The sequence below is a fragment of the Magnolia sinica genome, chromosome 9 (assembly GCF_029962835.1).
Source record: "Magnolia sinica isolate HGM2019 chromosome 9, MsV1, whole genome shotgun sequence".
Taxonomy (NCBI): domain Eukaryota; kingdom Viridiplantae; phylum Streptophyta; class Magnoliopsida; order Magnoliales; family Magnoliaceae; genus Magnolia; species Magnolia sinica.
In genome coordinates this window covers 84,941,365-85,013,453 of record NC_080581.1, presented here as the reverse complement: position 1 = coordinate 85,013,453, position 72,089 = coordinate 84,941,365, and the positions used below count along the sequence as shown (strand labels likewise).

Genomic DNA, 72,089 nt, shown 5'->3' with positions numbered 1-72,089 from the left:
TTTTAAAAAAGAAAACTAGATTTTTTTATTTTGACAAGAAAAATTGAAAAGTTATATAACAAAAGTGAAATTAAAAAAATGATATTTTGAAAAAGAAAATTTAAGAAATTAAACAAAATTGTGAAAAAATTGACAAATTGTAAAAAATATATATTTTTTAAAAAAGAAAATTAGATTTTGTATTTTGACAAGAAAAATTGAGAAGTTAGATAACAAAAGTGAAATATTTTATAATAAAAATGATATTTTGTTAAAAGAGTAAAAATATATACATTTTGAAAAAAAAATGTTATTTTTAAATAGAAATTGAAATTTATTTGTGAAAAATAAAATTACTAAATTATTAGGCACATCCACTAGTTGAACCTTTAATCATTTTTGGACAATCTAATCAGTTCAGATTGAAGAATAAATAACTTCAAATGTTTAAATCAAATTTCACTGAAATTCTGTGATCAATCTTGTATGCGTAATATCTTTCTCATATGTAAACTGATTGAGGCGAGTAACTACTCAAATTGAGGGTATTGATCAGTAAAATAGAGTGAACGGACCAGACATGTAAAATGGGCCAAATATTCTGGTCAAAATTGTGACGTGAGAACCTAAGAATTGATGTTAATAAGTTTTGTGGGCCCCATCATGATGTGTGTCGAACATCAACACCGTGGATTTGATGTGTCCCCTTTAGGTTATGAGATATCTCAAAAATCATCTATATACGAAACTCAAGTGGGCCATACCATCTAAAACTATGTGAAGACATCCTAAAAAATATAAAAGCATTTGGTGGGGCCCACATGAGTTTTGGATGCGACTGAAAATTGGTCTGACCCCTCATCCAAGTGGGACACACATAATGAGTGGGTTGGATATGTTAATCACATTTAGGCAAGCCCAATATATGATTATGAATTTTTTAATGAAAACCTTCTCTACTATATTGTGTGGTGTGGCCCACCCAAGTCATGGATTGACTTTATTTTTAAGTTCTTGGCCCACCCAAGTCATGGATTGACTTTCTCCATATCGTTCAACGCTTTTCTTGGATTATTTTAAGATGTTAACTAAAAAATGGGGTGGTCAAAGGCTTAAGTGGACTACAAAGTGGGGATTGAATGTCCGCCATTAAAAATAACATTCACAGAAGTTTTGAATCAAGCTGATGTGAGAAATTTAATCTTGTGGAATCGACCATTGATTAACCTTTAACTAAAATTTATATGATTATACTATCTTAGATGTTTATTAATTGAGCCTTTTTCTTCCTTAACAGAATCCATTACTAGATTTCGTCTTTTTTGTGTTAATTCGTCTGCTGCCAAGTAAAGGCTCTTAAGTATTCGGTTTTTTCTTTCGTACAAATGGAACACCTTTTCAAATATTTGGGACAAAAATGGCCTTCAACATTTTTTATATGATTTCTTTTTTTTCAAATTTTTGAGACGAAAATGGCCTTGAACATTTTTTATACGAAATTTGAGATGAAAATGGCCTTTAACATTTTTTCTACGATTTCTATTTTTTCAAATTTTTGAGACGAAAATGACCTTGAACATTTTTTATACGACTTCTTTTTTTCAAATTTTTGAAATGAAAATAGCCTCAAACATTTTTTATACGATTTCTTTTATTACTATTTTCTAGTATTCTTCTCTCGCCATGATCTCCTGTACTTTCTAAACATGAGGCAAGTAAAGAGATTAAATGGACCACAAAGTTGGCCCACAATAATTCATATCTTTTTGTGTTTTCTCTTCATTTATATCTTTTTGATATTATGAACATGTTGGATGTCAAATAAACATTACTATAGGCCCAAGGAAGGTATCAACGGTGGAAATCATTATTCCACACTGTTTCATGTGGCATGGTCCACTTGAGTTTTGGATTTACCGAAAATTCAGGATCAACCCACACTGTTCATCCATTTTTCGAGATCATTTTAAAGAATTGTCCAAAAAATGATTCATATCCAAAGATTAATTAAATGGACCACACCACAAATAAGGGGAACAAATTGGCTACTCCCCCTGACACCATCCAATGGCTGGTGGTTGGTGCTCTGTGGGCCCCACCATGATGTATGTGTTTAATCCATGTCGTCCATCTATTTGGAGAGATCATTTTAGGGCAATGTCTAAAGAACGAGTTAAATCCAAAGCTCTAGTGGACCCCAACACAAATGATGGACCCCAGCACAAACGATCATTTTAGGGCAACCATTTAAAAAAAAAAAAACTTTTGAAGCAGTTAGATTTCAAATAAACATTACGATGGGCCTTAGGATAGTTTCAATGGTGGGAATCACCCTCCCCGTTGTTTTTTGTGGCGGGGTGCACTACAGATTTTTATCTGTCTCATTCTTTGGCTCATGACTTAAAATGATATCTCAAAATGGATGGATGGTGTGGATCTAACAAATACATCATAGGTTTTTATATTTTTTTTAAATATTATATATATATATATATATATATATATATATATATATATATATATATATATATATAGAAAGGTTATGTACGTTGAGCTAATGGGAACTCCCCATGAGGTCGAGCTGTGTGGGCCACACCATGACGTGTGTCAAAAATCAACACTGTGCATTTGATGGGTCCCCTTTAAATTATGGGATATCCCAAAAATCAGTAGTATACAGAAATCAAGTGGGCCATACCATCTAAAATCATGTGAAGACATGCCTAAAACATATAAAAGTACTTCGTGGGGCCCCACCTGAAATTTGGATGCATCTGAAACTTGGTATGACCCATCATCCAAGTGGCACACACATAATGGATGGGCTGGATTTGTGAACCACATCTCTGTAGGCCCAAAAAATAATTATGAATGTTTTAATGGAGGGTAACCCTTCTCAACTTTTATATGTGGTGTGGCCTACACAAGTCACATATTGATTTGATTTTTAATCCCTCGGCCCACCATGGAATGTTTCATCTAACTGATGGAGTAGATGTTTGACATGCATCATGGTGGGGCCCACAGAGCCATACCAGATCTAAAGCGCAAGTGACGTTATTTGGTGTATAGAAACAATGTGTGAGTTTTGTGTTTAATGTAAAAAAGTGGTGACAGATTCTTAATAATAGTGGCAATGATATATAGAGTTATCCAGACCGTCTAAATAATGGGTCTAGTTATTAATGGTTAATATTTAAACTTTTTATTATATAAAACTATCTTAATCATCTATTAAATGGTCCCTTACATGTAGGGATATTAATGTAGTTAATGTGTTAAATTATGGAAAACTCACAACTTGCGGATTTGAAACTAATATCTCATTTCGGAAGAGGGATTTAATTCCAATTGCCTCTTCTCATTTCCAATTCCCTCTTCTCCAACGTCGTTGAACTCCCTGGAGAATGCCTCTCTAGATGACGGGCTGGAAGCCATCGCGCGTCTTCCGGTTCGTGGACTCGTTGCGGCAGGTGCAGGTGGCGAGTGGACTGCATCTCTCCATGAGTATGAAAAGCTTTTCATACAGATGGATACTCCAAGGTCTGTTGATTTTTATGGATTTTCTTTGTTTCTTGTACAATTCCTACAGTTTGGAAGATTAATTTTATTTTTTTAAATGTAATTTTCATGACTTCTCTTCCTACGGTTTTCATTTGCAATTCCTACGATTTTGATAGTGGAGATCTTTTTCTTTCTTAAGTTTGATACTAGATTCATACGTCTCCATCTTCAAGCAAATTGATGGGTTTGATCTCGTTACATGGAATTGCATGATCTCTAGATACATCCAATGGTCTAGCTTGACGATGCCTGTTGCATGTTTGATGAAATGCCTGACAGAAACAATCTCTTTAGAAAAATCCTATTTACGAGATGTGGAGGGAAATTATTCAGTCGAATGGTTTTTTTTTTTTCCCATGTGAATCGGCTTTAAGTGTTTATTTTGTGACATGCAGTAATTCTATTGGCGTCTGACTAAAAGTATTTTCTTCCTTAAAACAACATCTTCTGTATTTGGGTAGAAGCCTGGCTTTGGAGGCTAGGCTTTTGATCAACTCCAACTCAAACAAGTCCTTTTGGTAGTGCATTTCAACAAACATAGTCAGCATTTGGAAGATTTATTTCCTTCTCATCTTAAGGTTTTCTTTGGTCTTTATGTGGTCACAATAAGGGATACAGATTGTTCTGTTTTTCAGATTCAAGATCTGGTGGATGATACCCAGAAATGGAAAATCCGACAGTGATGTTCTTATCAAATCTCAGATTCTCCTCTGTTTTTTTTGTTTTTTTTTTTTTTCTCCTTTCTCCCTGTTTCAGAAGTGGATCTCTCCCAAACTTCCCACAAACAATTGGGAAAGTTGATAATTCAGAAAATTAGGCTGTTTTTGTGGATAAATCTAAGAGCTATTGTTCCTTCAAGTCATAGGTTAGTCTTAGAGATCACTTTGGAGCTTGATTTATCAATCAACTTGGAGAGAAGTTTGGAATTTTGATTAGCACTAAATATGAAATCAATTTTGAAAAATCTCATTGATTAGCTCAGAACTGAGCCAGGAGGACTTAGTTCATAGTTTGTAAGTAATGAAACTAACTGCGAATCCATTAAAAAAGGCTTTATCAATTGTTGTCAGAGTAAAGCTTCAGAATATAAGTGACTTGTTAATTAGTTCATCGAGTAAACTCAAAAACTTTAAAAAAGAATAAGAAAAGAAAAGAAAAAGCAAAAAGAACTCGAAAACTGAGTGACCAACTTTGGAATACTCCTCGATTGGATCAGTTACAAAAACTGATGTGGAATATGTGGTTAATCGGGGCAATGGTGTTTAATTGGTGCAGCTGCATTTGGTTGCTTGTTCATGTTTCTTGTTTCTATGTGGTTGTTTTGATATTAGGTACTGATTAAATAGTCTCACATCATTTATTATTATTTCTTACATGACCTGAGATAATTTTCGTTAATGCTTGATACACCTTAAGAGTGGGCCCACCACATTTTTCAAATCAGTGGTGGGCTCCACCATCCACATAATCAGTTAAGTGAACCCCACAAACTGTCCTATCAGAATTTTGGACCCTGTGATTTCTTTGATCAGTGAATTTGCCCTTCATATGTGTTGCATCTCTCCATTGCAAGAAGCACTTTTGCTTGCCTGACCATCATTACCTTTCTAGATCACCCCAGAAGACGATGAATGGATCATCCTTTATGGCTTGACCTTAGGTTTCCTTTATGATTTCCACTCTAGAGGTTGATGCTGCAAAAAGGTCAAAAAGTTTTTTAAAATGAAAAAACTTGAGACAATCCTAGTCTTATCTTTTGATGCTTTTATCTTAGAGACATTAATTCCATATTAGTTATCCAGATAATGCCCTTATGTTTCTTTGCAGCCTTGAACTAACATCTCTGGTGAGAATGAAATATTTCCAATGGTTTCTCTTGCAACAAATCTTGCATTGCTCTCTCTCTCTCTCTCTCTCTCTCTCTCTCTCTCTCTCTCTCTCTCTCTCACACACACACACACACACACACACACACACATTTGTTGAGAATGGTGTATTACTTTTTGTGGGCATATTATTAGCTTTACACCTGTCAATGAAAAGAGTTCTTTAAAGTTATTCTTTGAAATCGTGTGTTTATTTGTCTGATGGCCTCTATAGCCTGGTATTAATATGTGGATCTTGTTTTTTTAATATTCTAATGCACCAACTAAACTCATCTACGGTAAGGCCTTTCTTTCTACTTGTTCTCGGCAGGATGGCGCCCGAGGTTATGGAGCAATTGCACGGTTAAATCATTTGTTTGGTAGTGGATGCTCAGTGGTTGAAGTTCTACTAGAGCAATCCAATCAGATGGTTAAATCATTTGTTTGGTATGAATGTCAGTCTATGCTTTATTCACATTGGGCCCATGATTTTGACAGGTTGCATTGCTTTACATGTATAGCGTAGGTGTGGTGAATGGGACAGGTGACAATGGATTTCTTTTTGGAAATATCAAGAAAGAAACTTGAATTGGGTTCACATCGTGCTTCTTTCGTCACTGAACATGAAATTTCAGCAAATGCATGTGCTGCATGTTTTAATGAAACCTGTGGATCTGCTGTCAAATGTGAGCCCAACATGCCTTATAAACCTCAAACATTCAATTCTAAGGTAGGTTTCTCTAGAATTTCCACACAATCATGGACTTATTCTTCTGCATTTTGCTAGAATAACGTAGATATATCTGTAAATAAGATGGGAATACTTGGTTTTGCACCATTTCTTAACTGGGGATGACTTGCTCATCGAGTGATCCTCGCTATCCAATTGGTGGCCTCAAATGAAGAGTTACAAGAGAATGGTCACTGTCCAAATTGTAAGCCTGATACTAAATTGTCAAGATACTGGATATGGTCCATGCACAATGGGGCACATGATTTAGATGGTTGGTATTGACTAGCACATGCACCGCATGTATGTTGGATGAGTCACCACCATTTAGAAAATGGCGGGAGATAACACATAGTTGTCTAGTCCTCTAGAATTAAATGGCACATCATATGGTTGTCTTTGTCTAGCAGCTTGAGTATTCAGTTTCTGGAGTTTCTTCATGCAATCAACTGATAATTGTCTCATGCGGTCTCTTATGTCTTTGTAGGAAAAGAAGAATCCTAGGCAAGGTCATGTAACACAAACATTTAAAGGTTATCTTCTATTTGCGGTTAAATTTGTCTCAAGTACAAGAAGGCGAGATCTGTCCTAACGCACCCTTTTTTTTTCTGTTTAAATTTTCACAATGCAGGGTATGGGAATGTTCGGAAAAAGATTGGACAGGATATGGACTTGGGAGGTGGTGAATATTTTTTTACAAAGAGTCTCAAGGAAACCAGAAATTACCATTATATCTTGATCGAGAACATGGAAACAGATTTACCATCGTCGGTCATTGTGGATTTCATATATCAACAAACTTCTGTTTCAACAGATGTCTATGTAACCCCCAGCTTATTATCAGAATCATGTACACGGGGAACTTTCTTTTTGGATGGTCAAGAGAAGCTTGAGAAGCTATCTAGGTTTTTACACAATCCCGCTCGTCTCATCATGTCCTCAAGAGGAAGGTATTATCTTGTTCTGCCTAAGGTTTCCTTTGCAGTATTAATAATGAGTTACTATATGATTGGGTTGAAGGAAACAGCAAATTTATATGATTGGGTTGAAGGAAACAGCAAATTTTTTTTCTTTTTATTTTTTTGCAATGGTACAAGTGGGACTCAACTTGTGGGGGAATAAGTTGCTGATTTGGCTGGGCCCATGACCGAATGAAGCATGCTATATACCTCCCTTATCAGATGATCCTAGCCATTTAATGGAAATGGTCAAAAGGAAGAAAGTGAGACGAAAAGAAGGGAAAGTGTGATTAGTTAGGTCACATGCTCCCACTCCCATGCTTTATTAATAAAATACATAATGGCAGAACTTCCCCCATAATACAAAATGCTCGGGTATACATAGTGTGGATCATATGTTCCACATTGCTCACCAAACTTGTCATATAGCTGTATGACCCATAATACATCAACTTTAACACTTACGCTAAAGCTGGTGTGTAGATATCATTGATGTCCTGCTTGTAGTAAACTTGATTAAATTGATTTGCATCCAAGTTCTTTGGTGAACATATCTACAAGTTGATCTTGAGATTTAAGATATGAGTCGAAATTTTGTTGTTGGAGACCTTATCGATGAAGTGGAAGTCAACCTCGTTATGGTTGTTTCTTTCATGAAACACTTATATTGGGAATATTTGATGCCACATGATTCTCAACCACTCTAGCTCACAAATAGTGCCATGGCCTTGACGTCTTGTACTTTTCTTCTGCATAAGACCACTCCACAAGACTTATCTTTTTTACTTTTCCATGTGGCTAATTCCACCCACAAATGTACCGCATTGAATTTTAGATCATATTTCAGATGGAGATCTAGCCCAATCTGCAGCCCAGTAACTTTTCAATATGGAGATGACTAATAGGCTTTTATAAGATTCTCTCTCAAGGGCTAATGCACTTAAATGCTCCAAGTTCTGTTATAACATGCATGGGAGTGTACATAGGTATATGCGTTATGGGTGCACCCATGAGTTTCTGTAGTCATGAGTGTTGTACTCTATATGACTATAAAACTCATGCACAGACACACCTCTTTACATTATTTAACCCATGATATTATGACTACAAAGAATAGGGACACGCTTACTCTTTTAAAGAAGGTAATTAGGGAAATTTTTATGGAACCAAAAGGAGATGGTATTTGTGAAAGAAAAAGAGAATGAGGGTTTTCTGGCTTTTTCTTTCTTAAAGAAGAAAAGAATTTGAGAGAGAAGAAAAGAGTACCTAGGGTTAGAGAATGAGGGTTTTTTGTCTTTTGTTTTCTTAAAAGTAGAAAAGAATTTGAGAGAGAAGAAAAGAGTACCTAGGGTTGGACGTCCGTTGTACAATTACATCTATGCCCTTAATTTGATTTTACTGAAGACAATTGAATTACATAGGCAAGTGTTTAATGTAGGGAACTTCTCTGAAAATGTTATTCTGAATTTATAATATATAACTTATTCTCAAGTCCCAAAACCTATAACTTAAACCTAAACCTTAACCTAAACCTAAACCTATAATCTAATGTTATAACTTATAACCTAAACCTAAACCTAAAACCCAAATGTAAACCGAATCTCGAACCCGAACTCGATTTCCTAAACCTAAACCTTAATGTATTCTCAAATCCTTAAACCTAAACCTACACCGAATCTCAACTCCCTAACCTAAAACCTAAACTCAATTCCCTAAACCTTAACCTATAACTTAACCTAAACTTGAACCTATAACCTACACTTATAACCTAAACCTAAACATATAACTTAAACCTACAACCTTAACCTAAACATAAAACCTAAACCTAAACCTATTCTTATAACCTAAACCTATACTTATAACCTAAACCTATTCTCAAATCCCAAAACCTATAACCTAAACCTTAACCCGAACCCGAACCTGATTTCCTAAACCTAAACCTACACATATTCTCAATTCCCTAAACCTTAACCTATAACATAACCTAAACCTAAACTTATAACCTACACTTATAACTTAAACCTATAACCTTAACCTAACCTAAACCTTAACCTAAACCTTAACCTATAACCTATAACCTAAACCTAAACCTAAACCTTAACCTATAACCTAAACTTATAACCTTTACCTAAACTTATAACCTTAACCTAAACCAATTTTCAAATCCCAACTAGAAACGATTTAAGATGACGTTCAGTGATACTTTGTTAAATATGAAATTTATGACCTTTAGTAACTTGGTCAATTAAAAAGAACTACGTAGTGGCTTGATCCCAATCTGACTTTTTGGGTACGTAGGCAGCCGTTCATAATGTACTAGAATATCGGTGCAGCCACAAATCTTTTTTCTCCTTTAAATTATAACAGACTGTAGTTGCATTTTTCTCTGTCATACAGGTTGTGGCTATCAAAGATATAATATCACCTCCTTATAGGGAAACATTTAATGATGTGTATAGGTAAATTCATTTTTTCTTATACCTTATATTGTTTCCCAGTTATATTTATGTTGGTTTCAGAGTACAGGTAGCAATAGAAAGTGTTGGTCGATTGTGGCTTATAGACAAAGGAATGAGTAACCAACAATATGAATATGGGAGGCCTTCCTCAGGTATCCAGATACTTTTAGATATAATTATGTTGTTTTTAAATGTATTAGCTTGAAATTGATGGAGCAGACTCGGATGTGCGTCGGAGCTATCCGGATGTTGAGCGGGGGTCCCTGGAAGGTGGGAACCGCTGTTATGACCATGATGAAGCTGTCCATTTCCTATGGACAGCATTGGAGTGACCTAGCCATTTGGACAGGCCATATTTATGTATTTTCTTGAAATTGATGGAGTATACCCGGATGTGCGTTGGAGCTATCCAGATGTTGAGCGGGGGTCTCTGGAAGATGGGAACCGCTTTTATGACCATGATGAAGCTGTCTATTTCCTATGGACAGCATTGGAAGGGCTTGACCAATTGGAGGAGGCCGTGTTTATATCTGTATTTGCAGGGATCACACCCTTAACCTATAACCTAAACCTATTCTTAAATCCCAAAACCTATAACTACAACCTAAACCTATAACCTAAACTCAATTCCCTAAACTTTAACCTACAACCTAGCTTAAACCTATACTTATAACCTAAACATATTCTCAAATCCCAAAACCTAAACCTTAACCTAAACCTAAACCTATAACCTATAACTTGAACATATAACCTATTCTCAAATCCCAAAACCTATAACTATAACATAAACCTTAACCAAAAACCTATAACCTAACCTAAACCTAAACCTATAACCATAACCCAAACCTAAACCTATAACCTTAATCTTAATATATAACCTTAACCTAAACCTAAACCTAAACATAAACCCAAAACCTAATGTATTCTCAAATCCCTAAACCTAAACCTACACCTAATCCTAATCTCAACTCCCTAACCTAAACCTAAACCTAAACTTGAAAACCCAAACCAAAACCCGATCCCAAACCCGAATTTGATTTCCTAAACCTTAACCTATTCTCAATTCCCTAAACCTATAGCTTATAACCTAAACCTAAACCTAAACCTAAAACTAAACTTATAACCTATAACCTATAACCTAAACCTAAAACCTAAATGTATTCTTAAATCCCTAAACCTAAACCTACACCTAATCCTAATCTCAACTCCCTAAACAAAACCTACACCTAAACTTGAAAACTCAAACCTAAACCCGATCCTGAACCCGAACCCGATTTCCTAAATCTAAACCTTAACCTATTCTCAATGCCCTAAACCTATATCTTGTAACCTAAACCGAAACCTAACCCTAAACCTAAACCTATAACCTATAACCTAAACCTAAACCTACACCTAATCCTAATCTCAACTCCCTAACATAAACTTAAACCTAAACTTGAAAACCCAAACCTAAACCTGATCTCGAACCCGAACCTGATTTCCTATACCTAAACCTTAACCTATTCTCAATTCCCTAAACCTATAGCTTATAACCTAAGCCGAAACCTAAACATATACCTTAACCTAAACCTAAACTTAAACCTATAATCTATAACGTAAACCTAAACCTAAAACCTAAATGTATTCTCAAATCCCTAAACTTAAACCTACACCTAATCCTAATCTCAACTCCCTACCTAAACCTAAACCTAAACTTGAAAACCAAAACCTAAACCCGATCCCGAACCCGAACCCAATTTCTTAAACCTAAACCTTAACCTATTCTCAATTCCCTAAACCTATAGATTATAACCTAAACCTAAGCCTAAACCTAAACCTTAACCTAAACCTAAACCTAAACCTAAACCTGTAACATGTAACATAAACCTAAACCTAAAACCTAAATGTATTCTCAAATCCTTAAACCTAAACCTAAAACCTAATCCTAATCTCAACTCCCCAACCTAAACCTAAACCTAAACTTGAAAACCAAAACCTAAACCTGAACCCGATTTCCTAAACCTAAACCTTAACCTATTCTCAATTCCCTAAACCTATTGCTTATAACCTAAACCGAAACCTAAACCTATAACCTATAGCCTAAACATAGACCTAAAACCTAAATGTATTCTCAAATCCCTAAACCTAAACCTACACCTAATCCTAATCTCAACTCTTAACCTAAACCTAAACCTAAACTTGAAAACTCAAACCTAAACCCAATCCCGAACCCGAACCCAATTTCCTAAACCTAAACCTTAATATATTCTCAATTCCCTAAACCTAAACCTACACCTAATCCTAATCTCAACTCCCTAAACCTAAACTTGAACTTGAAAACCCAAACCTAAACCCGATCTCGAACCCGAACCCGATTTCCTAAACCTAAACCTTAACCTATTCTCAAATCCCTAAACCTAAACCTACACCTAATCCTAATCTCAACTCCCTAACCTAAACCTAAACTTAAACTTGAAAACCCAAACCTAAACCCAATCTCGAACCCGAACCCAATTTCCTAAACCTAAACCTTAACCTATTCTCAATTCCCTAAACCTATAGCTTATAACCTAAACCTAAACTTAAACCTAAAACCTAATGTATTCTCAAATCCCTAAACCTAAACCTACACCTAATCCTAATCTCAACTCCCTAACCTAAACGTAAACCTAAACTTGAAAACTCAAACCTAAACCTGAATCCGATTTCCTAAACCTAAACCTTAACCTATTATCAATTCCCTAAACCTATAGATTATAACCTAAACCTTAACCTAAACCAATAACGTATAACCTAAACCTAAACCTAAAACCTAAATGTATTCTCGAATCCCTAAACTAAACCTACACCTAATCCTAACCTCAACTTCCTAACCTAAACCTAAAGCTTAACCTATTCTCAATTCCATAAACCTTAACCTATAACCTAACCTAAACCTAAACCTATTACCTGTACTTATAACTTAAGCCTATAACCTAAACCTAAGCCTAAAACTTAAACCTAAACCTAAAATCGAAATGTATTCTCAAATCCTTAAACTTAAACCTACACCTAATCTCAATCTTAACTCCCCAACCTAAACTTAAACCTAAACTTGAAAACCCAAACCAAAACCCGATCCCGGACCCGATTTTCTAAACCTAAAACTTAACCTTAACCTATTCTCAATTCCCTAAAGCTATAACTTATATACTATGACCTATAACTAAAACTTAAACCTTAACCTAAACCTAAACCTTAATCTAAACCAAAACCTATAACCTAAACCTTAACCTATAACCTAAACTTATAACCTATAACCTAAAACCTAATCCTAAACCTAAACCTAGAACCTAAAACCTAAAACCTAAACCTAAACCTCTAACCTAAATGTATTATCAAATCCTTAAACCTAGACCTACACCTAATCCTAATCTCAACTCCCTAACCTAAACCTAAACTTGAAAACCCAAACCTAAACTCGATCCCGAACCCAAGTCCAATTGCTGTAATAATGTAGCCCAATCACATGGCAAGAAACAAGAATGTATCCCTTTTAACACATGTCCCTTTTTATAAAGCTTTAATTTTTGTTGTTGTTTCTATTAACTTGAATTAAAACACTTTTTTGCATTATTTGCTTGCATTAGTTTTATTTTAATGATTAGTTTTATTTTAAAAAAGTGCCCACTTTTTTGGAAGAAGTTTATGTAATTCTTCATAATTCTGAATTATAATGTTTTGTTGGTTTAATATTTTTGTTCAGATGAAAGACACAAAAAGAAAATTGTTGCTGATTTTTTTTTTTTTTTTTTTTTTATGAAGTTAAACTTATATGTATTTATGTGTGGATGAATGTAATGTGGATAAGATTGTTTGTGTTTGGATAGATGTAGTTTATGTTTGGATGAATGTAGTTTATGTTGGATTTACATAGTTTGGGTTTAGATTAATATGAATGTGAATATGATGAAATATATTATATAATGGATGTATATCAGGAAGAATACGATGAAATATATTGTAACAGGTGATCCTCTCAAATTTGAAGCTTTGAAGGCTCATAAGGGACGATCTATGACAGTACTTTTTAAGGACGGTCCATGACCGTCCTTTTAAAGGACAGTCCATAGCCGTCTTTTGAATGGTGATAATAGACGGTCCATGACAGTCCTTTTAAGGACGGTCCATGACCGTCCTTTTAAAGGATGGTCCATAGCCATCCTTTGAAGGCTCATCAGAGATGGTCTATGATAGTCCTTTTTAAGGATGGTCCATGACTGTCCTTCAAAAGGACTGTCGATGGCTGTCCTTTAAAGGGTCATAAGAGACGGTCCATGACCGTCCTTTTTAAGGACAGTCCACGACCGTCTTTTTTTCATCAATGAGAATGACGGTTTTCGACCGTCCTCTAAGTAATACAATACATCAAAATTTGATGGCCCTTGTGACGGTCCATGACCGTCCTTTTTGGTCATTTGAGACAGTTTTGGACCATCCTTTTTTCACAGTTTTGGCATAGTGGATCAAGATTATATTTATATTTTTCCTTCTTTAAAAATGGATGAATGGAGTGGATGAAATACATACATCATGGTGGGGCCCATAGAGCACCGACTACCAGCCAGGCCAATCTGTACCGGTGTCCACTAAAGCTTTGGGAATTGGACCGCAACAAGATATCCTGCGGGATGGTTCGCAGGAGACCGTTACTCTATATATATATATATATATATATATATATATATAAGGCACATACAAAGCTTACTCCATATAATTTAATTTAGACGAACCGACCTCCTTGAAACAAGTGTAAAAATATCATTTAAAAAGAAAAGAAAAAGAAATTGCAAGCAATTTAAAAGAAAAAAACAGAACCCCAAAAAAAAAAAAAAAGGAACAAAAAAATATATAATGTAAATAGGAAGAAGGGAAATATAAAGCATTTACCTGACAACTGCTCTTCGGAATCATGACGCCACCCAGGCCTGTTTGATTTTCCAAAGTCAATGTAAATGCCACGTGAATAGTCCATTATAACAATTTCACCTCTTTGAAAATACGAGGGTATTTTCGCTTCAAAAAATGATCCAAAATAATTGATATAAATTTGTGGGCCCCACTGTCATGTTTAAAACATATCTATGTCGTCCATCTATTTTAACAGAAAATTTTGAGGCATGAACCAAAAAATGAGGCAAATCTAATATTTAAGTGGCCCACACCAAAGTAAACAGTGGCCTCAAAAGCTTTTAATGGTGAGTTTTCGATTACATTTTTGCCGTGGTATGGTTTACTTGAACTTTGAATCTACCTCATTTTTTAGCTCACGCCTTAAATTCAGTTGACATGATGGATGGACGGTGTGAATAATCCACGTACATCATAGTGTGCCCCATATATATTTGGCCGCATTCTCAGTTTTAACATTAGAAAAAATAACAGTCAAATCAATCATTAGGTAATGTTGCCGTAATCACTCAGGTAAATAATTACTGCCCATTTCCAACATATTTACCTTTACCATGGAATCTACCAACTCTTCGAGACCCTTGATGAAAGCTTCCGACGTATCACGCACGTAGAGTTCTTCGATGTTAGTGACGTGTTCGAGCCACAACGGCGCCTCCACTAATTCTTTGCAACGTATAATATATAGCTCTTCAAGGCTAGACATTGCTCCCTTCTCCACCCTCACATTCTTCAACCCGCTCAAATCAATGAGCCATAATTTCTTAAGTCTTGGATATCCTCTCCCCTCGCAACATAACTCTTCTCCATCATAAGCTTGGTTTAGTCGGAGTTCCACCAAATTGGGCAGTGATTGAAGGGCTTTGAGTGGATCATCCCTCAATCTGGACCATCTCAGACTAATATTGACCAGATTATGAAGCGAGGCAATCCATTCAGGCAACTTCTCCAAACGCCCTTTCAAGTATAGACGTTGAAGAGGCGGCGGAGGATGCGATAAAGAATGCAGGTTGAGAACCTCCTCCTCAGCCACTGATGTCACAGAAAAGGACTGAAGGTAGTCCATCTTCTCGACGGAAGTGCATAAATCGTTCCCATCTCCCCTTTTTAGCTTGATAATGCCTAACCTCCTCAGTTGGGTGAGATTCCCCAGCTCTCTAATGATGCCGCTCTCTGCCTCTATATGTGCCAACTTCTGCAGGGATCTCATACTCCCCATTCCGGCAGGCACCTTAATTCCATCTACACTATTAAATGGCCTGTAAAAGCTCTCTGCCATATAGGAATAAGCCAGAAGGTGCCGTAGGTGCTGGAGCTTGAGAATCTCAACCGGCAATTCACATACGAAAGTGCCCTTAAGATTCAATGTTTCTAAGTTCTTTAGCCTCCCCAACGAACTAGGAAGCTTCTTGATCTTTGTATTCTCCAAGCTTAAGTATCTCAAATGCAACAAGCTTGTTAGATCATCAGGAAAGATTTCAATGGACGTATTTTCAAGATCAACCACCTTCAACAGCCTCAAGCTAGAAAATGAAGTGATTGCAGGGGCATTAGATAGTCCTTCCGCACCAAAAATGAACAACGAGCGAAGGCAGGAGAAGGCATCAAATTTTGGAAAATTCTCATCTTTATAAATGGACAGACGCCGGATTCTGTTACAAGGTATTGTGTTCTCTTCAACAGAAGATGCAAAGAAATGCTCCTCCCTGAATTTTGGAATAATCATCTCTCGCACAAGATCATGGATGCGACAAGTGCTCACCTTTCCATATGATTTCCGTTCTGCCACGTGAACCAGATTTCTCGCGATGAGCTCATTGAGGTAACCTTCAGCAACCTCTTCCTTTGACCTGCCTTCTTTTCTTTCTACAAACCCCTCGGCTATCCATAGGCGAATTAGTTTCATACGCTTAATCGGATAGTCTTCGGGGAAAATAGTCAAATACAAGAAGCACGATTTCAGGTAGTAAGGCAAGTCATTGAAACTGAGCAATAATATTTTCGTCATGCTTCTAAGCTCTGATCCAAGGCTACGGTGAATCATCTCCCACGCAACATACGTCTTGTCCTTCATTGACAGCAGACTACCCAATGCGACAATCGCAAGAGGCAGTCCTTGGCATTTTTTGACAAAACTTTGAGAAAGGTTCTCCAATTCCTGAGGACAGCTGTTCTCCTCGTTTGATTGGAACGCCTTCCTGCAAAAGAGGGACCAGGCATTTTCTGGATCCAGAGGCTGAAGGTTGTAGATGCGATTGGAGGGTCCGATTTTAGAAGATGATGCAACATAATCTTCGCGTGTGGTGATTATTACCCAGCTACCATATTCGCCAGTGGGCAATGCATTGCTTACGAAATTCCATACGTCTGCCTCCCATACATCATCAAGAACAAGTACATACCTTTTGTTCTGCAAGTAAATCCGTAGCTCTTGTATGAGCTCGACCTGTGCCATCGCGTCTAATTCTTGTGGAGATGGATCTTTCTTCTCGACCTGTGTCATCGCGTCTAATCCTCGTGGAGATGGATCTTTCTTCCCCTTGAAGAATTGCTTTATCATTCTTTGAAGCAGTTCCTCCGGTTTGAACGATTGGGAGACGGTGATCCAAGCATATGTGTCAAAACGTCGTTTCACCTGTTGGCTATCATAGACTTTTTTTACTAGAGTGGTCTTACCTAGGCCACCCATCCCGACCACCGAAATCGTTGAGAGTCTCGAATCTCCATTCATTAACCATCTGATCAACTGAGTCCTTGGCCTGTCGATGCCCACAAGATCAGCTTCCTCAATGAAAAGAGCATTCAATCGAGGATCATACCATTGATCACTCATGTTGTTGGAGCTTGAACCTTGCTCTATTCCATTGAGAGCGTAAGCATCTTTTCTCGCCGTAATCTTACCGATTCTGGTTTTGATATTTCGTAGGAACGATGCAATCTGATGGCGCGCCTTCAACCGCTTGATGGGTCTATGAAGAAAATCGACGAATCCATGGGAGCCGTTCTGCTCTTGTGCTTGGCCGAGCATGAACTCGTCAAGAACATCCTCAACGTCGTAAGCCACTTCTCTTATTTGTTTCACCCATGTCTTGAGGCCTTCATCAGTATCTTGTCTTGCGTCGGCATCCCTTAAGACGGATCTGATGCTTTCGAACTCATTTATGAGTTCGCGGACTTCTTCGTCGACCCCCTTCAACGACTGCACTTCATTCACCAGCAAAGGCCACAAGTATTGTATTAAGAAGTTCACAGCACTCTCTGCCATTTCTTTTTCTTCCCTCTGATACTTAACGTTTCCTTAGCTTTCAAAGTCCATCACACCTATTTGACCAGGAAAAGGAGAGCTAGCTTCAATTGTTTAACAGGATGGCATACTCCCCTCAATCTCTACTTTTTCTTTTATTAATATTTAATGCTGGCTCATGAATAGTATGGAAAACCTAATGGATGGTCAAGATTGATGAATATCTGACTAGACTATCATGTACGGAAACGGATTGGCTACTCCCCATGCCAACCGCCAATGGCTGATGGTCGGTGCTTTGTGGGCCCCACCATGATGTATGTGTTTCATTCATGCCGTTCATATGTTTTCATAGATCATTTTATGGTATGAAACCAAAAATTAGGTATATCCCAATCTCAAGTGGACCACATTACAGGAAACAATGTTGAATGAACGTCGACCATTAAAAACTTATTGGGGACCATAAAAGTTTTGGATCAAGCTGATCTTTGGTTTTTCCCTTCATCTGGGTCCGTATGACCTAAACAACAGATTGGATGTCAAATAAACAGTACAGTGGGCCATAGGGGGATTTTAATGGTGGATATCTAATCATCATTGTTTTCCTGCGGTGTGATCCACCTGAGATTTATATCTCTCTCATTTTTGGTATACAACCTTAAAATGATCTCTAAAAATGAATGAACGGAGTGTATAAAACACATACATCATAGTGGGGCCCACAGAGTACCCACAACAGCCACGGGGCTGGTGGCAGGGATTAGCCAATCCGTTCCCATCATGTACGCTGCTGGCGCACATCAGTTTCCCTGCTTTTCACCGTATATTGCCATAAGTTGAAATTGTCAAATGTATCCTGATCATCTGCTTGCCAGCTTGCCACAAATAGGAAATCTGATTGAGCCACGTCATCACACACTGCGCAGCAGTGCTAACCATGTAAGTGATAATGTGGATCAATCAGGTTGAAGGACAGCAGAAATTTACGGTACGTGACAAGCAGGGAACCTGATTGTTATCAAATACGTGTTAAATAATCAATGTGCTGAAGGCACAGGGAATTCCTAAGCAGCCACTTCTGATTGGTCCACGTAATTCTCAAGAAATTCGGTTGCTTGAGTAGATCCATTGATAAAGTGCGCCACACTAGAGTAAACAGTGAGAATTAGATGCCTACTGTTGAAGACTTCTTCAGCCACGTAAGCTTTGATCAAGCTGTTATTTGTGTTTCCTGGTCTTTGTAACCTTAAAGAAGATTTTAGATGGAAAATAAATCTCATGGATTTGATATTCTGCCACGGTGTAACAAAAAGGCATGATCAATCCATTCCTAAGACTTCGTGGTACAATGGTGTACTACAAATAATGAATCTCACTATTTTAGATAGAATCAGGTTTATGCTTTCACACATTAAATTATCAAAATTATTTTGGAGAGATGTTGTGTATTGCTTGATACTTCATTAATCTATCTCTTTCTGCTCGTCTAAATAGAGATGTTGCAAAAAGCGTATAAACTAGAAAATATGTTTCCTATGAACACCTAAAGGTGTTTAGCTGCTAATCATTTGTGCATATTCTAAAAGATGAGCTGTCCAAACTTGATGACAAGGCAAAACAGTGTATCTTCTTGAGATATGCAAATGAAAATTTTGGCTAAAGGTTATGGGATCCAATTGACAAGAATAATCGGAAGTAGGGGACATGGTTGTAACGTTCTGTAAAATTCCGCATAGAAACCCCAGTACATACTCGAGTGAAGTTGTCAGATGGTCATACTAGTCCAACTTAGTTCCTTAATTATGCTATAAATGATGGATTTGTGGAAATTGGAGTCAAACAACCGTTCCTGTACATCACAAATAGGTGGGTGGGTGAATTTAGACAATTCCTCCACTTGTTGACACCCACAAGGAGTCTCGAGAGTTAACATACTCTATAAATACCCAAGTTAACTAAATTAGGGCTATATCACACGTTCTAGTCTATTGGTCTCAAAATTATAAATTAGCATCCGTTTTACCATGCTTAATGTCCATTGTGAATATTGAGCCAAGGTTACACCTCGGATCGCTCAACTTCAGCCCGCAAGTCAAGCGCATGAGTTATGCGATTACCTTAGTTAATAGCCTAGATTTAAGTGAAATGATCACCTGACCCATTTTATCGATGTTGCGACCTTCGGACCATCAGATCATGGCCAAACTCGGACCGTCGACTTAAGATATTTCCCTACGCATATTTGTATAGCCTCGCCCTCGATCAACCAATGGTGATTATCGAACTGAATTTGAGACCTTATCCATTGATCAGCATGTTCGATTGTCGGATGACTATTTCCAAACATAGATCCCCTAATGGGGCACCCGTCCCCTAACTTGGATTGACTTACACACTTTCCTGTAGGCTCTCATGGTTCAAAACCACCCCCATAGGGTTAGTATACTGAAGACTTAGCAATTGGAGCCATTTATGTACATTCTGGTACTAGAAATACCTTTTTTATTCACACCCCCTCTCCTCATACGAATTTTCATACCCTATCCTTGGGGAGGGAAGAGAGAGAGAGAGAGAGAGAGAGAGAGAGAGAGAGAGAGAGAGACTGATTATGAAGGTTACATCTTTCCCGTCCGATTAGCGATCTAGCCATGACCAAATCCTTCGTTGGATCTCCGTCCGCAATCATTGAAGGTAAACTTCGAACCTAGATCCCCAAATCATGATGTTAGGGTTTATTTTTTCTAAACATTACAAGGCTTGTTCGAATCATTTAGGTTTCAGTGACTCTTTTCAAAATCCTAACTTTAGGAACAAATTTGAGTCGGGCGAGCTAACGCAAGGTGCAAATTATTCTCTTAGGTTTTCTATTTATCAACCCTTGAGGGTAATAGACTATGATTCCTTTTGATTTTGTAGAAACCCTTAAGTCAAGTATGCCTTAAATGCTTTGCTATAAAAATCATTGTTTGTGTTTGTAACACCTCATACTTTTCAGTACTCGAGTGTTATCGTGTGAGCTAACTTAGTATAAATACCAACCTAACTTACTTGGACACTCACATTCGTTCCAATCTAAATCTGACCATTGAAAGTAATCCCCATCCATATATTAAGCCATCCATCCATTGATCTTCAAGATAGATCATCAAGTCATCATAGAAACCTAATTTAGGATTTCAACCACCCTGTAGGCAATTTAACTGCATAGTATCTATCATAGGTATTAGATCACGCAGTCCACTATTTGTTCATCTTATATCATGGTCATTAACAATATACTTAAATTTGTACAAATCCAACCATACAATTATAAGACCAATCACTTGTTTAGATTAGGAACCTGTTTAATCGCAAGCTCAACCATCAAATCATTCATCCTAGATTTAAGAGTCTGAACAACGAGATCTACAATGTTTCGTCGATCGTTCCAACACTTGATTTCTCTAATTCAACCACCGGGTTATAAAATCAACCTTTAGGTCGCAAATAGATAGCCCTAGAAACCATTGAAATTGTTCAATGTGGACTATGGAATGTCTTAACCTTAGATCATCTTAAATTGAGATCCAAATCACTAGATCCACCATTTATCAGGCCACATCACTTAATGTTGAAATCCATTACATAGGCAGATAATCCAACCATTTGATTATAGTAACAACCATTAGATTTCTTCTAAGGATCGACTAAGAACCCTTAGGAACAGTGAAGGTTGGATTTGAAGATAACTCAACCGTCGGATTGACGAGAATCTGCAAATGGGGCCCAAATCAAGTAGTGAGGCCCACCTAAGTTTTAGATCTGCCTGGTTTTTTGTCAGAGGCCTTGGTGGGGACCCCCAAAACAAATGGATGGAGTGAATTTCGTCCAACATCATTGTGGACCCCACAATTGGCTGTGTACCATAGTGAGTGTGCACCTGCAGTACACCAGACCATAAACATAGTCAAACCGAGTTTGACGTGTGGTTTCCCGTAGAAAGAAAGAATTCCTCCCTCTTTCATGTTTTCGCCAGCAAGCGAACGAATGTTGTTCGATCATTAGATGGGCCACTTTCGAGGATAAAGAGGATGATCCAAACCGTACATCTCGTTGTCCATTCAAATCCGACCAAACCCTCGCCCTTCCTGCACATCGAAACCCATGTGCATGCACACGATTTTCAGCCCAAACCAAACTTGCATGCGGTCATATTTTTAAAAGTGGAAATCTTATTTCGTTTGCTGCCAGCTGTTGTGATCCACATGCCTCCACTCCTTTCCATCTCAACCTTCCATTCTAGACCATCCTAGCCCCCCATTCACTCCGCACTATGGAGTTTCCATTGCAACAAGAGAACCGCCGCCGAATGTTGAAACCAAGATCCATTAAGTGAAAATGCTAATAACCGCACATTTGGTGGGTCCCGCAGTGATCATGGGACAAATCCACACCATTTATATGTTACTAATTATCAGATCAACCACTCGATGATGACCCGCCATTAACAGTTGGGTCATCTTCTTCGTTTGATCGGGAAACCCATTAGCTATTGGTGAGGCCCATTCACTGTCTAAGACGTTCGTTAGGGTGGCCATGGTCTAAGAAATTCCTCCCTGGTGACTAATAGGGGCCATACAATCAGAAGCCATGATCATTGTCTCAAATTCGATCGATTGAGAGTCGTTTGGCTCATAGCTAATCTGATGATTAGGGGCATCTAGAAATGGATTAGTATAGCGTATATAGGCTACCCTTTTAGGGCTTTCCTTCTCAGAAATAGAAATCGAAGAGAGAGAGAGAGAGGGTCACCACTGCGTCGCATAAGGGAAAGACGAGTCCCAGATCCTTCCTAATTCATTGACAGGGTGAGAAAAGGGAAGGAGCAGGAAGGAAATAGAGGCGAGTGAGAGAGAGAGAGAGAAGGTAAGAAGTGGAAGATAGGGAAGGTAGTGAGAGAGAGAGAGAGAGAGTGTGTGTGTGTGTGTGTCTGCGTGTGCGTCACCACACCTGCTTAACTTGAGCCGAGTCATGAACTCACTCAGACTCAGCTAGGTCAAGTGCAGACCTTGTTGGTTGTTATAGCAAAAGAAGAGGAAGAGAGGAAGGATAAAGGAAGAAGAGGGGAGAGGGAGAGAAACGAGAGAGTAAGGAGAGTGGATCGGGCTGCCAAGTGGGGTACAATTCACATCGAGTCGAATTGAGTCAATAGTTGTATGGCTGACTTGCTCAACTCAGTTGAGTCGAGGTAGGATGTTGGATATGGGTTGGGCCTAGTCTAGCCCATCCACTCTACTGGGCATAGTAGGAAAGAAAAGAAAAAGAAAAAAAAATGAAGAAAATAAAAGGAAAGAGAAGGAGAGGAAGAAAAAGTAGAATCGAAGAAGAAGATGAGAGAAGATGTTGGCTTTCGGCTCCTCACCGAGTCGAACCGATTCCAATCCTTGTATAACCGAGTCAGTAAGTTACTGACTCAGTTCTGAGTGTGTTCTACTTTGGGTCTGGATTATCAAACTCAATAGTTAACGAGGTGTTTCTCCCTCGAACCCAATAAACCGATGTTGTGATTGCCAGGTCGATTCGAGTTGGGGTGGCATGAGGTGAGTTGACTCAGTGGGCTAGCTGAGTTCGGTGACATTGGAGCATGGAAATCGAATTGAGGTCAAGTCAAGTTATAGATTGGATTAACGTGGTTGATTTAATTCTAAGGATGCGCACACTTCCTAGCAACATTATAAGCGATTCAAAACATAAGGTAATGAATTTTTTCCCTTAAACTTTCATCTTCCATGTTAGCTTAAGTGATAGTTCAATTTTAATTTCAATTGATAACTGACATATTTAATTCATGATTACTTGTATTAGTTATTGAATCAGATTATCAATTGTATGCTCAACATTTATCTTGTATGAATATCTATATGTTATATTGTATATCTTCTTATACTTAAGGATTGTTGTAAAACTTGAATTGCTACATTTATTAGTGGAAAATTCCACTTATACATGTACATTCTGACTTATGATGTAACTTAATTAAGTGCAATTATAATGGACCCTCGATCTAGTGGCTACTTTGACTGATGGATTAAATGGAAGATTAATGCGGGCTTACCATCCATGGATTGCTGTATATTCACCCTAAACGGCTTGATGGATTATTTTGTATGACCATGTGAAGGTATGTCTCATTTTTTAAACTATGATTGGCCACTGGTTGACAATGACACTATTAAACATACTAATATTGGAGTCTCATTATCTAGGGATTGTGGTATGGGACACTATATACTCGAGCTGTCAGCCTATGTTAGGTGACGACCCCCCTTCCCCCATAGTGACCTTTGAGCTTTCTTAAATTGGCTACTTGTAAATTAGAATAATAATGACTCTACTAATCATGCATTCATAGCACTTGGGCATTATTGGGTGCCTGATTGACTGTTTGAAAGATCAGTGTACCATTCGAATGACCCTTTTTGTATTTTGAATGGACTAACTGTTTGAAACGTTCATTCTTTTACCTAAGCATGTTGACTATTTGAAGGACCCGTTCATTGGCAATTGAATGAATCTACTATTTGAACGACCCATTTTATTGCTTGAATAAGCCAACTGTTTAAAAGACCCATTATATTACTTAAATGGACCAACTGTTTGAAAGGTTCATTCTCTTACATGAGTGAGTTGACTGTTTAAAAGACCCATTATCTTGCTTAAATGGACCGACTATTTGAAAGGTTCATTCTTTTACTTGAACGGGTCAATTGTTTGAAAGATCAGTTCTCTTGCAAATTGAATGAGCCGACTGTTTGAAAGGCTCATTCTCTTGCGTAAATGAATTAACTATTTGAAAGGTCCATTCTCTTAAGAGGAATGAGCCGACTGTTTAAAAGACTTATTCCAATGCATGAATGAGATGATTGTTTGAAAAGCTCATTGTTTTGCATAAAGGGATTGATTGTTTGAAAGGTCCATTCATTTAGCCAACTGGATGTGCATCCCCAATTAATTTGTAGTCACACACCCATGCATTTAAATAAGATCGCATTATCAATTATTTTGTATATTTTCTTATTTAAAACTATGTTTAACTAATGTGGTGGTGTGTAATCTTGAGGGGAATTCACACTAAGTTAGCCACTCATTCATCGAATATATAACCGTACAGGTCCTGCAGGTGGTTTAAATGATATTCATGTCTAGATTGATGAGTAGGGTACAATATTTATCAGGGATGCATGGCTGCATCTTCCAAGCGAAGCTACGTGATTTTATAGCTCAAGACTAGTGAAAATTTATTTTATTTTATATGTTAAATTATTTCATTTTGTAATTGTAAGTATTGAGATATTGGTTTGTATAAGCCTTATGGGCATCCGCTCGTATATTTTGAATGTATATGTGAATTTCCTTTAATTTTGATTTGTTTCTCTTCCATTAAACTGCTAACTCTGAAAAAGAAAGAAAAGAAAATTACCTGAAATTTGGCTATCTTTAAAGTTTAACACTCGAGTTTTCAGAAAATGATTTGTATAGTTAGGTTTTGAAAATCGAGCATTAGAGTATTATTATTGGTAAATCGCATGTATGATGAAATGCATGCTCATTTTAATGCTTACTTTGTTGGTGGTTGATTAGGGTTTGTAAATGGCAATGGTAGATTTCAAATGGTTTTTTTATTCCTTGACAACTTTGGGCATGTTCTTCGCATTTTTGTTGGGTATTAAATGTGGACACTTGTAAATTCTGACCTACACTTGCATATACATTTATAATTTGAGATAAGTTTGAAACATTGTTGATGTCAAATAAATATTATATTACTAGTTTCGTCATATTAAGCTATGATAGGAAGAGGTCGAGCCCTACTTAACCTTGAAAACAAGGGATGGTCAACGAATCTACCCATCCTAACTCATGTAGCTGACCAAGGCAGAACTTAGGCGATCGACAATAGTTGGAGCTACATGACTTACTTGCACCCAATGCCGGTCTATCTAGGGTTCTCCTTAGACAATCAGATTAGTCCCTTGCATGGCCCGATCGCATGTATGATAAACGTTTGAGACACATTGTGGAATCTAGGATACCATGTCGACCGTCACCAAAGAATGAGGTCATTCATGACCATTAGTGTGATACGATCTGTTGAGACTCGGGAGCGAGACATAGTGGTATGACACACTTTACCTGGGCTGTTGGGCTACACTAGGGCGACGAGGTTGCCACATTGGTAAAACATTGGGTGACGAGCTTCCCTGTAGTGACCGGCTAGCACGTAAAAAGTACGCGACCCTATCATGATATTGATGATACGAGTGGTGTGCCTTCTCCACATTGAGGTCAGGTGATGACCTTTACCCTAGTTGTGGCCGTCTCCAGACGATTAACTCTATTATAAATCTGATTTAAGTATAAAGACTTGATATAATGGAAACCCAAAATGGATTAAGTAATATTCGTGAGGAGCTGCCTAGTGCTACAACGACCCATGTAATTCAGATAGAAACCCGAGATTCGACGGTGGTATCCTAGCTTCATCAACTTGCTATTTGAACTAAACATTAATAAGCACTCGGCTAATCATGCATTCTATAACATTTGTTGGGTTGTGCTTTAGGCCAACCATTATGCATATGCTGACATCCTCACTAGCGATGGTGTTGACGTGGTTCTATATTGGTATAATTAAACCTCAGGTCATGCATACACATTTCATCTCATTCACATATTTAAATAACCAAATATAGGACTTTCATGTCATTCCTGTATCTGTTTGATAACATATGAAACTTAAGTAAATAGTAGCACTAAATTGATCACTCACCCCAACCGGGGATGATGTTTTAAAACACCAACCAAACGATTTCGTCGATGCAGGTGCCCTAAAAGAGGATACGCATGTTGAGGAGTATGTGGAACATACCGAGGAGTTCTTATACTTCCAGTGTGCTAACCAATTGTAAAGTGACGTTTTAGGACCATCAGTTTGGTTTCCTTTTGAGGATGAGGTCGCTTATTGCATTTTATGTTTGGACATGTATATTGAATCCCTAGCTGGGTGGACTCTATAACTTAGTTGGATGTATGTATGCATGTACGTGACTCTTTTTTTTTACTCGTACACTTGTGATAACCATGATATGCACTATTTAGTTTACTTCTTACGCATGATCATGATACGATTGGTAGACACTTACCAAATGACATTTCCGAAAGGCTTAAGTGATACTCGAAATATTGGGGATCGATTATGTACTCAACCCCTGAAATTCAGAACATCACAAGTTGGTATCATATCATGAGTTTGAGATTAAATTGAATCGTGAGCTACGGACTAACCATAATGAACATAGATATAATTTTGAAAATTAGTTATATTGAACCCTAGGAACCAAACCCTAGATTATTAACATGTGTGAACTCATGTGTAGAAAATTTAAACTTGGAAATTTCCTAAATTGATGGAATTTGGCTCATAGGAGCATCGGTTGCTAGAGACCAATCATGGACTAATACTTGAGTGAGTGGACCGAGACGATTGAGGAAAGAGATTTCAAGTCAGAGAAATCCAATGAGAGGATGTTTGGCGCAAATTAATTAGGTGGGTTGAAAAGTACGTTTAATCCATGAGTGATTCACGTGGGTTTTTTGTTAAATACACTACACCTGGGCCCACATTGATGCATGTGTTTATCCATGCCGCCCATTCATGTTTCCCTTTTCGCGTGACGTTCTGGTCATATACATTTGCTAGTGACCCAAAATCAATTAAAATTAGGTAGTTAATTCCGATTATGTAGCACACCAAGCAAATAAAATAATAATAATAATAAATAATAAATAATAAAATAAACATCTGAAATTGAGATAGTAGTGGATCCATTAGGTTGACCCCAAGTCACCAGGGGTGACCTGGTTGACCTCAAGTTACTGACCAATTGGGGACCGGGTCAACCCTGTCACCACCTGGTCGAACTCGGGTTGCTGACCAACGGGACTAGGGTGACCCGGTCCACCCGGTCACCATCCGGTCGACTCAGTTGTCCCTGGATGGCTGGCCAAGAAAGTCGACAGTGCAACCCGGTGGACCATGGCTGGACCCGGTCGATGGGTCCACAGGATTTTTTTTTTCTTTAAAAAAATGAAAGAAAGATGGGAAGGGAGGTCTTACACGTGGGGGCTGGTGTACCGCACACCAGCTATATAGCTGGTGTATTGACGTCAGTAAGTTTTGTGGGTCCCATCATGAGGTATGTGTTATATCCAAACTATTCATCTATTTTGCGAGCTCGTCTTAATGCTTAAGACTAAAAATAAGACAGATCTAACAATCAAGTGGACCACACTGCAAAAAAGCAGTGGGGGATTGAACATCTACCATTGAAACCCTTTCAGGGTTCCTGATGTCTTGGATTAATATGAAATTTATTTTTCATCTTATCTTTGTGACCTTATGAACATATTGGATGGAAAATAAAAGTTATGGTGGGCCTTACGAAAATTTTAACGGTGAAAATCATTATCCCCACTGTTATTTGTGGTGGGTCCAATTGATCTTTGGATATGATTCATTTTACGTATATTATTATAAAATGATCTCAACAAATGGATGAACGGTGTGGATATAATAAATACATCACTATGGGGCCATGTAACTTTGGTCTCCTTTGAACCGTTCGTACAACTCGGAGCTGGAGGAGCGTCACCGCTCGTCTTCGCACGACACGTACCTACACCAGCTATATAGCTGGTGCGCAGGAAACGGATTGGCTACTCCCGCCACCAGCCAATGGCTGTTGGTTGGTGCTCTGTGGGCCCCACCATGAAGTATGTGTTTCATCCATGCCGTCCATCTATTTTTATAGATCATTTTATGATTTGGGAGAAAAAAGGAGGTATACTGAATTCCAAAGTGAACCACATTACAGGAAACAGTTTTGAATGAATGTTGACCATTAAAAACGTTTTGGGGGCCATCAAATCGTTGGATCAAGCTGATACTTATTTTTTCCCTTCATCTGGGTCTTTATGACCCAATCAACAGATTGGATGTCAAATAAACAGTACAGTGGGCCTTAGAAGGATTTTAATGGTGGATATCCAATCATTATTGTTTTCCTGTGGTGTGGTCTACCTGAGATTTATATCCCTATTATTTTTTGTATCATTCCTAAAATGATCCGTAAAAATGGATAAACGGAATGGATGAAACAAATACATCATAGTGGGCCCACAGAGCACCGACTACCGGCCAGGGGGCTGGTGTCAGGGGGAGTAGCCAATCCGTCTCCTTTGCAAGAGGGGTTTAAGACCCCTTCCTTGCCATTTTCCTTCACCATTCACACCCTTCCCCTTCCCAAATCAAAACCCACCTTCCCCAAAATCTCTCCAAAACTCCAAATCCCTTGGAGGATTGCAACTCCTCTTCCACTGGCTATTCCATTCAAATCGGTGGATAACATATGATCTACCTGACCATGTTCACTAGTAAACCGTTTTATGAGAAAGTTCACATACCGTGTTGTATGGGAACGTTTAGATATTAGGAATCTATGGTTTGAACATGGATAATTGTGGTAATTACTTTTTTCTAGAATGTTCACTTATGAATGTTATTCAGTACTGGATTCCAATACGAAGAAAAACAAAAAATAAAATAACGTACCTTAACTGTCTGCCATTAAAGTAATCTTCAAGCTTTGTTGGATGAAGAAGATGAATGCCTCTGCTTAATTCATTCGTTTATAATGAGGTATTGATACCTCCTTTCTCTGCTTCATTCCACGCAGGTGGAATGTAATTACAAAGAAATGGGAGCTGCCGGCTGCGTGTGGGACCCGGCTTGCTACGGGACGCGGTTTGCGTGGTCAACGTTTACTTGACCGACTTAGGTGGGCCGCACAGTATGGGAAGCACACTCGGCTGCCCATGACAGCAGGTGGAAGACAATTACAAAGAAAAAGGGACCGGTGTGCGTGGGACCTCGCTTGCCACCTATTTGGTATCCGGATTTCCTGGGAAAAGCCTTTTATCGGGAAGTTCCTGCGCTTGTATATTAGGTGAGCCACCTTAATGTTTGTGACAAATCCAACCTGTTCATCCGTTTTGCAAATTCATTTTAGGACACGCAACTAAAAATAAAGCAGATCCAAAACTCAAGTGGGCCACATGAGAAGAAACAGTGAGGATTCAATGACTATCATTGAAACATTCATATACCTACAGAAGTTCTACACAGGCTATGTTTTATATGTTTTCACTTCAACCTAGTATAAATAGCTTTATAAATGGGTTGGATGGCATATAAACATTAAAGTAGAGCAAGGAAGGTTTGGTTGGAAGGTGTATTTTCTCCTCTCATGTGGCTTACTCGAGTTTTGGATTTTTAAATTTTTTATTTTAGTACTCGTAAAATCTCTCAAAATGAATAGCCGAGTCGATTTCTCAGAAACATCGCGGTGAGCACCATCTAGCATCCCACCCGCCACAGGAACTGCTGTAACGGCAAATCCGCATACACCTATTTCACGAACTTTGTTTGTGGGGACACCTTTACTTAACCGACCCAGGTGGTGTGAGGACTGTATAGCCCACTGTACTGTTTTTTACAGGGATGTAAATCTCAGGTGGACCACACCGCAGGAAAACAATAGGATTGGATATCCACCGTTAAAATCCTCCTAAGGCCCACTGTACTTTTTATTTGACATCCAATCTAACTGTCGATTAGGTGGTGTGAGGACTGTATGGCCCACTGTTACGTAATCAGCAGTTGGATGACAAAAAAGCATCACCTACTGCCCTGTGCAGGTTTCGGTGGTGGACGTCATTATTGATGGACGTACACGAGGGTCGGATAAAATAATATCAGTGCTGATTATAAATTAAGGTTTCCATACTTTTCATGAGTGGCTGTCGGTGATAGAAAAAAAATATATGCTTTTCATGGGTGGCAATTAAGGTTTCCATACTTTTCATGAGTGGCTGTCGGTGATAGAAAAAAAATATATGCTTTTCATCAGTGGCTGTCGCTGGTAGAAGGTGTGTGTGTGTGTGTGTATATATATATATATATATATATATATATATATATACACACGGAAACGCTCACCTGCGAACCAGTTCGTACCTACTACGTACGAACTTTTTTGAGAACCCATCATACATGATGTGGATCCAAAATCTGAACCGTTCATGTGAAGCAGCACCTCCTGAAACCCCTCGAGCCTAAGTTTTTCTTTGATCTAAAACTTTGATGGGCCATGAAAAATGAAAATAGTTTCCTCCCTTGATTTGCATTTCTCTTTGCTATGGCCCACCAGAATATTAGATCGGGGTGAAAATTTGTCACATGAGCTTTTATGGGATTCCGCATCACATGGACCGTTCAGATTAGACACCCATGGCACGTGTGCAAAGGTGCGCACTTGTGTAGGTGCGCAGGGGAGCATGACTCTATATATATATATATATATATATATATATATATATATATATACACCTTCCTAATTAATATCAAATTTACGTTCCAACTAAAAAGATTAAAAAATGCTACCAAGTGATTTAATTACGATCATTGCACTTCCTGTATTATCTGGTCGTGCAAGTAAGTAGTCGGTGGCTTGATTGGTCCCTCTTTACACCCGGCTTGGCACAATTAGATTTGTCAGATGGAATGTTACCATGAGTGGCACCTTTGTTTTGGTTTAATTAAATCGAGTTAAGCCACACATATGAGCGAGGGCCTGGATTTGATTTTCGTCGACAATTATAATGCGCCGGCATGCCAGAGTTTACATGACTAAAGGGTTGATTGAATTATTGGTGTCCCTTGCAATGAGACGGACATATTAAAGATAGGATTTAGAGTGCTCTTGGTCACCTGTATTGTGCTTCGTTCAAGTGATTTATGAAAGGACAAGAGGATAAACCTTCTGAATGGATTCTTTTTACCTTGCGCTAATAGACATGAGTATAGGAACTTAAGGACTTATTCTTTAAGTGTGATTCGCTACAAAAATTCAAGAGTAAAAGTAATATGGGAAGAAGATGTAAGTTGAAAGTATTATTCTATTAAGGATTTTTACAATAGTAACACTCACGATGATTCGTTTGTTTCCCAACTAGTTTGAGCATCGTAGCGGGACGGTCATGACGTACTGGATGGACATGTGTTCGTCGCTCAATCGGAACCTAGCGTTATAGTGGGACGATCAATGAAGGGCAGATCTTTAATAATATTTTGGTTGCTGGATCAGAACCAGGCTCCTTGGCAAGATGGTCAGTGAGATGACAACATATTCGTGATCTTGGTCGGAACCAAGCATGTGGCGAGACAATCGTGGATCGACTATCCGTTCGTCATATGGTGTTGACCATACTTTGTAACGAGATGGCTTGCAGAATCACCCTGTACATCGTAGGAAAGTCCCGCAACATTCCGTTCAAAATTGAGTGATCTTCCTTGCGATCTATCAAGATGTTGTGGATGAATGGTGGAGGAATAAACTAAGAACTAAAAAACTAGAGCCCTAGCTGGTGTGGGTACATGTTGTGCGAAGACAAGCATTGACGCTCCTCGAGCTCCGAGTTGTATGAATAGTTCAAATGAAATCAAAGTTACATGGGCCACATAATGATGTATTTATTATATCCACCCCGTTCATACATTTGGTTATCATTTTATATCATGGGCCCAAAAATAAGTCATATCCAAAGCTCAAGTGGACCACACCACACATAGCAATGGGACAATGATTATCACCATTAAAATGATTTTAGGGCCCACCATAACGTTTATTTTCTATCCAATCTGTTCAAAAGGTCACACATACCTAGATGAAGTGGAAAAGCAAATATAATACGTAGTCAGGGCAACACCCACTCCCCTGCCATGACAGTTGGTGGGAGGCACGTGTGGGACTCGGCTTGCCACTTATTTGAGGGTGCGGTACTGACATAGGTAGGCTCCACAATAAGGGAAACACACACTCGGCTGTCCATGACAGCTGGTGGAAAAGGAAAGGGAGCGGTGTGTGGGACCTACCTTACCACCTATTCGGTAGCCAAAAGGCCTTTTATCACAAATTGCGCTGGGATATTGGGTGGGGTCCACTGTGATGGTTGTGAGAAATCTAATCTGTTTTTCAAATTAAATTTAAGATATGCCCTAGAAATTGAGGTAGATGTTATTATTTATTTATTTTTTTTGTTTTTGTTTTTTTTTTACACGCACACACACCCCACACACTCACGCTAGTGGAATTTCACCACCTATGGGTACTTGAACCCTTGATCGAGAGTTGAAACTCCTGAGAGTCTACCACCCGAGCGAAAGTAAGGACCCAAATTGAGGTAGATCTAAAACTTAAGTGAGCCACATAAGAGAAAACAGTGGGGATTCAATACCACCATTGAAACATTAGTATGACTATAACGGATTTGTATCCCGCTAAGTTTTTTGTGTTGTTACTTCATCTGAGTGGAAATACCTTTATAAATAGTTTGGATGGCATATATGTAAGTTCTATATGTGGAATTGCTGAAGGACTTTGCTATGCTTTGGATATGGAGATTTGAAGAAGTAGATGGCTTACCTTGTTGTGATGTCATTGTTGTATTCAGGGATGTTGAGGCTTTCCTTTCCTAACACCCTTTAGAGAAGATACGATAAGGTTCAAGCTTTTGTCGATGGTGTTGGATTGGGGACCTAGCCCTGTTAATGTAGGTTAGAGGGATGATGACTTTGAAACCCATCAAAACTCCTCTCCCTAAGGCTCCACACAAATTGGTAATCCTAATTCTATTAAGACATTATGTGCATATCATAGTAGCAGCACACCACCCCTTACACAAATTCTGGATGTATCATAACTTAATGGGGCCCATTGGTGCACCTGATCACATTATCCAACCCTTAGGACAATATAGACAGTTGATCAATAAAACCCGCCTTATAGAGTTCTTATAATATACACATTAAGGTAGAGCTAAAAAAGTTCTAAATATTGTAGGCATTTTTTTCTCTAAATTTCCATCTCACGTGGCTCATTTAAGTTTTAGATCTGGTTTAGTTTTTTAGCCCCACGTTCTAAAATGAGCTCTCAAAATTGATAAATAATTGAATTTCTTAAAAACATCAGGATGGACACAATCCAAGTACACCTATTTCATGTACGTGATATTTTAGGCCTCCTTTATTTAACCCAAAAATGATGCATATCCATTGCTTAAGTTGACCGCACCACAAATTCCAGTGGGGACCATAATTCTCACCATGAAAACATTCATAGGGCCCAAAATAAGGTTTATTTTCCATCCAATCTGTTCACAAGGTCACACAGACTTGGATGAAATGGAAAAAACAAATATTATATTGATCCAAAACCTTTTGCACTGTGGTCCACTTGATCTTTGAATGTCTTATTTTTTTCAGCTCGAGCTTTACTATGAGCTCACAAAATGGAAGGACAGTTGGGATATAACATATACCCCACGTAAAGTGTGTGGTACACCAGCCAATCCGCTTCCCACACCAGCTATATTGTTGCTGTAGGTACGTGTCATGCGAAGACAAGCACCGACGCTCCTCGAGCTCTGAGTTGTATGAACGGTTCAAAGGAGATCAAAGTTACATGGCCCCACGATGATGTATTTATTATATCCACACCTTTCATCTATTTTTAGAGATCATTTTAGAGCATTATACAAAAAACGAATTATATCCAAAGATCATATGGACCACACCACAAATACTAGCTGAGATAATGATTTTCACAGCTAAACAATTCGTAGGGCGCACCATAATGTTTATTTTCCATCCAATCTGTTCACAATGTCAAAAAGACCTGAATGAAGAGGAAAAACAAATTTCATACTGATCCAAAACTTCTATGACCCCAAAAAGGGTTTCAATGGTAGACGTTTAATCCCCCACTGCTTTTTGCAGTGTGGTCCACTTGATAGTTAGATCTATCTTATTTTTCGTCTAAAGCCTTAAGATCACCAAATGGATGGACAGTTTGGATATAACACATACCTTGTGATCGGACCCACAGAACTATGTCAATATAACAGCTATATAACTGTTGTGAGGTACACTAGCCAATTCGCTTCCGACAACTAAGCATCACCTATTTCCCCATGAAATGGATTGGCTACACCCACTGCCACCAGCCTGGTGGCTGGTGGTTGGTGCTCTGTGAGCCCCGCTATTAATGTTTCATCCATTCCTTTAATCCATTTTTACATATCATTTTAGGGATTGATAGAAAGATAGAGGGATATAAATCTCAGGTGGACCACACCACAGGAAAATAATAGTGATTGGATATCCACCATTAAAATCTTCCTAAGGCACATAGTATTATTTATTTGACATCCAATCTGTTGATTAGGTCATACAGACTTAGATGAAGGGAAAAAACAAAGATTAGCTTGATCCAAAACTTTTATGGTGCTCGAAAAGTTTTTAATGGTCAACACTTTTTGCCCGTAACGTGGTCCACTTGAGATTAGGATATACCTCATTTTTTATCTCATACCATAAAATAATCTAGAAAAATAGATTGATGGCATGGATGAAAAACATACTGTTCACAACCTAAGTATAGGGTTGCGATGTAGTAATAATCTCGGTAAGACCGAGGTCGAATCCACAGGGACTGAACCTTATACGTACTCTGAAAATAACCAGAACTAGAATTAGAAGAAGATGTAATTTAAATTAGTAGAATATAGGAAAATAATGGTGAATTGTTAAACTAACACTTGTAAAATTCAAAGGCGGGAAACTAGGGTTTCCAAGGATCCACTTGTAGAGATCAGGAAGATCTATACTTGATTCAAGAACACAATTGGAATCACAGTCTTATCTTCGTCCAATTGGAAGATAATTCATTAAAATTCAAATATGAACTTCCTTTGATCTAGTTTTCAAGAGATGAGAGGTATGAGAATTAGAATTAATTCTGTCACTAAACCATGCCCATGAGACAAAGAAAACAATAGAATTTAACTAATCCACAATCAATCTGAGAGAGTTATGAACGTTAGGAAGAATTCCATCATTCAACCATGTCCATGAGATGATGGTGAACAACAGGGCTTCCTAACTTCACAATCATAATAATGAAAAGAACATACTCAAAGCTATCGTAGATCCATTGTAATTTAAGTCACAATAAACTATTAAAAACTATGAATATTCCTTATAATCAAACCAAAATCAAGGATAGTTCAACATAACATGAATCAAAGCCATAAACAACGCCCCATCATACTACAAGCTTAACCTCTTAGCCCTAGTTAAGAGGTTTAGCCCATCATCAACATGATGAAACTAAGCTCTTAAAGGAAAAAACATAAACAAAACAAAGCAATGAAGAGGAAGAAAACTTTCTAGCCAAGAACCAGCTGCACATCCTCTTCTCTCTCTCTCGTGCTCCACACGTCCAAGGATTCCCCTCACATCTCTTTCTCTCTCTTTTATAGGCTTGGAGAGGGTCGGTGGCTGGAATTCGGTGGAGAGCTTAAGCAGCAACTCCTTTCGCACCTTGTGCAGCGAAACACAACCATCTTGCGTTGGAATGAGAGTTTTGGGACGGTAATCATCACACAATCTGTTTTGGTTCCATGGTGGTGGTCAACCTTGGATGGGATTCCATCTGGACGGTTCAGATCATCCAACCAATCGTGTCCACGATCATACAATAGCCCACGAAGGGTCGGACGCTACTGTGTACATTCTTGTGCATGAACCTGCGCTGGGACGTACGATGGGCCCCTGATCGGCATTAAAGGAGAAATCAACTCCGTCCATTGAATCCATGGTGAAATTTCAGTTAGAAATGGGTGCTTTTGGTCAAGTTTTTCACGGCCCACTGTATCAAATCTTCCCGCTGTTCATCCTGCATTTGACAGTGATCTTCTTGCCATGCTTGTATGGTGGAAAAAGGACTCCATGATTGTGGTCGTACCGCCATAGACATAATGAACGGTCCAGATCAACCATCGGGACGATGGTGGTGGCCCACTACACTCCACAGCAGCTGGACGTGCGTCCCTTGCGTAAGAGACTCCCTTGCTCCGGTGCACTGCGGGTGTTCTTGCCGTGGTGCACGTGCATCATGCGTGTTGGCCCCACAATTATGTTTTCTAGAAAATCCACACCGTCCATTTGGTTTCTAATCTAATTTAAGGAGTTGATACCAAATTGGAAGTGAATCCAGAGATCAGGTGGGCCCCAAATTTATGATTTATTGGCTGATCTATCCGTTGGACCACTTTCACAAAGATCCAATCGTTGAAATTTTATGTGGACGGTTACTTTATGATCCTCAGGCCAGATATAAAGCTTTGAGCCAAACGGATGGTGGGAACCTTGTGATCTTATATTCAGGACAATTTTCAGGCTCCTTTAACTTTAAGATCACTTGATTTTCTCAATCTTTGGTGTGTGAATTTTTCAATCTCGGTCCCCTAAGATCCGTCCCTTGCCATGGTAATTTGTAAGCGTTAAATTTATGCTTTTAATACCCTTTTCTGTCCAAACTTCTAAATTTACCTTGCAACAAAAACATGATTAAAATATAATTTTAAACATTATTATGTTCGTAAAATCAGGTAGTAACTGGAGTCTAATATGCAATATTTGACCCTCAACACATACACCACGGTAGTGCTCACACAGCGAAGTAGCAAATTCTTTTCCTCCCCCTACAGGTTTTAGTGGCAGGCGTCATTATTGATGGACGTACATAGGAGGGTAAAAAAATATTAGCGCCTACTATGGATTATCTTTTCCATACTTTCATCATGGTTGCTACTGATAGCTAGAAAAGAAAATTTTATAAATAGCTACCTAATTAATATCAAATATACATTCCAACCAACTTTTTCAAAAAAGATTTCAAAATGCTACCGGATAATTTAATTGTGATCATTTCATTTCTGTATATTACAGTTATTTTTATTTAGGGTTGATGCCTGTGGGATGCTGTGTGCTGATATTGGTGGCTGGTGGGACAGATTGATTGCTGGATTCTGTACTCTGTGCTCTGTCTTCAGCTACTATCTTGAAGTTGTTTGGGTGGACTCTGGGGCTATTTGCAAGCTAGTTCTTTATGTATTCTGATGTTTAATTGCTGGTTGGATGGCTGCATCAGGGAGTTGTTTGATGGATGCTTTGACGAGGGGAATGGTTTGTTGTGTGTTTGGCCATTGGCTTGTCCTACTAGCTGTTTCTGCTGATCTTGTATGGCTTGATGCGCTTGGTGAATGTTTACTTGCGGTTGTTTTGGTGACGCAGGCAAACACGTGACGAGGTCGATCACTGTCTTCCTCAGGATTACTACTCTGAATCTACAGAACTTCTCTGGACTCCACAGAGATTCCTTGAATCTATGAGGGACAAAAATAAAAATAATTTCTAATAATTCAAAATAAATTGATTGATTATAAAAGAACAAAATTACAATCCTTCAAATAGTGAACTCAAATCTAGGATGGAGTTTTAGACTCAAACTCCCTAAAAACGTGACTTACTACAAATAGTAAACTTACTATTTATAGACAGTCATGATTCCTACTAGACTTCATAGTTTTTGGCCAAAAATAGTAATTATCCAATTTGGCCTAACCATGTTATTCTCCTAGCTTTTCTAAGCCATTTTCATGTTGGGCACAACTCCTACAACTCAAAGGATCAAAAGTTACACTCCAATGAAAACTTACTAGTTACAGTAAAAAAGAAAATAATAGGGACTTTGACCGTCGATCTGATTTTATCTCGCAAATCTGGTGTGGGCAACCCAGCATAGCAGTGTTGGTTGGCTAAAGTAATTTCTCCTGCCCCAAAATCATATATGATATTTCGAAAAACTCATGTCGGTTTGCGTGATATAACCGTTTTAAGGTTCTGACAGTCTTGATCACTTCTGCCTCTGATCAGGCCATCTCTAGTCCATCTTTGCCATAAAAGTGTCCCGACCGCTCTACATCATTTGGCTGCTGGGATGGCTTGTATATTACAAGGTGTGCTCGCAGGTTTCAGATGCGTCGCCTCTGGTTTATGGAGGGCTAACTGTTCCAGGCTAGGCTCCTGCAATTCAGTCCTCTATGGACCTTGTCACCTTGATGTGAAATCGTGGCAATGCCCTATCAGCTGCCAATCCTGATTGTGGAGGAAATTTGGGAGGATGATTGTTGTGGTTGAGGCCGGGGTGATTGTGATAATTAGGCTGATGTTAGGCCTCATGACCGTGGAGAGGCTGGGTGCTGTCTTAGTTGATTATCCTGAGTTTTCCCCTGCAGTGGTTTCTAGCAGGGATGTCCTTGTTTGAGTGTCATCTCTGCTATCAGGTTCCAGTTTTATGTTCTGTGGGGATATTTCTGTTGTGGAGCCGGTTATCGGCATCCCTCAAGTTGCTATTGGTCTGCCCCTATTTGGCGGCAGCACATTCTTTCCATCATCGTTGTTTATGTGTGTGTGTGTGTGTCTTGATTTTGTATGGTTCGTATGATTGATGAGGCCCATTCTTTTTGTGGCACTTACTTGAATGCTTGTGCCTTTTCCAATCAACAAAGGTTTACGTGGTATGCTCTCACCTTTATATGAAATAAAAAATGGTAAGCGCACTTGTTGAATGGTGAAGATGTCACACACATAATATGGTGGATTCCGGTCCATCCTATTAAGATTTTCATGGGAAGACAGCATACTCATGAAATAAGAAGCCAATTTTCACTACAATGCTATCATATAAGCTTTCTACAACACTAATTCAACTCTACGAAAGCATATACAATTGCATGAAAAAGTTATTCAACTACCTAAATGACCACTGTGTTGAATATCTATGCCAGCCAACTTCTGCATCAAGTGAGACACCCGTGGTGATAGGATGCCCCAAAATCATGCCTATTGAGCCACCAGGTGGGCCACACAATGGACCACCACCCACAATCCTTCAAATTCCCATGGTGACTTACATAACGCTTGCATTGGCCTAGCCTTCAAGGCATCCAACTTTCACGCTTGGGTTTACTCTAAAACATTGTAGAAGAACTGGCCTCCTTGAAAGAACTACAAAAATGTCAAAAGAAGAAGAAGAATGAGAAGGAAAAGGAGAGAGAGAGAGAGAGAGAGAGAGAGAGAGAGAGAGAGAGAGAGAGAGAGAGCAAAAAAAATAAAATAAAAAAATTAACTGCAAATAGGAAGAGAAATGTTGAGGGTCAAATATTGCATATTAGACCCCAGTTATTACTTGGATCTACAAGCATAATTCCGTTTAAGGGCTGATTTAATCATGTTTGTGATACAGGGCGTATCTACGAGTATGGACTGGAAAAGGGTACTAAGAGCATGAATTTAACGTTCTGATGACATCAAAGCATGGGATGCACTCCAAAGAACCAAGACTGAAGAATTTACATACCAGGGATCCGAGAAAATCAAGTCATTCACGTTAAAGAGGCCCGAAATTGGTGAAGAATGCAAGATCACATAGTTCTCGCCATCTGATTGGCTCAAAACTTCATACATAGCCTGAGGGCTATAAATTAACCGTACATATCAAATTTTAGCCCTCAGATCATTGTAGAAGTGGCCCAACGGACATATCAGCCCACACATCAACAATTTAAGGCCCACCTGATGTTTGGATCTGCTTCAAGTTTGGGGTCAATGCTTAAAATGAGATGGGTAAGCAGATGGTCGGTGTGGATTTTGTAGAAACATCAAGGGATGTACTTTATGTAGCGGGTGTGCACACATAGCAGTCTCACCTACGGCACACCCGACCATACCACGGTCAAAAAACGGGCGCTGACCGAGCTCTCCCTCTCCCTCTCCAACTCGAATAGCTTCCAGCGCGCGAACAGAGCCCGCGGGTGGGTACAGTGGGCCACCATCTTGATTCGGCGGTCCAATCTGGACCGTCCATAAGAATTTTACGGCCCATATCACCAAGACCTAGGTGGGGTTTTTCTTGAAAAAAACGTGGATCAGATTTTAACAGTCCAAACGCAGGACGGACGGTAGGGAGAAAAATTCGGTGGGCCACACCGAAATCAGCCCAAAACTGACCAGTCCTAACCGGTTTTTCGAGGGGAGATTAATGGACGGCGTAGATTTCTCTTCTGACACCGATAATGGGCCCCACCGAGAGTCCAGCGGCGATCCGTCCGCAGGCCCTGTTCACCGCGCGGCCGCTGCTGACTTGTTTTGGGACTCTTATATGCCCATGGTGATGATCGGACGGCCGATCTGGTCCGTCCATCGTGTAGGCCACTCGAAAACGTCCCAAGGGATGTTATTTGTTCGAAGAGAATCATAGGAGCATGGGCGTTGGGAGGATCCGGTTCTGCTGCGAAAACAGACTTCTGCGCCGACCTATCTGCGGAGGTTCCTGATCGCCTACGGCAGCAAGGAGGCTCCCGTTCGCACACAGATACGGACGGATGCTTGGGCTGCCTATAAGAAAGGAAGAAAAAGAGGGGGGAGGCTCAGTTTTGGGAGGCTAGACAGCAGCGGCTGGTTTTCTTTTGCTAAGGCTGCTGGAGTGAAACAGCTAGGGAGTTTTTGAGGAGGTGGACGTGGCTGGCATCAACGGCTGGGAGTTGGATTGAAGCTGGGCTTTTCGTGGAAGCAGTGGCTCGGTTTTGGGACTGCTGGATGTGGGAGCTGATCCGGTTTTTTCTTTCTTCCTCCTTTTCTCATTTTCTTCTTCTTCTTCTTCTTTCTTTTAATTAGAATTTAGCCCATATCATGTGTGGCTAAACCTCTTAGCTAGGGCTAAGAGGTGAAGCCTGTAGCGAGATGGGAGAGTCTATTCCATGCAAGTAGATTAAATTTCTGAACTTAATTTGATTTAGTTGATTATTATAAGGAATATTTTTATTAGTCTTTAATGGTCTGTTGTGACAGAAATTACAATGGGTTTGCAATGGCTTTGAATATTTCTTTCCTCTTTTTATATTTATGAAGTCAGGAAGCCCTGTTGTTCATCATTGTCCCATGGGCATGGTAGGATGACAGTACCTTCCTGATCTTCATACATTGTTGATTGGTTGGAAATTAGTTTAATTCTATTGTTTACTTTGTCTCCTGGGCATGGTTTGGTGATGGAATCCATTCTAATTCATATACCTTTCATCTCTTGAAAACCAAATCAAGTAAGTTCAGTTTGAATTCCATAATCCTTGATGCAGGCATAAGATCTCCCTGATCTCTACAAGTGGATCCTCTGAATCCCTAGTTCCCTTCCTCTGAATTCCTTAAAGTTTTAGATAATTCTTCCACAATTATTTCTTAAATTCTATTTTGTTTAGATCGCATCTTAGTCTAGTTCTAGTTCTACTTGGTTTCAGATAACGTACAGGTATCAGTCCCTGTGGATTCGACCTTGGTCTTACCGAGTTTATTACTACATCACAACCCTACACTTGGGGAGTGAACAAGAAATATAAAAAAATTAACCTTACAAGTGCTTTTACTCTGTGGGTGTGTTCTCCATGATCATAACAAGTCCCAGCGAGTCCCTTTATGAGTGTCAAAACATCGAATGAGTGGGATGTGCTGAATGGAATCCACCAACTCTTCAACTCCATCCTTTCTTAGCCCCTTCAAGAAATCCTCCGACATGTCCACCAGGTAGAGATTTTTGAGGTTAGTGAGGTGTTCGATCCACAACGGCGCCTCCACTAATTCTTCGCAGCATCTAATACGTAGGTCTTCAAGGCAAGACATTGCTCCCTTCTCTACCCTCACCTTCTTCAATCCCCTCAACTCAACGAGCCGTAATAGCTTAAGTCTTGGATATCCTCTTCCCTCGCAACATAACTCTTCTCCATCATAAGCTCGCCATAGCGTGAGGTCCGCCAAATTGGGCAGTGATTGAAGAGCTTTGAGTGGGTCATCCCTCAATCTAGAACATCTCAGACGAATCGCAACCAGATTGTGGAGCAAGGCAATCCATTCAGGTAATTTCTCCAAACGCCCTCTCAAATAAAGATGTTGAAGAGGCAGCAAAGGATGAAATATATAATGCAAGTCAAGAACCTCATCCTCATCCATTGATGTCACGGAAAAGGAGTGAAGGTGATTCATCTTCTCAATGGAAGTGCATAAATCATTCCCGTCTTCCACTCTTAGCTTGATTATACCTAACTTCCTCAATTGGGTGAGATTCTGAAGCTCTCTAATGATTCCACTCTCCGCTTCTATGTATGCCAACTTCTGTAGGGATCTAAGACTCCCCATTCCAGCAGGCACCTTAATTCCATCCACATCAGTAAACGGCACATGAAACCGTGTTCTTCGATAACGATAAACAAGGAGGTGGCGGAGACACTCGAGCTTGAGAATTTCAACCGGCAATTCATGTACAAAGGTGCCCTTAAGATTCAATGTTTCTAAGTTCTTTAGCTTCCCCAAAGAACTAGGAAGCTTTTTTATCTTTGTATTCTCCAAGCTTAGGTATCTCAAATGCAACAAGCCTGTTAGATCATCATGAAATATTTCCATGGTGACATTTTCAAGATGGACCACCTTCAACAACCTTAAGCTGGAAAATGATGTGCTTGTAGGGTTGTTAGGTAACCGATCCACCCCAAAAATGAACAAAGAGCGAAGCCGAGAGAATCCCCCATATTTTGAAAAATTCTCACCACCATTGCAACTGGACAGACGCCTGATTCTGTTGGATGGTAATGTGTTCTGTTCAACCAAAGATGCAAAGAAATGCTCCTCCCCGGATTTTGAAATAATGATCTCCCGCACGAGATCATGGATGCGACAAGTAATCACCTTTCCATATTTCTGTCTTGCCACTAGAACGAGATTTCTAGCGATAAGTGCATTGAGGTAACTTTCAGCAACCTCTTCCATTGACCTGCATTCATTTCTTTCTACAAAACCCTCGGCTATCCATAGTCGAATTAGTTTCATACGCTTAATGGCATAATCTTCAGGGAAAATACTCAAATACAAGAAGCATGATTTCAGATAATAAGGCAAGTCATTTAAACTGAGCAATAATATTTTCATCATGCTTCTAAGATTGTCATCATTTTCAAGCTCCGATCGAAGGCTACGGTGAATCATCTCCCACTCGACATACGTCTTGTCCTTGATTGATAGAAGACTACCTAATGTGACAATCGCAAGCAGTAATCCTCGGCATTTATCTACAAAGCATTGAGAAAGTTTCTCCAATTCAGGAGGGCAACTATTCTCGTCGTGCGAGTAGAAGATCTTCTTACAAAACAGGGACCAAGCCTCTCTTGGATGCAGAGGTTGAAGATTGTAGATATGATCAGAGGACTGATGGTTACGTTTTCTGGGATTAATTAGTTTTAGAATTAGTTTTAGATTCTTATTTCTATTTGATTTTTAGAACTAACTTGTTTCCTGTCTTGTAGGATCCTGACATAAACTTCTAAATTGGTAATCCTTTTCTAATTCCTCTACTTTTTCTATTTTTAGAATTAGGGTTTGAATTTTAGAAATTTTCTAATTCTACTATTTTCCTATTTTTTTTTTTAATTTTTTTTAATTTTTTATTTTTTTAGAGTTTCTTGCTAATTTTAGAAACTAACTCATCTTCCCTTTATTTTTAGAAATTTTCTAATTCTGGCTCTTTTAGAATCTAACTTTGTTTCCTAATTTATTTTAAAAAAATTTTATTTGTAGACTTTTTGTTTAAAAACTAACATTACTTTAGAATTTTTAAATTTAGAAACTAATTTCTGTTGTTTTCTTTTGCAGGATCTTAATATAAGAATCTTTAGTCTGGTAACATCTTTCTAACTTCTCCTCTTACTTTATGTATTGTTGTAGGATTTTTCTTTTTTTCTTTTTTTTTCTAGGATTATACTCAGAGTTAGGGTTCTACCATGGAAGCGTGGGTATGTGCATATGCCGAGATGGATAAGAGATATTGGGGAATGCCTGAGGGTTGTGGAATTCAACGTATACCTCAAGATTCTTCTCCATCAAGAACAGACATTGAGAACCGACTAGAACGTTATGTTCCATCGGTTAATAGGGCCGTATATGATCGTAATTATGGAAACGAGGATTATTATCAACCATTATATTCTCCCATGTATGATCAGTATGACTATTACCAGGGGAAACATCAAAATTTGGAAGATGAACCAACTATATGTTATAATGATTATCCTCTTGGATACCCTACCATTGATATCCAACCAGAAACAATCCAAGAGGATTTAGCTCAGCGTAGCCTGGCCTATCTCACGGAAATGAGAAAATCGTTGGAAGCGCTTAATTCGCGCCTTGATAAGATAGAGGAGGCTCGGTTATCTCAACCACAATTCATTCCAGAAATACAATGCGAGAAAAGTGATCCTAACTCGTTTTGGAAGAACTCTGGAATTACAAATGAGGAGTTGGATTCTATCAATGAGCATATGGTTCAATTTCCCGATGAGTTGATCTCGATGACTGTTCAAAGGAATGGTCAAGATGCGTGGGTATCTTTCAAATACAGTGATGATGACACATTTTCCTCACATGACACAGAGGATCTCAATGATGATGTAGAGGTTAGTTTTTTCAAACCTCAACCAAACTTAGGTGTAGAATGTGAGGAGAGTGACCACATCCCAAGTGTGTACTGCACGGAATTAGACGATGATGCTTATTGGGATGATCATCATGAATATACAGCCCAAAGTCCCCTAGAATCAATCTCAAGTTTGGTCCAGGTCAATGATCAAGATGTACATGAAGTGGTCGGTCATAATGAGCCACTCCCCTCACCTGACATGTCTGATTTTAAGGTGGAAGATGAGCCCCTTACAATCGACCCTTTTAACTCTTGTGAAACATGTTTGGACCACTCCTCTGAATTAAATGATGATGTGATTCGGGAGAAGGACGAGTTGCTCGCTACGACCTTGGAAATTGAAACCACTAAGTTGAGGCCACCATCTGAGTTGTACACGTTTGACAATTCAACACCTCGATTGAGTAGTTTCAATGAACAAAGTGATCACATTAATGCTTCCCCTATTAATTTTCAATCTATCTGTGTAGGGCTGGAGCAAGAGAGCACACCTCCGTTTACCTTTAAAGACAATGGATTCCTTGGGCAGATCATCACAAGCTTTAATGTGGAAAATGAGTCACCCTCAGCTGAATGTCCCAACTCTTTTGATGATTGTTTGGCACACTTTGCAGATTCAAATGATCCCATGATAAGAGACATAGTGAATGCCTTGCAAGACAACATCTCGGTAGTCATCACTGACCGAGAGAACCCTTACTCTGAAGCCCCTTCTTCCACAGATCCTGAATGTTTACCATTAGAGGAGGAAGAGCTGAAAATTGAACTGAAGTTTGCTACTTCGGAATGTGATGAGACTACACCACTTCCTGAAAATTTTTCTCAATTTGATCTACCTGTAGTCTCTGATTCACCATGGGATACTAACTTTGTAACTTTTTCTGACACAGGTGAATCATATATACTTTGGATACCTCAAGCGAATCAACAGTAAAATTTTAATGAGGTACATAAGTTTCTCTGGAAAGTCAAGCTCCAAGGCGTCCAAGCCTATTGCAAAAAGGGCTTTTGGATGATCCTGTTGAGGAACTTACTAAGAAACTTATCAAGATACTGGTCGAAAGAGGAACCTTGCGGCTTGACTCAGTAGTTTTTCCTTGCTTTCTTAGGACTAGGGTAGTTGCTTTATTTGTCTGGCTGAAGACGGTAAACTTAGCGCTCCTGGAAGGCAACCCAGCTCTTCATTTCATTTCGTTTTTATCATTAGTTAGTTCAATGTTTGTGGGTAACATTACTGCAAACCCTCACGAGACTACAACTCGTCCACTAGGGGCAACCTAGGGGTTTAAAGGCTTGTTGCATATGCTAAATGCAATCGAGAGTACCTGCGAAAGTGGTGTAGGTAGGATTTCATTTGTGCTATTGTTAATTTTATTTTATTTTTGTTGGTTTCTCTCTTGTGCTGACCCGCTCTTACGTAGATATCTTTGGAAAGCCTCTTGATTCTTTCGTCCAGGTACTATCTTTCCATCACTCCTCTTATATTTCCGTTGTCCCATGTGCATCGCATGTTTATTTCTTTTACATTGAGGACAATGTAGCTTTTAGGTTGGGGGTGGGAGATTAGGTTACCTAATCAGTGTTTTCTTCATCTTGAGCAAAAATTGTGAAAATTTTTAATTTTTCAGGATTTCTGATGAAGTCGAAGTGATTTTGACAGGCCATCTAGGGCACTTAGAATTTCAAGATGCGTGATGTTGGTACTTCATGACTTTTGGATTCAGTTATCTATTAAATTTCACAGCTAAGTTTGAATTGTTAATCCATTATTAGAATTGTGAACATTGGTTGAGTCATGAATTCGCAGGACACATCTCACTTGCATATTAAGGTTTCAGTTCGATATTAAAGGATTAACTTGGTAATCACTAAACCTGAAAGGAACCAACTTGAGAAATTGAATGGATTGGGCGAATAGTCTTTACCATAGGTTTGCTCCCTATAGATGAGGATTCGATTCCCCATAAATGATATGTGAAAAAGTTGGGTGTACAGTCTTTACCTTAGGTTTGCTCCCTGTAGGTGAGGATTTGATCCCTCTTCTTGGCGTTACTTCTAATGAAAAAAAAAAATCAAAAATTAAAAGAATAAAAAGATAAGGTGTAAGCCAAGTTGGGTTATCGTGATTTCTCTTATTTGTTACCAATGATATCCTTAAATATCAAGGTGAATCTTAATGTTGACAAGTCGAGATTGGACTATACATCCATGGAAATCAATATTTAGAATTATTCTAATTGATGGACTAATATTTTGAACTTGATTATGAAGTTTACCGTGAGCTTGATTTCAGGAAAAAGTAATGCCAACATTCATGAATCTTAGAATTCGAGTATTTGAACTATTTTTCATAAATCTCTTGAGTTGTAGAAATTATCCTGTAATTCTCAATTTATTTTTCGCATACTTTGCTCGGGACTAGCAAAATGCTGGTTGGGGGTTGTGTTGAGGGTCAAATATTGCATATCAGACCCAATTATTACCTGAATTTATGAACATGATACTATTTAATGCACCAGTTTAATCGTGTTTGTGATGCAAGGTGTATTTACGAGCATAGACTGAAAAAGGATGCTAAAAGCATGGATTTAACGTTCAGAATGCACCAAGGCAAGGGACGGACTCCAAGGGACCAAGATCGACGGAATTACACGCCAGGGATCCGCGAAAATTGAGAAACTGAAGCTCAAGCGGCCTGAAAGTCAGCCAGAATGCAAGATCACTGGGTTTTCATCATTTGTTTGGCTCGAAACTTTATACATGGCTCGAGGACCAAAAACTAACCGTACACGTCAACATCACCTTTGCGTGTGGTGATCATTTCCCTGCTACCACATTCGCTATTGGGTAATCCATTTCTAATGAGATTCCATACATGAGTACCCCATACATCATCAAGAACAAGTACATACCTTTTGTTTTGCAAGTAGCTTCTTAGGACTTGGATTAGCTCGACCTGTGTCATCGCATCTACTCCTCGGGGAGATGGATCTTTGTTCGCTTCTAAGAATTCCTTTATCATGCTTCGAAGAATATCATCTTCTTTGAATGACTGAGAGACAGTGATCCAAGCATATGTTTCGAAACTCTTCTTCACTTGTTGGCTATCATAGACTTTCTTTACGAGAGTAGTCTTGCCAAGGCCACCCATCCCAACCACAGAAATCGTTGAGAGTCTCAAATCTCTATTGACTAACCATCCCATCAATTGGCGCTTTGGTGCATCGATGCCCACAAGATCAGCTTCCTCAATGAAAAGAGCATCCAGTCGACGATCATACCATGAATCAGTTATGTTGTTGTAGCTTGAACCACCTTGCTCGATCCTAGTGAAAGCATGCATCTTTTCTTTCTGCAATCTTATGGATTTGGGTCTTGATATCTCGTATCGAGGATGCAATCTGATGGCGCACTTTCAACCGCTTGATGAGTCTAGGAAGAAAATTGAAACATCCCTGAGTGCCATGCTGCTCTTGTGCAAGGCCGAGCATGAACTCATCAAGAACATCCTCAACGTTGTAGGCGACTTCTCTTACTTGTTTCAACCACGTTTTGAGCCCTTCATCCGCGTCTTGTCTTGCATCAGCATCTCGTAAGAAGGATCTGATGCTCTCTAACTCATCTCTGATTTCGCGGACTTCTCTATCAACCCTCTTCAATGACAAAGCTTCCTCCACCAGCAAAGTTGCCAAGTATTGTATTAAGTAGCTCACAGCACTCTCCGCCATCTCTCTCTCTCTCTCTCTCTCTCTCTCTCTCTCTCTCTCTCTCTCTCTCTGTTGTGACAACAGTTAGTCTCTGTCCTTGGCTAAACATATGAGATACACAGCATTAATTTGAGCCAAACAGAAGGTGGACAAAAATCGGGATCGTCCGTTCGCGAGTGGGGACGACTGCTGAGATTAATAGATATAAGGGCCTGTTTGGGACCGTGGATTTGGAACCCCTGGATTCGGAACCCGTGGATTTGGAATCCTACCGTTGTGTTTGGTACCTTGGATTCAAAATACCCTTTAATCCAAAAGTAGCTATGCATGTTATATTCACATGAGTTTCAATTTAATTACTAAATCAACTTTAATATCTCTAACTAATATATGTTCGTAATGTTTGACAACATGGTTGTAATAAGGCCCTTGATATATACTTTGTCTAAAAATGATGAAATTCGAGTCCTATTTTTTTTTCTTTTACACGCGCACACGTACCCCCACACTCACGCCGTACTGGGATTTCACCATGATACTCAAACCCTTGACCGGGTGTTAAAACCCCTAAAAGTCTACCACCGGAGCAAGAGTAAGGATCCACATGACTCTTTCAGGCCAACTTGATGGTGTAGCCCAGCTTTTTCACGGCTCAGATTTCCCCCAAAATGAGACGTTGGTGGAAAATAAAAACATCATTTACCAACGCATAAGTCAACATTTTTTCATTCAATAATCATTTTGTTGACTTGTTTAGAATGACGTACACTGTGGATGCCGTATTCAGTACGTTCCACCACCATAGAGCGATGACCGTGGGTCTGCTGGAGCATCATATTTCGTATTGCATGCACTAACCCCGAAACACATTGGGGTAATCAAGACCATCCAAATTGATCACATACGTATAGATGGGGCATGATATAATTAAAAAAAAATGCACTGAGATTCTAAAACAACAATCTGAATTTTTATTTATTTATTTTTAATTTGGGCCAATCACGGTTTACTTTGAACCATCCATTTGAAATCCACTATCGAATGGTAATGATTTATTGGTGAAAACATTTGCTTCAACCACAGTTGATGGGGAATGGTCTGGATAGCTGGAGATAATGGCTCACGTGAGGAGCATGGGACACCGCGCATTTGCAAAATGGTGCTAGACTAATTAAAGATGCTGACTTCACTAGGTTTTGAAAGAATTGCGGACCTATTCTCAGTTACCATGCATCGCCTTTGTTACCATCATGGATGCTACACGTGTGATCTATCCAAGCTGTTCATTAGATATTGTTCAGTTTCAAGATGCCACACCAAAAGAAAAAGAAGAAGAAAAAATCAGATGGCACACTGATCAGGTGAGAATTTGGACCGGTGATTTTTTATTTTTTTTTCCAGCCACACATTTTTTCTCTTTCAAGTGTTTTCTGCCTGTTCAGCGACCGGAATATCCAGTGTACGACACACCACCCACCTTAATTCATGGAGTCTCATTCACTCGGAAGACTTGTGCAAGTGTGTCAGATGCTCCATTGCATCAGTCGACTTGACTACGACATCGTGCAATAAGTCAGATGCTCCATTCTTTAATCCTACTCAGCAATAAGTCTCCAAAAGTCCCACGTACCTGAGTGATGTCTTCGGCACGTCATCTAATGCAATATAGATTTGATTGTATCTAGATTGCCCATCCATAAAAGACACCCTATGGGGTCGTTTGGCACCGTGGATTCGAGTGGATTTGAGGGGGTTTCAAATCCATTGGTTGTTTGGCAACATAAAGTAACAGGGCTTTCAAATCCAGGGGGTTTCAAATCCCCTCTTTGAGGGGGTTTCAAATCTAGGTGAGAGCTTGGATTACACCTAAAATCATTTCAATAGTTGCAGTGTAACATATGTGTGTCATTATACTTATTCTATTGGGCACATGGCCCACTAATGATGATCAGCACTGTCTAAACATTGTCCATATATATTAACAATGTCCAAACATTATCCAACACCGTCCAAACATATTGTCCATGTAAATTAGCAACATCCAAACATTGTCCAGCACCGTCCAAACATTGTCCATGTAAATCAATGATTAAAAATCGTTGGTTAGTCACTCAAACATGATCTTGTGCTTGTGGCCCATCCGAGACTTGGAATTTCATCAAATTTTTTTTTACACACACACACCCCACACACACGCGCTTACACACGCACGCCGTGGGATTTCACCACTGGTGGGTACTCGAACCCTTGACTCAGTGTTGAAACTCCTAGGAGTCTACCACCCAGGTAAGAGTAAGGACCCTTTTTGGATTAAAGTTGATTCACAATCCAGGGTGCCAAACACACCGAGAGGATTTCAAATCCAGGGGGTTTCAAATCCTGGGGGTTCCGAATCTAGGGGGTTCCAAATCCGCGCTCCCAAACAGGCCCTAGCAACCCGATCGATAAGTTGATCGGACAACGGCATGGGATATTCATCTTTTAGTGTAGGTAGGTTTAAATTTCTAATGTCGATACATAGCCTTATTATTCTTTTTCATCACTGGGACAACATTTAACATCAATTCCGCGTATTTGATCGGTCGGATGAAACCAGCCTTCAGTAATCGCTCAATCTCATCTTTGATCTTGAGGTAACTTAGGGCTGTTTGTATAGCCAATAACCTTCTTTCGTGAATAATATATACTCAACCAGGGATCGATAAAGCCCTGACATTTCATGATAATCTTATGCAAAATAATTAACAAAATTAGAGAGCCGCTTTGCCAACTCTTTCTCAAGAGGTTGTAAAAAGTCACTTATGAATGTCAATTTCGAATCCTGTTCTATACTTAGATTGATCTCGACTAATGAATCCTGAACTTGCGGTCGAGAATCTTCCTTCACTTCTGACTCTTCTTCAAAATCAATGTTGTAGCTCTCAGTCGATTCCTCCAACTGGGCCAAATGTATGAAATAGCCTTCATTGGCTTCCCTAAGCTTTCTTTAAGCCTTTTTATTTTGGTCGTGAAATCGGCCCAATTTGCTTCATCCCTTGGCATCCTAATCATGGGAACTCTTCAATGGTGCAGTGGGAGGTCAGCTAATGTAGAACAATATCTTTCGGCTGGACATCATTGGTTCTGGTGATCTCCAGAATAGCCTACACAATGCTATTTGGATTCCTTTTTACTGTAATCTCAGTAGGGCAACCAAACTTATTCTCCCGATGAATCTGATAGGTCTCACTTCGTCACCATAGTAATTAGCTTCATTGGCATTCGACGTGGCCAAGAAAGGCTTGTTGTCAGCCAGGACTAGCTCGACCTTATCTTGGTTCCAAAAAATCACAAAATGATGGAGAGAGAATGGGATGCATGCAAAAGAATGGATCTAGTCTCTCCCCAGTAGTGCGTTATAGCTTAACGAACTATCCACAACAAAAAAAAAAATGGCGCCAAGACCGTTTTGATGCCTACGGTCAAATCGACCACCAAGACCCTATGTGTGTTGGTGACATGGCCAACAAAATTACTAATAGTGACTTCTGATGGGATTAGATCGGTCGTAGTTTTTCCTAGCTTAGCCATCATTCTCCATGGCAACAAGTTCAGTAGCTCCATTATCTTCCAGAATTCTGGTAATAGGACATCCGTCTATATAAGCTAACATGTACAACGGCTGTGTTGTGTCATTGTGGGTGGGCTTGTCGATAATTACCCTTTTGGATACACCCCCGGCGGTGACAGTAACCATGTTGACATGTGGTGCTTTGTTGACTTTGAATTCACTTTCTTTGCTCTCTTCAAATAGGAAAGAAGCATGTTGTTGTATAATCACTGGAGGAGCATATTCTTCTACATCACCAGCCATCATGTTGGGTTGAGTGGGACTCGCTAGAAATTTAGATAACAATGTAAAGACCATATTGCAATGAAACGTTATATTCCACAAATTTCTTTCCCAATTTTTATTTTTTTTTCTCTCGTCAGATTGGGATGATTAGACATCAGGGTAGATTTACTCAGCATGTGAACATCTCTAAATTAATTAGTGGCTAACTCTCACTTCTTTTTTTTTTCCAAAAAACTTTAGCTGCTGGTGTTTCATGAGGAAATGAGCCCAAGGTTGTACAAAGTGTGGTTTGGGAGGGCCAGCGACAAAAGGGAACCGGCCCCCGATCATGTACGAAAAGAGAAGCTGAATATAAATTCACGATTATGCTCCTTTCAAGTTGGACACCAAAGGAATTTAATTTAATTTGAGAGCTGCTTCCTTGTTATGAATGCCAACCATTGTAGCTTTCATCATTTCCTATTGATTTAACTGAATGGCCACAATTCAATTCATTTGTGCATCCAAATGCTGCACCCTTAGCTTGTGAACCAGAACTAGCAATTGACAATTACTCAATCAAGTTCGACAGTCTGTCTTTGACAGGAGCTTTAGTTAGAAATAAGGATCTTGTCTTCCCAAGCAAATAAACTATGAATTTCCAGTCGACACAGTTGTGTCTATGTCAACCTTAAGGAGAAAATTTTTGAACCCCTTCTTGATATGCTCGCGCGTCTACCATCTCGTGGTAATAAATGGCCTATCCAAAACCATTCTCCCGGAAATGAATGGACTTTGTGAGAGAAATAAAGTTATGCACTTTGTGAGGCGGAAATAATGTTACCAAGAGTCATGCATATCCTGCATGCTAGCACTTTTGCAATGATTTTGTAGATGCACTAGTTGATTGGAAGTGGCACTTGACAACTAGTCAATCAAGCTCAAAGTCCATCCTTTCATAGAGCTTTAGGATGGAAGTAAGGATGTTATCCTATTGTCTTTCTTAAGGTGTTCCAAAATGGTAACGGTGGCCATAACGGCCACCACCGTTACCGTTATGATACGGGCCGTAATGGCCGTTACGGCCCTCGTATCGGCATTACGGCCCTTCTTTTGTTTTTTGAAAAAACTTTTACATGACCATTACGAGCTGTTATGGCCTGTTTTTTCTGTAATGGTCATTTCAATCTTGTAACGTGTAACGGTTATGACCGTTACCATTACGTAATAGCCGTTATATAACCAATTTTGAATACTTTGGTCTTTTTGCTTTGAGGTATTCAGTATTTGAATAAGGGCTGTCAGATAAATTGCATTTTTTGGGCGTCTATGTTGCTCCAATAAGTCCCTCAAATAGCTCTCTCTTGTTAATGGACTTTGTTGAGGTAATGTAATTTTTTTAATGGTTTTGGCAATTTCATACAGAACTTCTATAGATTGCGAAATTTCTAATGGACTGCAAGGCAGTGCTTGTTTTACGAGTAATTGAGGAGCCTATCAATATTGTCAACAGAATCAGCAGTCAAGATCCCAGAGTGAGGAACTTATATTAAGCATTAGGTTCTGCATCTGTTTCTTTTCAACATGTAGTAGTATCACCTAGTTGTTTTAAGTGGGAGATAAATCCACATTATTACAGATAGAAGATTTCCTAACTGGTTTTTCTCTTTCAGATCATTTTTCAAAGGATTGCAGTGTGCCAAAACTGGTAGCCATTATACAAGTCCTGAGGCAGTGAGAGAAGTCTTATCTTATCCATTTTACTCCGACTAAGAAAATTTTCTTAATATTCATGAATTGTGCTTCTTCTTTTTTCGTAAAGAACAACTGTTTGAACCATTAACTTCAGATTTATAATGCTGAAAAGGAACAGGGTCACTGATGGTGAGGTTCATAACTAAATGAGAAAAAGCCCTGCTATGTTTACTTGTGACAGTGGGATTTCGAATCTACCCTCCCTGCATGATATAATTTCACACCAGCATGAGAGATTCAGGTCGTTCATCAAGCAGGATCAACTGTTTATGTGATGTGGCCAAAAGATCAGCCCAATCTGGTCATCAGGTGGCCACACATGTATGTTGAATGTAGACCACTCGTCAAACCCTTTAATCATAGTGGGTTTTGAGTGTGACAGTGGGTTTTCAGAAGGGCTTTGTATCTGTAAGTTCACAATCTCTTATAATTCATTATTCATAGTGGATTTTGTTGTCGCTTTATGCCGTAGTTTTTTCCCACAAGGGTTTCTCACGTAAAATCGTGTGTTTCTGTGCATGCTTCCGCGGTCTCCCAACAACCGGCCTCCTTGAAACAACTATAAAAATGTCACAAAGATAAAGGAAAGAAGAAAATGAAAGCATTTGAAAGAGGAAAAAAGCGTGAATCTTTGTAGAGAACAAAAATATCAGTTGTGATTAGGAAGAAGGGAAATATAAAACATTCACCCAACAACTGCTTTAATCTTGTGAGTGTCCTCTCCTGAATCATGATAAGTCCCAATAAGTACTTTCTCGAGTGTTTGTGTATCGAATGAGTGGAATGTGCTGAATGGAATTCACTAACTCTTCCACTCCATCCTTTCTTAGCCCCTTCAAGAAAGCCACAGACATGTCTTGCAGGTAGAGTTCTTTGAGGTTAGAGAGATGTTCCAGCCACAACGGCACCTCCACTAATTCTTCACAATGTCTAATATCTAGCTCTTCAAGGCTAGACATTGCTCCCTTCTCCACCCTCACCTTCTTCAATCCCATCAACTCAATGAGCAATAATTGCTTGAGTCTTGGATATCCTCTGCCCTCGCAACATAACTCTTCTCCATCAAAAGCTCGCCGTAGCTCGAGTTCCACCAAATTGGGCAGTGATTGAAGGGCTTTGAGTGGATCATCCCTCAATCTGGACCATCTCAGACAGACGGCGACCAGATTATGAAACGAGGCAATCCATTTGGGTAACTTCTCCAAACGCCCTGTCAAATATAGACATTGAAGAGGTAGCAGAGGATGCGATAAAGGATGCAGGTCGAGAACCTCCTCATCCATTGATGTCACATCTAAGGACTGAAGGTAGTCCATCTTCTCAATAGAAGTGCACAAATCGTTCCCATCTTCCCTTTTTAGCTTGATAATGCCTAACCTCCTCAGTTGGGTGAGATTCCCCAGCTCTCTAATGATTCCGCTCTCTGCCTCTATGCATGCCAACTTCTGTAGGGATCTCATATGCCCAATTCCAGCTGACACCTTAACTCCATACACAGAGTTAAAAGGTAAATAAACAACCATTATATGATAGCGATAAACGAGGAGGTGGCGGAGGCGCTCGAGCTTGAGAATCTCAACTGGCAATTCACATACAAAGGTGCCCTTAAGATTCAATGTTTCTAAGTTCTTTAGCTTCATCAACGAACTTGGAACCTTCTTGATCTTTGTATTCTCCAAGCTTAGGTACCTCAAATGCAACAAGCTTGTTAGATCATCAGGAAAGATGTCCACAGACACATTTTCAAGATCCACCACCTTCAACAACTTTAAGCTAGCAAACGATGTGATTGCAGGAGTTTTGAATAGCCCATCCACCCTAAAAATGAACAGAGAGTGAAGACGGGAGAAGGTATCAAATTTTGGAAAATTCTCACCATCGTTGCAAATCGACAGATGCCGGATTCTGTTCATGTTCTCTTCAACAGAAGATGCAAAGAAGTGCTCCTCCCTGAATTTTGGAATAATCATCTACCGCACAAGATCGTGGATTTGACAAGTGATCACCTTGCCATAAGATTTCCGTTCTGTCACTAGAACAAGATTTCTAGTGATAAGCACATTGAGGTAGCCTTTAGCAACCTCTTCCATTGACCTGCCTTCATTTCTTTCGACAAAACCCTCAGCTATCCATAGCCGAATTAGTTTCATACGCTTAATGGCATAATCTTCTGGAAAAATACTCAAATACAAGAAGCATGATTTCAGGTAGTAAGGCAAGTCATTGAAACTGAGTAATAATATTTTTGTCATGCTTCTAAGATTGTCATCACTTTCAAGCTCTGATCCAAGGCTACGGTGAATCATCTCCCACTCAACATACGTCTTTCCCTTCATTGACAAAAGACTACCTAATGTGACAATTGCAAGAGGTAGTCCTTGACATTCTTTTACGAAACTTCGAGAAAGCTTCTCCAATTCCTGAGGACAACTGTTCTCCTCATTTGATTGGAATGCCTTCCTGCAAAAGAGGGACCAGGCATTTTCTGGATGCAGAGGCTGAAGGTTGTAGATGTGATTGGAAGGTCCAATGCAAGAAGATGATGCAACGTCACCTTTGCGTGTGGTGATCATTACCCAGCTACCATATTCACTAGTGGGCAATGCATTGCTTATGAAATTCCATGCAGGCACCTCCCATACATCATCAACCACAAGCACATACCTCTTGTTCTGCAAGTAGCTCCGTAGCACTTGGATTAGCTCGACCTGTGTCACGCATCTACTCCTTCAGGAGACTGATCTTTCTTTGCCTCGGAGAATTGCTTTATCATGTTTCTGAGTAGATCCACTGGTTTGAATGATTGCGGGACGGTGATCCAAGCATATGTTTCAAAACATTTCTTCACTTGTTGGTTATCATAGACTTTCTTTACTAGAGTGGTCTTGCCTAGGCCACCCATACCAACCACCGAAATCGTCGAGAGTCTCGAATCTCCATTCATTAACCATCTGATCAATTACCTCCTCGGCATGTCGATGCCCACAAGATGAGCTTCCTCAATGAAAAGAGCATTCAATCGAGGATCATACCATTGATCACTCATGTTATTGGAGCTTGAACCTTGCTCTATTCTATTGAGAGTGTAAGCGTCTTTTCTCTCCGTAATCATACCGATTCGGGTTTTGATATCTTGCATTGAGGATGCAGTCTGATGATGCACCATGAACTGCTTGATGAGTATATAAAGAAAGTCGATGCATCCCTGAGAATCGTGTTGCTCTTGTGCTTTGCCGAGCATGAACTTGTCAAGAACATCCTCGACATCATAAGCGATTTCTCTTACTTGTTTCACCCATGTCTTGAGGGTTTGGTCTGTGTCTTGTCTTGTATCAGCATCCCTTAAAAAGGATTTGATTCTGTCTAACTCATCTCTGATATCACAGACTTCTCCATGGACCCCCTTCAGCAACTGTGCTTCCTCCACCAGCAAAGCTCCCAAGTATTCAACTAAGAAGCTCACAGCACTCTCCGCCATTTCTTCTTTTTCTTCTCTCATAAATTTCCGTTTTCTTCTTTCTTTCTTATAACCAGTGGGACAATTTTCGTAGATTCCGAGTATCTTGCGATGAATACAATGATTGATAGTAGACGGAGAGGTGGATTACGTCCAGCCCCGCTGGATGGAAATCGGTCCAGGTAGAGTCTCTATGGGGCCACCCGTGATGTATGGGTTTTATCCGGATGCGGTTTGGCTAGTGACGCTGCCATGATGTATTTGTTTACTGTCCATCCATTTTGAAAGATAATTTTAGTGCTTGATCCAAAAAATGAGGTAGATCTAAATCTCAGGTAGACCACACCATAGGAAAACAGTTGTCATTGAATGTCCACCATTAAAAACCTCCTAGGGCCACAGTAACGGTTATTTGACTTCTAACCTGTTGATTAGGTCATATATATATATATATATATATATATATATATATATATATGTGTGTGTGTGTGTGTGTGGGGGGGGGGGGGGAGGGGGGCGCGCTCGACCTCACGAGTCCGTCCCATGATGTTGAGCTGTGTGGGCCCCACCATGATAAGTTTCGAAAATCTACCCCATCAGTCAGATGCACTATTCCATCGTGGGCCTAGGTCTCAAAAATCAAGTTAATCCGTGACTGTTGTGGGCCACACCACATACAGAAGTGGGGAGGGGATGTGCACCATTAAAACATTCATAATCATTTTTTGGGCCCACCGAGATGTGGTTTGCAAATCCAGCCCATCCATTATGTGTGTCCCACTTGGATGAGCGTTCAGACCATGTTTCAGCAGCATTCAAAACTCAGGTGGGCCCCACCAAGTGCTTTTATATGTTTTTAGCATGTCTTCACATGATTTTAGATGGTATGGCCCATTTGAGTTCCGTATACGGCTGATTTTTGGGATATCCTATAATTTAGAGGAGACCCATCAAATGCACGGTGTTGATGGTCGACACGCATCACGGTGGGGTCCACACACACACACACACATATATATAGCTTGATTCAAAACTTTTGTGGCCCAGGAAATTTTTAATGGTGGGATTTCAATCAACACTGTGTGATCCACTTGAGATTTGGATCAACCTCATTTTTGTGCTCATACAATAAAATGATCCGGAAGAATAGGTGGACGGCATGGATGAAACACAACATCATGGTGGGGCCCATAGAGCACCAACCACTAGCCATTGGCTGGCAGGGTCAGTAGCCGATCCGTTTCCCTTTTATCCATGACTTTTATCCACTGAATCAAGTGGACCACACCACAAGAAGCAGTGATAACGACGCTGGTCACCGTTGAAACATTTTTAGGTCCCACTGTGATGTTTATATGCCATCCAACCGGCTCATAAGGTCAAATAGCCCGGGATGAATGGAAAATGCAAATTTCAGTTCATCATAGTAGGAATTAAACTATGAACCGTATGGATCGCATATAAACATCATGGTGGACCCAATGAGATTTCAAAGGCAGGCATACAAACACTGAAACGGATTGGCTACTCCCCCTGCCACCAGCCCGGTGGCTGGTGGTCAGTGCTCTGTGGGCCCTACCATGATGTATGTGTTTCATCCATTCCGTTTATCCATTTTTAAAGATCATTTTAAGGATTTACCCTAAAAATTAGAGGGATATAAATCTCAGGTAGTCCACACCACATAAAAGCAATAGCGATTGGATATCCACCATTAAAATCCTCCTAATGCCAGTGTACTGTTTATTTGACGTCCAATCTGTTGATTTGGTCATACAGGCCCAGATGAAGGGAAAAAACAAAAATCAGCTTGATCCAAAACTTTTATGGCCACCGAAATGTTTTTAATGGTTGACACTCATTCAACACTGTTTCCTGTAATGTGGTCCACTTGAGATTGGCATATGTCTCATTTTTTGGTCTCATACTGTAAAGTTATCTGTAAAAATATATGGACGGCATGGATGAAACACATACATCATAGTGGGGCCAAAGAGCACCGTCCATCAGCCATCGGCTGGTGTCAGGGGAGTAGCCAATCCGATTCCCTACAAACACCACTGTCGTTGGAAAGGCTTTCGCATCCGCGTCCACACTTTTTAAGTCCATTACAGCGGGGAGATGTTACCCGGGTAACACTGTACAGGGTGATTCCCTGACCGTGGGGCCCACCTTGATCTACATCTTGTATATCCACACCGCCCATCCATTTTTTGCAGCTTATTTTAAGGTATGGTCCCAAAATTAAAGCAGATTCATATCTAAGTGCTGGAAAGAGTGGTCGTCTGTGTGTTTGTCCTCATTAACCGATTGGATGAAAAATAAATATTATGCTGCGCCTTTGGAAGTTTTTAATGGTGGGTGTTCAATGATCCCTGTTTACTATTATGTGGTTTACTTGAGATTTTGATTAGCTTTATTTTTGGGACCATGCCTAAAATGCGGTGGAAATTCTATGATCGGTGTGGATATACGACACATATGGAAAGGTGGGAAAGGTGGGCCCCATAGTCCAGCTAACATTTTTATGTTTTCAGTTCATCCCAATAGTAATGACCTTATGAATCAGTATGGATGACATATGTAAACATCATGGCGGATTCCGTTGGAGAACTTTGGAGAACTCTGAAAGCACACAGGCCAATCAAGTAAAGTACTACCAATCACAAAAGTAAGTTCAAACATAAACCATTTGAAATTTACATGGTAAAACCTTTTTCAGAAAAAATCACGGTGGAAATTGATAAGTAATACATTCTAAAAATATAAATGTATGAGATAGTATTATTGCTTTAAACAGGCCTCGAATCCACTTCACAAGCCTAAATAATACCCTTACATCCTTAGGGACAAATTGGAAAGCCTAGAACTCTAATTCTCCTCAAATCCTTATTACACCTGATATGTATAGTATCATATAATATTATAATCGGAATAAGAAACAAATTCCACACTTAGGCAAATCTACGCATGCGCTTGATGGGACTTCGATCACATCGAGTAGTAATATAAAAAGTTCCAGCAAGGATTTTCTCGATAGCTTTGATGGCATCGACACCTACTCGATGACACTTCGATGGCATAGACAAACTCTGTCATTTTACAAATTTAAGAAGTTATCAATAAACCCAAGAGTACTGTAGGCATTTTCTTATTCAGTTTCTCTATCGTGCGGCCCATTTGAGTTTTAGATCAGCCTCATTTTTTTAGAGTCAATTTCCTAACATGATCCGCTAGAACAAATGAAACGAGTGGATTACTCACAAACATTACAATGACCCCACCTAGCTTCCCATATCAGAAAGTTCCCGGCAAAGGGTTTCACAGGATTATGCCTCCCCCAACTGCCAACCATTAATGTAAACTAATCTTAATAGTTGCAGTTTGGTTCATAATTGTTATTTATTCTTTCTTTTGTTATTTTTGAATTTTCTTCCAAATTATTTATTATTATTTTTTCCTCTTACGACTCCTGAGGCTGGTACTTATTTTTAAAGAGGTCTCAGGTCCGACCAGGTGGACTGCAAATTACGGTCCACCCAGTTGGTAACTCCCAACTTTTTAATGGGCTTATGATATCCAACCCATTAAATACGTTGGACTCACTGCCATGACTACCTTGTGCAATAATCAGCCACATCCATTTATCAAAAGGTCTACACTTTTATATTGACATTTATCAGTGGCCAGATATTGTTATACATGGAGGGAAATCCCCTTATCAGTAGATTGATCTGATTTTTGCATTAGGTGATTTTCACGGTGGGACTAACCTATTGGAAGTTTTGGATTTTGCATGCAAGTATTAGGTTGGTAGATATCCACTGGGTGAAAATGCTTTGGACCTTTTTTTAAAAAAGTAGATTTTAAAACATTTCATTATGGAAAGATGATCCAGGGCTCTAAAAGCACTGCATGCAAGTGTATTGCGAGGGACGCGGATTTCCTGCCAAAGCCTCTACGCAGGGATGCTGGGTGGGACCCACTGCAATGTATGTGATAAATTCATTACGTTCATCTGTTTTGGGAACTAATTTTAGAACGTGAGACCAAAAATGAGGTGGATACAAAACTCACGTGGGTCACACGAGAGGGAAAATTGGAGAAAGAAATTCCCACCGTGGAAACCTTCCTGGGCTCCATGTTGATGTTTATATGCTATCCAAACCGTTTATAAGGTCATTCCAAATGGGATGAAGTGAAAACACCAATATATATATATATATATATATATATATATATATATATAATGGAAATGGATCTCCGCGGTCCAGCTCAAGGGAACTTCACATGAGCTCGAGCTATGTGGGCCCCACCATGATGCATGTCAAACATCTACCCCATCAGTCAGATGCACCATTCCATGGTGGGCCGCGGGCAAGTCAATCGATGACTTTTGTGGGCCACACCATGTACAAAAGTTGAGAGGGGTTATCCTCCCATTAAAACATTTATAATCATTTGTTGGGCCCACAGAGGTGTGGTTCATAAATTCAAACCATTCATTATATGTTTCCCGCTTGGATGAGGGGTCAGACCAAGTTTCGGATGCATCCAAATTTCAAGTGCGCCCCACCAAGTGCTTTTATATGTTTTAAGCATGTCTTCACATGATTTTAGATGGTATGGCCCACCCGAGTTCTGTATAAGGTTGATTTTTAGGATATCCCATAATTGAAAGGGGACCCATCAAATTTACGGTGTTGATGTTTGACAAGCATCACAGTGGGACCCACACAGCTTGACATCTATCCAGGCATGTGTGACCTTATCAACCGATTGGATGGATGGTGGGTGTTCAATGACCACGATCCTGTGGTGTGGTCCACTTAAGATTTGGATCCATTTCATTTTTGGAATTATGATGAGCTGAAAAACTAATGGACGGCTTGCATGCACTACGCATACATCAAGATGGGCCACGAGGTCAGGGAAGCACCAACTCCACTACCATAACAGCTGGTGGAATATAATTACAAAGAAATGGGAGCTGCCCAATACCATGACAGCTGGTGGAATATATTTACAAAGAAATGGGGGCTATTGGACGCGGTTTGAGTGGTCAGGTTTACTGGACCGGCTTAGATGGGCCCCAAAGAAAAGGAAGCGGTACGTGGGACCCGGCTTGCCACCTATTTGGTACCCAGATTTCCTGGGAAAAGCCTTTTATCAGGAAGTTCCTGCGCTTGATGAACAAGTGGCTAGTTGATTGTCTTAAATGTGAACCCTATATGATATATGGGATGGCCTTTCGTGTCTCCTTGGAGCTTCGTAGGGTGCTCGTTGAGTCAGATTTCAGATGGTTAGTTGATTGTCTTAATGGCCTTTCGCCCCTCGCCTGATTTTGGGGTTACTGGATGGGGGAGGATTCGTAGGTTGGGAGCTAAGGGATGTTTTCAGCTCTCCCCTATTCTCAGTGAGGCGAACAGCCATGCTGACGGCCAAGTAAAGGATGGCAGCACAAGGCAAGAAACCCGCTTATTCAGGGACTCCTCCAATTTCCCTGGTCTGGTTAAGGATGAGATCTTTCTAGACAAAGTGGGCATTGGCTCGATCAGATATTTTCATAGGAATTCTAATGTATAGGATACGATAGGCAGGGCTATCTCTTTTTTGAATCCGGTCCTGTCCGAATGGATGTATCTTATAACCTTTGCTATCAATGAAATTGCTCTTATAAAAATTAAATAATAATAATAATAATAATAATAATAAAGTTCTTGCGCTGGTATATTAGGTGAGCCACCGTAATGTTTATGAGAAATCCAAACTGTTCATCCATTTTGCAAGCTCATTTTAGGAATGTGACTAAAAATGAAATGGATCCAAACCTCAAGTGGGTCACACGGGAGGAAACAGTAAAGATTCAATGACTACCATTGAAACATTCATATTACTACAAAAGTTTTACATAGCTATAAGTTTCCTGTGTTTTCAATTCATTCTAGTATAAATGACTTTATAAATAGCTTGGATGGCATATAAACATTGAAGTAGAGATAGGAAGGTTTCAAGGGCAGGTGTTTTTTTTTCCACTCGTGTGACCTATTTGAGTTTTGGATCTGCTTATTTATTTATTTTTTTCTTTTTGGAACGTCGTGAAATGAGCTCTCAAGATGAATGGACCAGTCGATTTGCTCCATCTAGCATCCCAGCACCGGAACTGCTGTGGCGGCGAATCCGCGTCCACCTATTTCACTGGCCTGGTTTGTGAGGACTCCTTTACTTAACCGACCCAGGTGGTGTGAGGACTGTATGGCCACTGTTATGTAATGAACAGTTGGATGACAAGTAAGCATCAGCTACTGCCCTGTGCAGGTGTCAGTGGTGGACGTCATTATTGATGGACGTACACAAGGGTTCGGTTATATATATATATATATAGAGAGAGAGAGAGAGAGAGAGAGAGAGAGAGAGAGAGAGAGAGAGAGAGAGAGAGAGAGAGCAATGGCCTTCCTGCGAACCACCCCGCAGGCTACCCTGATGCAGTCCAATTCCCACTGCAGGCTACCAAGTTTTGTGGACCTCACAATGATGTATGTATTGTATCTACCGTCCATCCATTTGGAGATATTATTTTAAGCCATGAGCCGGAGAATGATGTAGATCCAAAGCTTTAGTGGACCCCACCATAGAAAACAACGGGAAGATTAATGCCCACTGTTGAAACCTTTCTAAGGCCCACCATGATGTTTTTTCAAAATCCAACCTGTTCAAAAGTTGACAAAGATATTAAAGAAGGGAAAATACAAATATAAGCTTGATCAAAAACTTTTGTGACCTTTAGAATTTTTTAACGGTGGTGTCACTCTTGCCATTGTTTTCTGTGGTGGGGTGGAGCTTTGGATGTGACTCATTCTTTGGATATTACCTTAAAATGATCTCTCCATATGGATGGACGGTGTGGATGCAAAACATATATCATGGTGGGGCCACAAAATTTGGTGACGTCACTTCTCACCCTGTCACTAGCCCATCCCGCCCTTGTGGGGAAGTGGACTGCGTACTGAGTAAAGTCTGTGGGGCCCTCCGTGATTTATATATTCCATCCACTCCTTGCATCCATTTTAACAGATAATTTTAAGGTAATTTTAAGGCTTAAGCCCAAAAATGAAGTATTTCCAAAGCACAAGTGGGACACACCACAGGAAATAGTGTGAATTGAATGCCAACTGTTGAAAATTTTCTTGGGGTCCACAAGTTTTGGATCAATCTGATATTTCTGTTTTGCTTTCATCCATATCCGTGTGATCTCACGAACAGGTCGGATGACAAATAAACATCACTATAGACCCTAAAAAGGTTTCAACGGTGGAAATTATTATTCCCAATGTTTCCTGTTCTATGGTCCACTTGAGCATTGGAAATGATTCAATTTTTGTCTCAACCATTAAAATGTGCTTGAAAAACGGATGGACCGCGTGGATAGACCACATACATTCACACGGGGCCGAACAAAGTTTACTCAGAACGCAATCCGATTTCCTCTTTGCGTCGGGAATTAGACTGCACCAAGTAGCCCGCGGGATGGTTCGCAGGAGACCATTACTCTCTCTCTCTCTCTCTCTCTCTCTATATATATATATATATATATATATATATATATATATATATATAGAGTCATGCTCCCCTGCGCACCTACGCACGTGCGCACCTTTGCACACGTGCCATGGGTGTCTAATCTGAATGGTCCATGTGATGCGGAATCCCATAAAACCCCATGTGACAAATTTTCACCCTGATCTAATATTCTGGTGGGCCATAGCAAAGAGAAATGCAAATCAAGGGAGGAAACTGTTTTCATTTTTCATGGCCCATCAAAGTTTTAGATCAAAGTAAAACTTGGGCCTGGGGGGTTTCACGAGGTGCTGCTTCACATGAACGGTTCAGATTTTGGATCCACATCACGTATGATGGGTTCTCAAAAAAGTTCGTATGTAGTACGTACGAACTGGTTCGCAGGTGAACGTTTCTGTACATATATATATATATATATATATATATATATATATATATATATATATATATATATATATATAAGCTACCTAATTAATATAAAATTTTTATTCCAACTAACTTTTTTAAAAAAGATTTCAAAATGCTACCCAGTGATTTAATTGAGATCATTTCACTTCCTTGTATTCTCTCGGTGGTGGAAGTAAATAGGTCGTGGCTTCACTAGTCCTTATTTACACTTGGCTTGGCACAATTAGATCTAATCGATGGGATGTTACCACTCATGGCATCTTTATTTTGGCTCAATTAAATCAAGCTAGGCCGCACAAGTGAGGGCTTGGATTCGATTTTTCATGTGCGATTATGATGCACAAGCATGCCAGAGTATACATGACCTGAAGGGTTGATTGAATTGTTGGTGTCCCCTGCACCAAGACGGCCATATTCGAGACTGAGCACGGGATTCGGAGTCCTCTTGACTACCCGTATTGCTCTCCGTTTAGGTGATTTGTGAAATAATAGGAGGCTAAACCTTATGAATGGATTCTTTTTACCTTGTGTCAATAGACATGAGTCTACGGACTTTAGACTTATTCTTTCAGCGTGATTCGCTGCCAAAGTTCAACTATAAAAATAATAGGGGAAGAAGATGCAAGTCAAAAATATTCTTCTATTAATAATTTTTACAATAATGGCACTCATGATCGGCTTGGAGGATGATGATCTATTTGTTTCCTAATTAGGTTTGAGCTTCGTAGCGGGACGGTCGTAATGTGCTAGATGAACATCTGTTTGTTGCTCGATCAAAACTCGGCGTTATGGAGGGATGACTAATGGATGACAGATCTTCAATAATCTTTTCGTTCCTCGATCGGAATTGGGTTCCATGGCAAGATTTCGCTGAGGTGATAACATGTTCGTGGTCTTGGTTGGAACCAAGCACGTGGCAAGACGGTTATGGATTGACTATTTGTTCGTCATATTGTGTGGACCATACTTTGTAGGGAGATAACTGACATAATCACCTAACACATTGTAGGAAAGCTTACAACCAAAAAAACAGGGCAAGGCCGATGGCTAAAAATCATTAGCAATGGCCTTCCCCAACAGCTTTTAGCCGTCAGAAGTGCCATTAGGAAAGGGGGTGTTGGCGTTGCTTGCCGACGGTTAATATTCGTTGGCATTTCCGATGGTCAAAACCGTCAGCATTTCTGACAGCTTAGTCCGATGACCAAAATTGTCGCCATTTTCGACAGCCAAAATCGTCGGCGCTTCCGATGGCTAAAAAGCCATTCGCCGATGGTTAAAACCGGCGTTTCTCATTAAGTAAAAAAAGTTAATTACGAAAATAGATTCCCTAATTAGTGCATAGATCAAAAACTAGCTTAATACTAACAAAAGTTCTCCAAAGCCTCACCTATTTGAAAAGGTAAGTCAAAGCATAAGAAAATGAAGAAATCAGAATTGAAATAAAAAACAGATCTACCATCCAAATCCCACACGTAAAATCTATATTTCCATAAAAAATTAATTGTATATATGATACCCAATCCCAGGTTGCCACCTGGCTATGACGGATCATTACAACTCCATCTAAAAGAAATCTTAGGAAGAACGTTGATACAATAATTAAATATATGCTAACAAAAACTATATATTCCAATTCTCACTAATCATATGATGTAGATCTTAAAAACTATAAACTAATTCTTACCTTCTTAGTAAAGATAATGATTACATTCAAACTAGCATAGAAACCAAAGTTTGATCAAGAAATAAAATTTGGGCAGTTTGGATTAAACTATCTAAAATGATTACTGTAGTTGAATCCGAATCTTCGAAACCAGCCAGCAAACCTCTGAGTTCTCAATGAATTACCTGAAATAAGATTTGGATTTAGTCTCTAAAAAAAATAATCAATGACAAGAGTTGAGAGGAAAGATAAAATCAAGTACAACAAATAAAACAAAAATTATCATTAATTTAGATCTAGATGTAAAGCTATCTGTAGAAATTATATTGCAATGGCAGTATCAATTTTGAATCTTGGTGAAGATACAAAAGGCCTCAAGCGATCCCTAAGATGATGTTGAAGCGCCTCTCCCAATCTAGCAGTATCAATTTGCTTCGTTTTTCATCTTCATGTTTCCATCCAAATGTATAAAATCATTAGTCATGCTAATCCAAACATAAGCTTGAATTGAAAGCTTCTTATGGTTATATAGACAAACCAAAGATGAAGAAATCTAAGCTCTTGTTCAGCAGGTATTCATAGAGTAGCATCTTTTCATCTCCTTCAATACAGTAACCCAAAACCCAAAACCACCTAGCACAACTGCAATAAGTTAAAAATGCTTCTGATATACCCATGCCACTGAGGGGAGGGGGACATACACCATGCTTGGTTGCGTACAACTTCATTTAATTCTGCACTACAATTCAAGAAATTGAAAGTGGGTGTACTTAAAATCAATCAGGGTGAGTATAAATATAGGTGGATAACTGTAATTACACATAAATATAGGTGCTCAACTGCAATTTCCCTAACAACTTTACACATGAAAAACATTAGCAGGCATCAGAATTTAAGAGAAGTACCAATCTTTTGTCTCTATTGAGAATCAACACAAAATGTCCCAAATGAGTGTTAACCCAAATGGCAAAATAAGTTCAATAAGAAAAGATTTTTCCTTTCTTTTTTCAGAAATTAACATAAAAACCACTTAGACAAGTGTCAAAAATAGTTGTTGTTTTTTTTTTTTTTTTTTTCCATTATATAAGTTTTCTTCCAAACCAGCATTCTTTCCAACAAATTCAAGTCCTCTAGAAACTATAATGGTGCTTATGGGTGTGTAACTGAACTGCAATTTGGGTCCAATTACCTTCTGTTAACACCTGCAAATCATTTTCACTAATTAAATACATGTCTGACTGTTTCTCTACCCTTAGAACAGAACTATCTCAATTAAAACATCAAGAGCTTGTTTGGATACACAATTAAACCAAATTGTGAAAATTCAGTTCAATCAATGGAAATTATCAAATGATATTGTGTTGCCTAGTAATCATATGAGGAAGAAGCACTCAAATTGCAATTGCATTTCATTTCTATTCCATCTTGAGAAAGAAACATTATTGTAATTTAGAGCCTAATCCCTCTATACTAATAGTAAGGAAACTACAAGTTGGTCAATTTGCTATCCAGTTCAATGGTAAAATCAAACAGGATTTAATCCTGAATAATAATTTAGCTGAGCAGGTGGTATTCATCTTTACCACGGATACATTGGGAAAGTTTGAAAGAACATCAGAGAGATAGACGGTCTCAGTGTGCCTAGAAGAAATCCAGTCCCTCACTTGAGCTAACTTTTCTTCCTCCTGCTCAGGGTCTCTTGTTTCATCTCCAACAGCAAAGCAGAATTGGAATAAAAAATTCACCAATGGGTGATCTTCTCCGCAAGGATGATCCCAGACCATTTCATTTTCGTGTTGTATGGTTGAAAATTTTCATTTGAATGTCCTACATTCATGATTCATCTACACATGGTGAAGATTTCAGTAAAAGTTTCTTACAGTGGCCCATTAAACATAGCATCCAGAACAGAGCGTAGATAATTCCTATCATCGGACCATCTCTATATGTAGGCTCCAATTAGTGAGACATGGCTGGAGATCCTGCGTCCTGACATTAGCTAAACGAACTCATTTATTTAAAAAAAAAAAAAAAAAAGACAAGATATTAAGATGATAATCTATCAAACATGCACATGTGGAACCTGTGTATGAGATCCAGGGGTCAATTGGTGGCTTAAAAATTGTGCCAAATATATATATATATATATATATATATATATATATATATATATATATATATATATATATATATATATATATATATATATTAAGATGATAATCTATCAAACATGCACATGTGGAACCTGTGTATGAGATCCAGGGGTCAATTGGTGGCTTAAAAATTGTGCCAAAAAAAAAAAAAGATATTAAGATGATAATCTATCAAACATGCACATGTGGAACCTGTGTATGAGATCCAGGGATCAATTGGTGGCTTAAAAATCATGCCAGTCCACTCATGAAGTGGACTGCAAACAGTAAAAAATGACAACATGGATGGACAGTGCATAGGATATTGACCAAAGTCATGGTGATTGGGAAACTTTGACCAAGCAATTGTTGTTCTTTCCCATTGATTAGCTGCTTCCAGCCTGATCATCTTTACACTTGTGAGGGTGTCTATTCAAAAATTTTACATAGACTTCTCCTCATTCAATTTTTAAAAATTGCATGTCAAGCACATGAATGAAAAGTTGGGGGGGGGGGGGGAGGGGGGAATACAATACATTTTGCACTTACAGTATCCTTTTTCTTTTAACTTCATCCGCCAGTACCATGCTGGGCTAAGTTTGAACTCTCTAATTCTGTCATCTCCAGTTGCTGCAACACAATTAGCAAGGTCTTCTCTAAGTACAGGGGGCAACGTCTCCTCATTTAGAGAGAGACCTCTTAGAGCCTTATGTAGCATCGAATACTTAGTCACCACATCTTTGTATGCACTTGGCAATTTTGGAATGTCTTCCAAAGTTAGGTCTTGAGCCTCTGCTTCCATGTATGCATATTTCCTGCCTGCAATCCATGCAATGCACATTAGTTGGGAAGATTCAGAGTGGGGCAGAGAGGGTTGACTTGGCTGATGAGTGGTGACTACTTGTCTGACAGATTTTCAATACAGAAATGCTATCAATTGATAAGGTACATATCCATGTTTATGGACCCCTAGTACATATCAATTGATAAGGTACTAAAAGATTCTTACGAATCTATGTCATCCTGGGAAAGTGAAGCATGTAAAAAGAAAAGAGAATAGAGCAGAAACTGAAATATGATAATAAAGTGAACATTATTATTCACATTACACCTGAAATAAGACGAGATTTAGGGGTCGTTTGGATGCCTGTAATTTTTTTTTAGTTGTAAACACATTACACCTGAAAAGAGTTTCAGGTGTAATTGGTTTACATGCTATTCTGTTTGGCTTCTAAGTGGTAATCTGTTTACAGGTTAACAAATTGTCTGTTTGGCTAGCATGTAAAGTGTTTACAATGAATAAAGTAGGTATTCATACCATAGAGCAGTAGAATCACTCCCGTGTAAGAGGAAATTTTCAGATTGGGCTGACAGTCAGGAGGTCATTGATCCTCCTAATGGTGGATTCCAATTTACATGTCCACTAACCAAGATACTTCCTATATGAAATGGTAATGATACTTCCTATATGAAATGGTGATGATACTTTGTTTGCTTCCTGAAATCTAATATTGTAGAATGCTTTGGGCTGCATTTTTGTTTCTCAGCATATCCTACCTTCTGAACAAGAAAAGCTGGTCATGCATTTGGAACACTTGCTGATTTTCTTTCCTATGTCCATCAAGCAGCAGTTTATTTCCCAAAGAGTTGAGAAAAGCCCAAACAGACTTTACTTTCAACAGTCTTGAGTAGCTCTCAATGGCAATATGCTAAACATGACTGAAGTTATCTGGTGGCAGGTATCATAGAAGCACCATTACAAAGCAATGCACCATGAAATCTCAATCAGCATGGGAAAAATGAAGCCCGTATGTCTTGGGGAATCAAATGCTAGTTACTGAAGCATCAACAGGTAAAGAACTGGTGACATTTGAAACCTTCTTTAGGTCGAGCTGGATTTGAGCATGGATAAAGTTATGCAAGGCTGTTTCGGAGGCACATGGAAAAATATAGTTGACGTAGAACAGGTGTACAAAATCAAATCTACGGAACAATATCACAGTATGGAGCCTGACTGGAGCAGAGGCGCTACAATCAGTTGAATGGATTGGATCAATTTGAAATATCTAATATGGTTTTTGAAGCAAGTAGAATACAACTCACTTCATCCTGGATGGATATTTCGGATGGACACTTCATCGAATGGATTACAACAATACTCTGTATGGTGAGCTATAGGAAGAGGCAAACTCAAAAGGATGGAGGTTATTCAAGCAGCACTGCTAATTCATATTTCATCAAGAGGAGAGTCTACATGTAGAGGCT

General features: G+C 39.2%; 2 protein-coding genes and 1 pseudogene across 2 annotated transcripts; all 3 read right to left on the bottom strand.

Moving 5' to 3' along the window:
- Positions 1-14,990: 14,990 nt before the first annotated feature.
- Positions 14,991-29,503, bottom strand: LOC131255295 (disease resistance protein RPM1-like). The gene is made up of 2 exons (XM_058255992.1): positions 29,383-29,503; positions 14,991-17,806 (listed from the first exon to the last, which is right to left on the bottom strand). Exon 2 carries the CDS (start codon positions 17,748-17,750, stop codon positions 14,991-14,993), a length of 2,760 nt encoding a protein of 919 aa, XP_058111975.1. The 5' UTR covers positions 17,751-17,806; positions 29,383-29,503.
- Positions 29,504-42,234: 12,731 nt separating this feature from the next.
- LOC131255294 (disease resistance protein RPM1-like) lies at positions 42,235-49,061 on the bottom strand. The gene is made up of 3 exons (XM_058255991.1): positions 48,668-49,061; positions 48,100-48,636; positions 42,235-44,056 (listed from the first exon to the last, which is right to left on the bottom strand). The coding sequence occupies exons 1-3, from the start codon at positions 49,036-49,038 to the stop codon at positions 42,235-42,237; spliced, it is 2,730 nt and encodes a 909-aa protein (XP_058111974.1). The 5' UTR covers positions 49,039-49,061.
- Positions 49,062-55,314: 6,253 nt separating this feature from the next.
- Positions 55,315-58,168, bottom strand: LOC131255293 (disease resistance protein RPM1-like; annotated as a pseudogene).
- Between the last annotated feature and the right edge of the window lie 13,921 nt (positions 58,169-72,089).

What these genes read in the sequence shown, in the direction of transcription:
- LOC131255294 (XM_058255991.1), bottom strand. Translation starts at nt 49,038, where the DNA reads ATGGCGGAGAGTGCTGTGAGCTACTTAATACAATACTTGGCAACTTTG. An exon ending in AAGACCCAAATCCATAAGAT is followed by an intron (nt 48,637 to 48,667) that starts TGCAGAAAGAAA and finishes TGCTTTCACTAG; the next exon opens with GATCGAGCAAGGTGGTTCAA. An exon ending in CGCAAAGGTGATGTTGACGT is followed by an intron (nt 44,057 to 48,099) that starts GTACGGTTAGTT and finishes AATTAATCCCAG; the next exon opens with AAAACGTAACCATCAGTCCT.
- LOC131255295 (XM_058255992.1), bottom strand. Translation starts at nt 17,750, where the DNA reads ATGGCAGAGAGTGCTGTGAACTTCTTAATACAATACTTGTGGCCTTTG.